This window comes from Oncorhynchus gorbuscha, linkage group LG06, assembly GCF_021184085.1.
Source record: "Oncorhynchus gorbuscha isolate QuinsamMale2020 ecotype Even-year linkage group LG06, OgorEven_v1.0, whole genome shotgun sequence".
NCBI lineage: Eukaryota > Metazoa > Chordata > Actinopteri > Salmoniformes > Salmonidae > Oncorhynchus > Oncorhynchus gorbuscha.
Window position 1 is genome coordinate 14138330 of NC_060178.1, and position 72089 is coordinate 14210418.

The following is a 72089-nucleotide window of genomic DNA, read 5'->3' on the forward strand; positions in this document are numbered from 1 at the left end:
GATATTTGTCTCTCTAATGTCCTCGAGGAAACAACTCAGAATGAGCCTGGATGGTCATTAGTGCAACTATACCTGTGAAGTAAATACATATAGAAAATGGAGAGAGTGTGTCTGCATGCGTGTGTGGCTGCTTGCGTTTGAGAGTGTGTGTGTAAGAGAAGGGCTATATAAATATATTTGATTTGATTTGTGTCTGTGTGCGTGTGTGTCTGTTTGCGTGTCTTGGTTGTTTGTGTGAAATTGTCATATCTTTGCAGATGTGACAGCGAGTGGAAAATGACCCTGCTTCATTCCCATGCTGGTCCAGACTGCATGGTAATGTATAACCAGCATCATAACAGTGAGCAAAGACAGAGGTTGGGAGAGGAAGGGAGCAAAAATATCTCCTCATCATGCCAGGGGCAGTGACATTAAAGTGCTGGTGTAGCTTTATTTTTCTGCTCGCTGTCATTTTATGTAACGAGCCCATTAAACCGGGTGGCGTCTAATTTGTCAACTCCCTCGCAAATGTGTGTTCGTCAACAAAATGGGGGGTGCACCAGCATTTGGTGTCATTGAAGGTCCTTTAAGATAACAAAAGAGCACGCACTGGCTTTGTGTCGCAAATCTGTATTGATAATAGAGTTGTGAGCCATGGAGACAGGTGGCCAGCTTTCATCGACTTGGTAAAGCCCTGAATCCAGGTCATTTCCCCCCTTAAGTTTATTGACCTGGCTTTTCAAACAGATATTGCACTAACAAATGCTTTCATATGTGTCACAAAATAATTGTATTTAAACCGATAAATCAGATTCTTTGCTTCTTGTGTAAGCTTATGCCTAATCAATTTGTTTCTAGTCTCTTTCACCCGCTAGTCTCTTTCAATCGCTAGTCTCTTTCAATCGCTAGTCTCTTTCACCCGCTAGTCTCTTTCACCCACGGGTCTCTTTCACCCGCTAATCTCTTTCACCCGCTAGTCTCTTTCACCCGCTGGTCTCTTTCACCCGCGGGTCTCTTTCACCCGCTAGTCTCTTTCACCCGCTAGTCTCTTTCGACCGCTGGTCTCTTTTGACCGCTAGTCTCTTTTGACCGCTAGTGTCTTTCACCCGCTAGTCTCTTTCACCCGCTGGTCTCTTTCGACCGCTGGTCTCTTTTGACCGCTAGTCTCTTTTGACCGCTAGTCTCTTTTGACCGCTAGTCTCTTTCACCCGCTAGTCTCTTTCGACCGCTAGTCTCTTTCACCCGCTAGTCTCTTTCACCCGCGGTTCTCTTTCACCCGCTAGTCTCTTTCACCCGCTAGTCTCTTTCGACCGCTAGTCTCTTTCGACCGCTAGTCTCTTTCACCCGTTAGTCTCTTTCATCCCCTGACAACAAATTCTGACTTATTGAATAGATAATGCATTATCTTAGTGTTGGAAATGAATGTCTGGCAAACCATCCTTACATTGGCCGATTGCAGCAGTCATAACACAGTCCACACACTTATTCAGAAATTGAATGACTATTTATTCAGTCATTTACTAAGAATCTTACACTTTCTTCATATAGATCTGTAACATCTTGGAACCTGAAAGATCACTAAGGGGGCTTTCTGTTGTACGCTTGTTTGGGGTTTTATTGGTGCAAAAAGTATTATTATCAGGGTCTCAGTTGTAGCTTCATGATGATTTTTTTTGTATTTATTAAGCGACGGCAATGGCAACAGCTAGTCTTACTGGGGTTCGACACATAATGGAAATTACAGACAGAAGATTTTAAAATGTACATATATTTAAAAACATGAACATGTAGTGTGTATATCTATCAGTTACACATACATGTCGGTAAATGCACACAACAAGTAGGTCACATGGGGGAGAGGTGTTGTCTTGTGATGTGTTGCTTTATTTGTTTTTTGAAACCAGGTTTGCGGTTCACTTGCGCAATTTAAGATGGAAGGAAGTTCCATTCACTCATGGCTCTGTATAATACTGTACGTTTCCTTGAATTTGTTCTGGACCTGGAGACTGTGAAAAGACCCCTGGTAGCATGTCTGGTGAGGTACGTGTGTGTGTCAGTGCTCTTTGTAAGTTGACTATGCAAACAATTTGGAATTTCCAACACATTAATGTTTCTCATAAAAACAAGAAGTGACGCTGTCAGTCTTTGCTCAACTATTAGCCAAGAGAGACTGGCATGCATAGTATTAATATTAGCCCTCTGATTACAATGAAGAGCAAGACGTGCAGCTCTGTTCTGGGTCAGCTGCAACTTAACTAGGTCTTTCTTTGCAGCACTTGACCACATGACTGGACAATAATCAATAAAGGATCAAACTAGAGCCTGCGGTACATGCTTTGTGGAGTTTGGTGTCAAAAAGCAGACCTCTCCCCATCTTTACAACCATTGAATCTACACTATATAGACAGAAGTATGTGGACACCACTTCAAATTAGTGGATCTACCACCTGTTGCTGACAGATGTATATAATTGAGCACACAGCCATATAATATCCATAGACAAACATTGTCAGTAGAATGGCACAGAAGAGCACAGTGGCATTCAACGTAGCACAGACATAGGATGGAATCTTTCCAACATGTCAGTTCGTCAATGGTTTGCCCTGCTAGAGCTGCCCCGATCAACTGTAGGTGCTGTTATTATGAAGTGGAAACTTCTAGGAGCAATGACGATTCAGCCGCGAAGTGGTAGGCCACACAAGCTCACTGAACTGCCGAGTGCTGAAGTGCATAGCATTTAAAAATCGTCTGTCCTCAGTTGCAACACTCACTACTGAGTTCCAAACTGCCATTCGAGCAGCCGCACACAAGCCTAAGATCACCATAAGCAATGCCAAGTGTCAGCTGAAGTGGTGTAAAGGTCACCGCTATTGGACTCTGGGGCAGTGCAAACACATTCTCTGGAGTGATGAATCAAGTTTCACAACTTGGCAGTCCTTCGAATGAATCTGGCTTTGGCGGATGCCAGGAGATTGCTACCTACCCCAATTCATAGTGCCAACTGTAAAGTTTGGTGGAGGAGGAATAATAGTTTGGGGCTTTTTTAAATTGTCGGGCTAGGTCCCTGTGTTCCAGTGAATGGATATCGTAACACTACAGCATGCAATTACATTCTAGGCGATTCTGTGCTTCCAACTTTGTGGCAACAGTTTGGGGAAGGCCCTTTCCTGTTCCAGCATGACAATGCCCCCGTGCACAAAGCGAGGTCCAGACAGAAATGGTTAGTCGAGATCGGTGTGGAAGAACTTGACTGGCCTGCACAGAACACTGACCTCAACCCCATTGAACACTTTTTGGCTGAATCATTGACTGTGAGCCAGGCATAATTGCCACAACATCAGTGCCCGACCTCACTAATGCTCTTGTGGCTAAATCAAGCAAGTACCCTCAGTAATGTTCCAACATCTAATGGAAAGTCACCCCAGAAGAGTTGAGGTTGTTATAGCAGCAAAGAGGGGACCAACTCCATATGAATGACCATGGAATGAGATGTTGACGAACAGGCGTCCACATCAATTGGTCATCTGGTGTATGTATTTTGACAGTTTAAATTACTTAGTGCTATCTGAGATTGTAGTCTCCTTAACTTGTTCAACAACCACACCATTCATTTCCAGATTCAGCTGAGGTCTATAACTTAGGGAATGATTTGTACCAAATACAATGCTCTTAGTTGAAGAGATGTTCAGGACCAGTTTATTACTGGCCACCCATTCCAAAATTGTCTGCAACGCCTTGTTAATGGTTTCAGTAACTTCATTAGTTGTGGTTGCTAATGCGTATATGGTTAAATCATCAGCATACATGGACACAAATGCTTTGTTTTGTGCCAGTGGCAGGTCATTGGTAAAAATAGAAAAGAGTAGAGGGCCTAGAGAGCTGCCCTGCAGTACACCACACTTTACATGTTTGAAATTAGAGAAGCTTCCAATAAAGAAAACCGTCTGTGTTCTATTAGATAGATATCTCTGAATCCACAATATGGCATAGGCTGAAAAGCCTCAATACATGGTCAATGATATCAAAGGCTGCACTGAAATTTAACTGTACAGCTCCCACAATCTTCTTATAAACATTTATTTTAACCAATCATCCAGTCATTTGTGTCAGTACATTACATGTTTGAGTGCCCTTCTCTATAAACATGCTGAAAGTCTTTTGTTAATTTGTTTACAAAGAAATAGCATTGTATTTGGTCAAACACAATTGTTTTTGACAGGTCTGCTGTTAGAACCAGTAAAGGCTGCTTTACCACTCTTGGGTAGCGTAATGGCTTTGGCTTCCCTCCAGGCCTGAGGACAACTAATTTCCTCAAGGCTCAGATTGAAGATATGACAAATAGGAGTGGCTATAGAGTCAGCTACCATCCTCAGTAGCTGTCCGTCTATATTGTCAATACCATGAGGTTTGTCATTATTGATAGATCACTATTTTATCTCCCACACCAACTTTTGAAAATGTTAACTTACAATGCTTTTCTTTCGTTATAGTTTTTTCCTGCATTAGTACAATGTCTCATTGTTCATTAAAAAATATATATTTGGCAAGTCGGTTAAGAAAACAAATCGTATTTACAATGGCGGCTACACCGGCCAAACACAGACAACGCTGTGCGCCGCCCTATGGGACTCCCAACCACAGCCGGTCGTGACACCCTGGTTCGAATCCATGCTGTGTTAGTAGTGAGGCCTCTGGCACTGACATGAAGTGCCTTAGACCTCTGCTGTGACAATGTTGCGTTAGGAGGTAGGTGAAGGAATCAGGTGCAGGAGAGCAGAGATGTCTGAGATGAAGTGCCTTAGACCGCTGTAGGAGGTAGGTGAAGGAGTCATGCGCAGGAGAGCAGAGATGTCTGAGATGCGTACTTTTAATAGGCAAGTCCACCAAATACAAGTATGGCACAAACAAAAGTCAAACGCCCTCGACAACAGACACCCGTTACTCACGCAAGGAGGAACAAACAAAGCTCCTAAATAGCACACTCTTATTCAATGCATGAAACAAAAAATAGTGCAAAACCTCACCGAGCTACATCACAAAATAAAACAACCCCGCACAAACCTAGGCAGGCAACAGGGTAAATATATACACACAGAAATGAAGGCAAATGAAACCGGGTGTGAAATAACCAAAGACAAAACAAACAGAAAAGGAAAAAAGGATCGGTGATGTCTAGTAGGCCAGCGTCACCGAGCGCCGCCTGAACAGGGAGAGGAACTACCTTCGGTGGAAGTCGTGACAGCTGCAACTCGGGAGCCCCTTGTTGTTGGCATTTCCTGCTTAAGTTTGCCCATTTTGCCAATGAAATAATCATTAAAATAATTGGCAACATCAAATGGTTTTGTGATGAATAAGCCATCTGATTCGATGAAAGATGGAGTTGAATTTGTCTTTCTGACCATAATGTAATTTAAAGTACTCTAAAGTGTTTTCCCTACATTATTTATGTTATTGAACTTAGCTTCATAATACGGTTTCTGCTTCTTTTTGTTGAGTTTAGTCTCATAATTTCTAAATTTGCAGGAAGTCAGCCAATCAGATGTGCAGCCAGACGTATTAGCCACTCCTTTTGCCCCATCTCTTTCAACCATACAGTTTTTCAATTCCCCAACGATCCATGGGGCCTTAACAGTTCTAACAGTCAGTTTCTTAACAGGTGCATGTTTATCAATAATTGGAAGAAGCAATGTCATAAATTCATCAAGTGCAGCATCTGTATGGCCCTTACTGTTCACATCAAACCAACAAATATTTTTAACATTATCCACATAGGAGTCACAGCAAAAGATTTTATACACTTATACAGATTTTATACTCTTATACACTATTTTAGGCCCAGAATATGGAATGTTGTCTTTCCTGGATATAGCCACTATATTGTGATCACTGCATATAAATGTGTATGGATACTGCTATAGAACAAATTTAGAACAAAGAGTGCTGTGTACAGTTGAAGTCGGAAGTTTACATACACCTTAGCCAAATACATTTAAATTCAGTTTTCACAATTCCTGACATTTAACCCGAGTAAAAATTCCCTGTCTTAAGTCAGTTAGGATCAACACTTTATTTTAAGAATGTGAAATGTCAGAATAATAGTAGAGAGAATTATTTATTTCAGCTTTTATTTCCCTTCTGACTCATTCCCAGTGGGTCAGAAGTTTACATATACTCAATTAGTATTTGGTAGCAATGCCTTTGACTTTAACTTGGATCAAACGTTTGGGTCAAACGTTCCGGGTAGCCTTCCACCAGCGTCCCACAATAAATTGGGTGAATTTTGGCCCATTCCTCCTGGCAGAGCTGGTGTAACTGAGTCAGGTTTGTAGTACTCCTTGCTCGCACATGCTTTTTCAGTTCTGCCCACAATTTTTCTATGGGATTGAGGTCAGGGCTTTGTGATGGCCACTCCAATACCTTGACTTTGTTGTCCTTAAACCATTTTGCCACAACTTTGGAAGTATGCTTGGGGTCATTGTCCATCTGGAAGACCCATTTGTGACCAAGCTTTAACTTCCTGACTGATGTCTTGAGATTTTGCTTCAGTATATCCACATAATATTCCTACCTCATGATGCCATCTATTTTGTGAGGTCCACCAGTCCCTCCTGCAGCAAAGCACCCCCACAACATGATGCTGCCACCCCCGTTCTTCATGATTGGGAAGGTGTTCTTCGGCTTGCAAACACCCCTTTTTTCTCCAAACATAACGATGGTCGTTATGGCCAAACAGTTCTATTTTGGTTTCATCAGACCAGAGGACATTTCTCCAAAAAGTACAATCTTTGTCCCCATGTGCAGCAGTTGCAAACTGTAATCTAGCTTTTTTATGGAGGTTTTGGAGCAGTGGCTTCTTCCTTGCTTCACAAGGTCCTTTAATGTTGTTCTGGAATTGATTAGCACTTTTCGCACACAAGTACATTCATCTCTAGGACACAGAACGCGTCTCCTTCCTGAGTGGTATGACGTCTGCGTGGTCCCATGGTGTTTATACTTGCATACTATTGTTTGTACAGATGAACGTGGTACCTTCAGTCATTTTGAAATTGCTCCCAAGGATGAACCCGACATGGAGGTCTACCATTTTTTTCTGAGGTCTTGGCTGATTTCTTTTCATTTTCCCATGATGTCAAGCAAAGTGGCACTGAGTTTGAAGGTAGGCCTTGAAATACATCCACAGGTACACCTCCAATTGACTCAAATTACGTCAATTAGCCTATCAGAAAATTCTAAAGCCATGACATCATTTTCTGGATTTTTCCAAGCTGTTAAAGGCACAGTCAACTTAATGTATGGAAACCTCTGACCCACTGTAGTTGTGATACAGTGAATTATAAGTGAAATAAACAATTGTTGGTAAAATTACTTGTCATGCACAAAATACATGCCCTAACTGACATGCCAAAAGTATAGTTTGTTAACAAGAAATTTGTGGAGTGGTTGAAAAACAAGTTTTAATGACTCCAACCTAAGTGTATGTAAACTTTTGACTTCAACTGTATGTGGTGTTGAGGGGCAATGGGGGTGTTTGTGCTGGAGAATGCAACTTCATTACACTTGTATTGAGAAAGCTTACGAGACAGAGTTGATCTGTGTCATGCAGTGTTGGGCTTCATTAAGCCTCCTCTGCCATGCTGTGGCTGCGTTTACACTGCACTACCCACAGTTCTGCATTTGCACCACATACCAAAGTCCGAAGGGGTGATGGATAGGGCCCCACAGCTCCTAGGGGAGTAATAGCCTCCTAAAAACACACACACACACACACACACACACACACACACACACACACACACACACACACACACACACACACACACACACACACACACACACACACACACACACACACACACACACACACACACACACACACACACACACACACACACACACACACACACACACTCCGTAGGGGTGACAGCTAGGGCCCCACAGCTCCTAGTGGAGTAATGCACAATTGTGTTCTACATCACCCACTTAGTATGATATGTTATATCCTTTTTTGGGTTTGTCAACAAAATGGGTCACAGGCTAGCATTTGGTGTCATCGAAGGTCCTTTCAGATAACACAAGAGAACACACTGGCTTGGGTGGCAAGTCTGTATTGATAATAGAGTTTGCATTATTGGAAATTGATGTAAATTGATGTAAAAAATGTATCATTAGCCACTTGAAACAATGCTACTTAATATAATGTTTACATACCCTACATTACTCATCTCATATGTATATGTATATACTGTACTCTATATCACCTACTGCATCTTTATGTAATACATGTATCACTAGCCACTTTAAACTATGCCACTTTGTTTACATACCTTACATTACTCATCTCATATGTATATACTGTACTCGATACCATCTACTTCATCTTGCCTAAGCCGTTCTGTACCATCACTCATTCATATATCTTTATGTACATATTCTTTATCCCTTTACACTTGTGTGTATAAGGTAGTAGTTGTGGAATTGTTAAGTTAGATTACCTGTTGGTAATTACTGCATTGTCGGAACTAGAAGCACAAGCATTTCGCTACACTCGCATTAACATCTGCTAACCATGTGTATGTGACATATAAAATGTGATTTGATTTGATTTTGAGTTGTGAGCTTTGGAGACATGCTGCTACTGTAGCTTTCATCGACTTGTTAAAGCCCTGAATCGAGGTCATTCCTTCCACTAAGTTAATAGACTTGCTTTTTGAAATATATTTTACACTAATAAATTGCTTTCATTTGTGGCCCAAAATACTTTTATGTTTGTGCTGATTTAAACTGATACATCCTTTCCAATAGTAAAGTCTTACTGATTCCCCCATTTTTGTGTAAGCTTCAGCTAGTAGCCTAGCGGTAAAAGAGGTGAGCCAGCAACTGGAGGGTTACTAGTTCCAATCCCTGGTCAAAGAATTGAGATGCAAAGAAGTGAGCTAGTAACCGGAGGGTTGCTGGTGTGAAATCCTAGATACCATATCCTGCCGTTGTGCTCTTGAGCAAGGCATCCCCCACAACAGCAACGCCCAGTGTGGCAGCCTCCTGCACCTCTCCTAAACCTGTGTATGTACACTGAGTATACCAACAATTAAGAACACCTTTCTAATATTGAGTTGCAACCCCCTTTTGCCATCAGAACATCCTCAATTTGCTGGGGGAGGACTCTACAAGGTGTTTAAAGTGTTCCACAGGGATGCTGGCCAATGTTGACTCCAATGCTTCCCACAGTTGTGCCAATTTGGCTGGATGTCCTTTGAGTGGTGGACCATCCTTGATACACACAGGTAACTGTTGAATGTGAAAAACACAGCAGGGTTGCAGTTCTTGACACAAATCGGGGGCACCTGCTTGGCACCTACTACCATACCCTGTTCAAAGGCACTTAAATCTTTGGTCTTGCCCATTCACCCTCTGAATGGCACACATACACAATCCATTTCTCAGTTGTCTCAAGGCCTAACAATCCTTCTTTAACCTGTCTCCTCCCCTTCATTTAGACTGATTGAAATGACATCAATAACAGATTTTTTATTTTATTTTTATTTCACCTTTATTTAACCAGGTAGGCTAGTTGAGAACAAGTTCTCATTTGCAACTGCGACCTGGCCAAGATAAAGCATAGCAGTGTGAACAGACAACACAGAGTTACACATGGAGTAAACAATTAACAAGTCAATAACACAGTAGAAAAAAATGGGCAGTCTATATACAATGTGTGCAAAAGGCATGAGGAGGTAGGCGAATAATACAATTTTGCAGATTAACACTGGAGTGATAAATGATCAGATGGTCATGTACAGGTAGAGATATTGGTGTGCAAAAGAGCAGAAAAGTAAATAAATAAAAACAGTGTAAAAACAGTATGGGAATGAGGTAGGTGAAAATGGGTGGGCTATTTACCAATAGACTATGTACAGCTGCAGCGATCGGTTAGCTGCTCGGATAGCTGATGTTTGAAGTTGGTGAGGGAGATAAAAGTCTCCAACTTCAGCGATTTTTGCAGTTCGTTCCAGTCACAGGCAGCAGAGTACTGGAACGAAAGGCGGCCAAATGAGGTGTTGGCTTTAGGGATGATCAGTGAGATACACCTGCTGGAGCGCATGCTACGGATGGGTGTAGCCATCGTGATCATAGCTTTCACCTGGTCAGTCTATGTCATGGAAATAGCAGGTATTCTTAATGTTTTGTATACTCAGTGTTTGTATTTCGGAGGGCTTGGGTTAATAGCGGAAGTCAAATTTCAGTTGGACCTTGTGTGTAATTGACCAATAAAGTGATCTCCATCTTAATTGCTGTTGGTACTGATTCTAAATGAGCAAGTCAATCTCAAATGGATCTGGCACATTGCCTACTTTAATACATTTATCAGATATGACCCAAATATTGCTTGTGTTTTTCAGAACACTGCTGGTAATTTTGCACATGGAGCATTTCTTTAAAGCGGAGGCTCAATTCAATTTCCAATTCCTGAGAACATCTGACCACAGAACCCTGCCACCAGCAGAACCTGGGGTCTTGAATTCTCTCCGGTGAAATTACCCTACATTGACTGACTCTACAGTCTTGCTTGACAGGTCATCTTTTTCCAGAGGCAGCGTGGTGAAAAAAGCTGCTCATTCTATTACCTTCAGGTCCATGTCACAACCTTTCAAATGCTCTGGTCCCTCCACTTTATTAGGTTAGGGAACATTATTTTAATGCAGGTGTCCATTTTCTCCCAGGTGTATTAAAGTTCCCTAACCTCGGCTTCCTTCTGACCGTCTCAGTAAGCTGGAAGTTAATCAAGTCCAGTCACAAGGACATGGGTAAGACAAATCTCTTCCAACAGCATTTTATACAGATGGACATTGTGAATGATCAACTGCATTTCCAATGTATTTAACTGAAATTGATAATCTTAGGTTCCTGTGTGTCTTATTGTGAATGAGTGGGATTTGATTATGCCTAATCAAGTTACTTATTAAGAGAAGAGCCTATCTTCTATGTAAAACTACCTCATCCCCTGACAACAAATTTAGACTTGAACAGACCATTTTTTAAATGTATTTGACCTTTTATTTACACAGGTTTTTATCTCATTGAGGTAACATCTCTTTTCCAAGAGAGACCTGGTCCAATAGCAGCAGGGGGAACAACGTTTCAGACAAAACAACTTACATACACTAACACAACATTAAACAAAACTATAAACACACATACAGTACAACAATTATATATTACATTAAAAACACAAACATCTTGACTAAAAACAGCTGGCCTAAAAACAATTACACTCTTCTATGATATATACATTTACATTTACATTTAAGTCATTTAGCATCGATCAAGTGTTTAAACTCCACCAACGAAACTAGATCATTACATTTTAAAATGTTCAGGAGAGAATTCCAGGACCACAGAGCTAAGTAACTAAAACTATTTCTACCATGACCTGTTCAAATATTTTTAGAAGCAAATCAGAATGGGACCGTAATTGATATTTATTTACTGACCTGTCTAAAAAAGAACGGAGATAAAATGGCATTTTACCCAAAATGGCCTGATAAATCAGTGTATACCAGTGTTTAAGCCTACAATATGGCCTGATAAATCAGTGTATACCAGTATTTAAGCCTACAATATGGCCTGATAAATCAGTGTATACCAGTGTTTAAGCCTACAATATGGCCTGATAAATCAGTGTATACCAGTGTTTAAGCCTACAATATGGCCTGATAAATCAGTGTATACCAGTGTTTAAGCCTACAATATGGCCTGATAAATCAGTGTATACCAGTGTTTAAGCCTACAATATGGCCTGATAAATCAGTGTATACCAGTGTTTAAGCCTACAATATGGCCTGATAAATCAGTGTATACCAGTGTTTAAGCCTACAATACGGCCTGATAAATCAGTGTATACCAGTGTTTAAGCCTACGCAAGCTCAATGACGACCAGCTAACAGCGCTGTAGAGATCACAATGATGTGTTAGACATTTCTGATTTGTAATGAACCTGAGGGCTGTATGATATACTGAATCAAGTGCTCTCAGGGTAGTGGCTGAGGCCTGCATATATATAACATCACTACAATCTAAAACTGACAGTAATGTACATCGTACCAGCTCCTTCCTGGCCTCAAAAGAAAAACAAGCCTTATGCTGGTAATAAAATCCTATTTTCAGCTTGAGCTTCCTTATCAAGTTCTCTACATGCATAGTGAAGCTCAGCTTATCATCAACCCACACATGCAAATATTTGTACACTTTAACTTGCTCTATAGTATGTCCAGTCAATGTAGCAATGACATGATTTGTAACATGCCTGGCAATTGAAAATACCATGCATTTTGTTTTACTCAGCTTTAAATCATACAGATTCTGTTGTATGATGTTAAATGCTCTTTGGGCATTTTCAAAAGCTAAAGATAAACTACTACCACTTGAATAAAGAACAGTATCATCTGCATAAAATGAACATCCGCTGTTTCAATAAGATCCCCAATGTTGTTGATATACACAATGAACAACAGTGGGCCCAAATGCATTATTGCATCATAGTATTGGAAATGAATGTCTGGCAAACCATCCTCACATTAGCCAATTGCACCAGGTGTATCTGTATTATACAGGGCACTGTTAAAATGAAGGTTAAAAATAACATTTAAAGTCAAAAAAGAAGTCCACACATTTATTCAGAAGTTTAAATACTATTTATACAGTCATGTACTCAGAATATTACACTGTCAACCAAAACAGACGAATCTCCACATCATTCTTCATACCGATCTGTAACACCTTGAAACCTGCAAGATCAATAAGGGAGCTTTCTTTTGTACATTTGTTTGAGGTTTTATTGGTGAAAACGTACTAATATCAGAGTCTCAGTTGTAATCTCATGGTGAGAGAATTCTGAGTGTGTGGTGTTCAGGGGCAATGGGGGTGTTTGTGCTGGAGAATGCAACTTCATTACACTTGTATTGAGAAAGCTTACTAGACAGAGTTGATCTGTGTCATGCAGTGTATGGCTTCATTAAGCCTCCTCTGCCATGCTGTGGCTGCGTTTACACGGCACTTCCCACAGCGCTGCATTGGCACCACACATACCACACTCCGTAGGGGTGACGGCTAGGGCCCCACAGCTCCTCGTGGAGTAATGTCCTCTCAAACACACACACACACCACACTCCGTAGGGGTGACGGCTAGGGCCCCACAGCTCCTAGTGGAGTAATGGCCTCTCAAACACACACACTGCTCTCCACTCCATAAGGGAAACCGCACTCTGCTACAGTCAGCAACTCTCAGGGCTCCTGTACTGTAAATTGGGTAAGCATAAATGAAGGAGGCACCTCCAGCTTTAAGAATGCAGAATTAGGAGTGCCCCGCTGATACGTTGAGCATCTAACGGGTCTGGAGGTGAACCAAACTGCACACACCAGAGTTCAAGAGTTGAAGGGGTGCCTAGTGCTTGTGGAGGGGAAGGTGTCACAGTGGCTGATGAATCGGCATAATTCGGTTCTGCTGAGCTAAAGCTAAAGGATCTTGGATGGATGGAGGATCATCTGTCTTAATGGCTGCCTGGTGGACAATTTAGAGAGGATGGTCAGAGAGGAATTGGGAATGTAGGCAAGATTCCTCGCAAAACGAGGATGCCTAAGTAGATGATGTAATTTGAAAAGAAGAGAAGGGATTGGTCAATGTGCCCCCTTGGGTAAAATACTCTTGTACTTCAGACTCTTCTTTCATTTGTCTCTTTCCTGGTCCTAATCTAGGAGGCCAGACGGCACATATCATATTAAAGAGCCCTTCTCTCTTCCCCCAAGTAGAGGACGTTTCAGTGCATCTCTATCTGCAGCAATGTCCTACTTATGCACATCGAGCTAATTTACAGTGAGTGGAAAAGGGGTACCACTCAAACATTACACACCGCTATCTCAGGCCAGATCCTTTCACATCCCCTTAACTAATGCATAAGGACATACTTCATTAAAATGGTATAATATCTTGAAAATATCACTTAACCTTACTCAAACAGCATATCCCATAGTACTCCTTTTCAATTCATGAAATTAATGATATTGAGAAACGAGCATGTTAAGAATGATTCTCGCTCAATTGTTCTACTGTACCTCTCCTCATAGATGTTCTATTTCAAGAGGCTGACTCTGCATGTTGTTATTCTGCACGTTGTAACTCGGCACTCTGCATGTACTCTGCACGTTCTAACTCGGCACTCTGCATGTACTCTGCACGTTGTAACTCGGCACTCTGCATGTACTCTGCACGTTGTAACTCGGCACTCTGCATGTACTCTGCACGTTGTTACTCGGCACTCTGCATGTACTCTGCACGTTGTAACTCGGCACTCTGCATGTACTCTGCACGTTGTAACTCGGCACTCTGCATGTACTCTGCACGTTGTAACTCGGCACTCTGCATGTACTCTGCACGTTGTAACCCCATCCTCAAGGGGCTCATGAAAATCTCTAACTACAGTTAGACAAACTGAACGTTTCAGAAGCATCCTTCATCTCAGCTGCACGCACAAGACCATTCTGAGACTGGATTTGAGGAAAACTAGAGTAGAAAATGAACAAAGCTGAGTCTTTTGCGGAATACACAGAGGGAGACAGTGGATTGGGGATTGGAGTGATGGCGTTGTTTGCTTTTGAAATGACATGAGTCAGGATGTCTCTTAGTCCCTTGACAAATATGCCCAATCTGACAGAATGCACGCTGAGAATTTGCTGAGCTTTTAAGCAGATACCGTGTCAGAACAGTTCAAACATTGTTATTTCACACACCAAGTCATATTGAAAAAAAATTGCTCAAGGATGTGACAGTGGTGGACCAGTCAGTGACACAGCTTCTGAAACAGCTGTAACTTCACTTCAAGGCAATTTTCTGAAAGAGTATTCTACAATGTACTCAGTCTTTGATTGTTCCGTATTATAGCAGCTGCATTGTTACAAAAATGTATACTTTCTAAGAATATTCTTCTTAGATCAGCTTTATACAATAGTCATTGTTTGATTTGAAATGGTACAATTACTATGAGGTTACAGTGCAGACTGTCAGCTTGAATTTGAGGTTGTTTTCATCCATACCGGGTGAACCATTTTGAAATTACAACACTTGTTGTGGATTGTCCCCTCATTTTAGGGGAGCAAAAGTACAGGGACAAATTCACAGAAGTGCATTAAAGTAATAAAGCGTTAAGCATTTGGTCACATATTCCTACCACACAATGACAACATCAAGCTGGTGACGACACATTTATTGCACGCATTGGCTGTTTGTTTTGGTTGTGTTTCAGACTAGTTTGTTTCCAATAGAAATGAATAGTAAATCATGGATTGTGCCATTTTGGAGTCACTTTTATTGTAAATCAGAATTTCTCAACACTTCTACATTCATATGGGTGCTGCCATGGTGCTACGAATCATTCTGAATGAATCGTGAACAATACCAAGTGAGACAGCTAGACGCACAAATATCATACCTCCAAGACATTCATGTAGACGATTCTGTGGCATAGCGGAATTAACATGTCCTTAGATTATAATAAAGTACACACCACCAGCTGGTCGAGAGTTTCAAGTTCCTCAGTTTCCAGATCACTAAGGATCTATCATGGTCCACACACTCCAACACAGCAGTGAAGAGGGCACGACAACGCCTCTTCCCCCTCGGGACTTTGAAAAGATTTGGCAAGGGCCCTCAGATCCTCAAGACTCCAGCCAGCCAAGTCATAGACTGTTCTCTCTGCTACCGCAGGCCAAGCGGTACCTACGCACCAAGTCTGGAACCAACAGGACCTTAAACAGCTCATGCCCCGAAGCTATAAGACTGCTAAATAGTTAATCCGGGTAGCTATTTGCATTGACCATTTTTGCACGAACTTTGACTCATCATATACGCTGCTCCTACTGTTTATTATCTACCCTGTTGCCTGGTCACTTTATTCCTAGTTATACACACAGTGGACAGTTAATTAGGTTCACCCATCTATACTGAACAAAAATATAAAGAGTTGGTCCCATGTTTCATGACCTGAAATAAAATATCCCAGAAATGTTCCATATACACAAAAAAGCTAGTTTACATCCCTGTGAGTGAGTATTCATCCTTTGCCAAGACCCATCCAACTGACATCCACCTGGCATATCGAGAAGCTGATTAATCAGCATGATAATTACATAGGTGCACCTTGTGCTGGGGACAATAAAAGGCCACTAAAATGTGCAGTTTTGTCACACAACAATGCCACAGGTGTCTCAAGCTGTAAAGGAATGGGCAATTGGCATGCTGACAGCAGGAATGTCCACCAGAGCTGTTGCCAGATAATTGAATGTTAATTTCTCTACCGTAAGCTGCCTCTAGCATCGTTTTAGAGAATTTGGCAGTTTTTCCAACGGGCCTCACAGTTGCAGACCCCATGTAACCACGCCAGCCCAGGACCTCCACATCCAGCTTCTTCACATGCGGGATTGTCTGAGAACAGCCACCCGTTAAGCTGATGAAACTGTGGGTTTGTACAACCAAAGAATTTCTGTCAGAAACCAACTCAGGGAAGCTCATCTGCGTGCTCGTTGTGCTCGCCAGGGTCCTGACCTGACTGCAGTTTGGCATCGTAACAGACTTCGGTGGAGTTGGGGTTATAGTATGGACAGGCATAAGCTACAGACATCAAACACAATTGCATTTTATCGATGGCAATTTGAATGCACATAGATACCGTGATGATATCCTGAGGTGCATTGTTGTGCCATTCATCCGTTGCCATCGCCACGTCTCAGCGTGATAATGCCGTCATGCCGTCTGTACACAATTCCTGGAAGCTGAAAATGTCCCAGTTTTCCATGGCCTGCATACTCAGACATGTCATCCATTGAGCATGTTTGGGATGCTCTGGATCGATGTATACGGCAGCATGTTCCAGTTCATCGGACCATGCAATGTTTTTCAAATCAATTGTCCAGTGTTGTGATCGCGTGCCCACTGGAGCCACTTCTTTTTAGCTGATGGGAGTGAAACTCTGTGTGGTCGTCTGCTGCAAAAGCCCATCTATGACAAGGACCAATGAGTTGTGCGTTCTGAGATGCCGTTCTGCACACCACTGTTGTACTATGCCGCTATTTAACGGTTTGTGGTCTGCCTGTTAGCGGTTTGTGGTCTGCCTGTTAGCGGTTTGTGGTCTGCCTGTTAGCGGTTTGTGGTCTGCCTGTTAGCGGTTTGTGGTCTGCCTGTTAGCGCTTTGTGGTCTGCCTGTTAGCGCTTTGTGGTCTGCCTGTTAGCGGTTTGTGGTCTGCCTGTTAGCGCTTTGTGGTCTGCCTGTTAGCGCTTTGTGGTCTGCCTGTTAGCAGTTTGTGGTCTGCCTGTTAGCGTTTGTAGTCTGCCTGTTAGCTTGCACGATTCTTGCCATTTTCCTTCAACCTCTCATCAACGAGCGGCTGACTGGATGTTCATCAACGAGCGGCTGACTGGATGTTTTTGGTTTGTCTCACCAATCATGGTAAACCTACTGTAAACGACTCCAAGCCTGTTATGATCATCGGTTCCAGTATCTTAGAATAGTCCGGCCTCCTGGGCTGGGTCTACCGAATGTCATGCGTGAAAAGCCGGGAGGCCGGCCGTTTAAGATACTGGAACCTAGGATCATAACACATTCGGTGTCGCTTACAGTAGGTCTCTTGCTTTGCCTATTCTAACAGTAAATGAATACCTCAATGTCTGTCTGCCTGCGTTATGTAGCAAGCCATGGCCATGTAACTCACCGCCTGTAGGAGCGAACCATTTTTGGTGAACGAGGGGTGTACCTAAAACTGGCCACTGAGTGCATGTACATACCTACCTCAATTACCTCATGCCCTTGCACATCGAATCGGTACTGGTACCCTGTGTATATAGCCAAGATATCGTTACGCATTGTGCATTTATTCCTTGTGTTACTATTTTTCCATTTCTCCCCCTCTCTGCATTGTTGGGCCAGTAAGTAAGGATTACTGTTAGTCTACACCTATTGTTTACAAGGCATGTGACATACAAATTCAATAACATTTGATTTGAGATTGTAATTATATCCTTCCAAAATCAAGCAGACTAGAGCTCTTCATCAAGCGTGTATATTTATTGCTGAAGACACACATCTCAGATCAATCTTTGACTTTCAGACACTGGGGAAGCTATGTGACCTCCAGTACTAGCTGCAGTGTTAAGTCAATGGTACGAGGGAGTATACCAGACGTTTTAGGCAAAATCACTACACAATGACATCTAAACCAGAACGCATCACCACAGCAGCATGACATCTAAACCAGGCTGCATCACCACAGCAGCATGACATCTAAACCAGGCTGCATCACCACAGCAGCATGACATCTAAACCAGGCTGCATCACCACAGCACAGTATTTTGGTCAGATGAAAAAAATTAAATAAAAGCAGTGAACCACCATGAATTGATACTATTTTCCTTGTCCGCACCAGCAAGGCCAGCTTGACAGTGCAGGGTCGCACCAGCAAGGCCAGCTTGACAGTGCGGGGTCGCACCAGCAAGGCCAGCTTGACAGTGCGGGGTCGCACCAGCAAGGCCAGCTTGACAGTGCGGGGTCGCACCAGCAAGGCCAGCTTGACAGTGCGGGGTCGCACCAGCAAGGCCAGCTTGACAGTGCGGGGCCGCACCAGCAAGGCCAGCTTGACAGTGCGGGGCCGCACCAGCAAGGCCAGCTTGACAGTGCGGGGCCGCACCGGCAAGGCCAGCTTGACAGTGCGGGGTCACACCAGCAAGGCCAGCTCGACAGTGCGGGGAAAAGACACCCAGAACAGCGTGTGCAGAAGGCAATATGATACGCAAGACACCAAGCACTGCAACACTTTTCTGACAGCAACCTCAGACACCACATCATATTAACATGGAATGACATCGCAGCAATGGCAGAAATAGCCTGGTAAAAATGAGTTTGCTCTATTTTAATGCAACCAAGTCACATGTTTCAGGGCATAAACTGTTGATACGCTACAGTACGTTGAGTTTTCAGTGTGACTCTAGCCAGTCTGGTGGTATACTGTAGCTGTATAGGACATGTTAAATTACCACATTAAGGTGACAGGTTAGCTGGCATCTGGCACCCATAGTGTGCTCTGGTTCATCCAATATCCTAACATCCACACAAATGTATTCAAATTCATGCTTTTTAGGTGCAGGGAAATAACATCAAACAAGGCAAGCAGCTAGAAACATTCAAACATCCTTTAATATTGGGTTTCTCCAAATGGATAAATAAACAAACAGCTTTGTAACAATTCTTCATCATTTGGAGCAGCACACATTCCAACACGTGCAAACGGAAGTTCTACAAATGTTGAACAGCACGTGAAGTGTTGGTTAATATCTCTTTATTGCAAAAGGATAGCAGGAAGGGGGTACATTATTTTAAAATGTTCATGATTTCTTCTTCGCTATAGTGGATAATGAACCTCCGTAAATGTACCAGCACCAGCACTCTTTGACCTGTGAAATTGTGACCTCCAAAATGTCCCCAGAAAGTACATTAGAGAAAGGTAGTGCACAGGGCTAAGGTAAGTGACAGCAGAGGGAGTCTTTGAAACGCTGTAGGACTGTTCCAGTGACTGATAGGGTAGGGCAGCGGAGGGGCGAGGGGACCTAGAGTGCACACGGGGGGTTGGCGAGGTCCTCAAACAAAGGCTGCTCTTCGATCCCTCGTGCAAACAGCTTGATCAACTGGCAGTGAACTCTGGCAGGGCAGAATACAAAGAAAAACATTGTCAGGAAAAAAAAACAAAGGCCGGAATTCAATTCAAATGTTGAAGACAGCACAGTGCAGAAAATAAACTTTTAGAAGTGTGTTATATTTCCATGTAGAGGGTTGCGTACCTGACTTCAATGGCAGCGTGGGGGATGATCTCGCCGTCACAGTTCCAGCTGCTATAGGCAGGGCTGCAGCTGCAGGCCGGGTGGTCCCGGCAGATCTGGCTGAAGAGCTGCTTGCCGTTCTCCCTCAGGTCCAGCTCCGATTCGTTTTGGCAGTGGCGTGGCGTGAAGCGGAAGCGCCTCACACGGTGCACCTCTACAAAGGTCATGTCAAACTGAATGGGGGGGGGTGAACAGAAGTGAGAAAGTGAAATCCCTGATACAGGAAACCATCTCATGCAACCACTGCTATGGACCCGGGTTGGAGTACCCACAGAAATCAAGAAACCATTGCAGTAGCCCCATCCAGTGTGGTTACCTGGTCGTCTTTGCTGGTGTGGCGTAGCAGGTGGCGCAGGAAGTTGAACCGGGAGCACTTGCGTACGAGGATGAGGTCGGTGGTGCCGTCAGCGAGGTGGGCGGCGGGGGACAGGCCCATGGGGCTACGGGGACAGGCACAGCTCATACTGGCCGCGTTGATGGCCAGGAACTTCCCTCTGACCACCCCCCACCCCACTTCATATTCTGGGATAGAGCAGAAACAGAGGTTGGGGCTTTGTGGTGAAAACATTGAGCAGGTTTCAGTAGAGTTAAGGCCATATGTGTGTTCAGGCAGAGATACTGTACCTACCTCCGCCTGAGACATCTGGAGCAGTCTTGGATTCCTCTGGGGAATCCCCTGAATACAGCTGCCCGTCGTGCTGGCATATGAAGCACCTGGAAAGCAGGAATGGAGTTGGCTAGCCAAGTGAGCAATCTCTTTTGCACCATCTAGACAAACATGTAATACTAAACTACACAACAGGTGGTACGTGTAGTGTTACATACCCAGCTCTACACCTGGTCTTGTCTCGCGGTGTTCCCAGTATGTCAGTTGCTGGTAGAAAAGACACAGCCCCTTCATAGTGGTGATGTGTCAGAAACGTCTTAAAACCTGCACAAAACGACATCATGCCATATCACTAGCAATGACAACAGACTACCGTAACAATGGTTGTATTTCCTAAAACAGCCAGCTACTCCTCTGACCCACCTGAAAAGTCATATCTAGCTGGTCCCATCCAGCGTTTCCTCTCGCTGTCTGCTAGCACGTCGCCATAGAAACCATATCCAAGCAGGGAGATGGAATACCTCAAGAATGTGTTGTTGTGATGGACCGAGCACACGTCCATTGGCTGGGAGTCTCCTGTGAAGACGCCCCCCCCCAAGTCAAGTATGAGAGATCCTCCACAGATACTGTGTGTGTGGGGTACAGTGTCTTAAAGAGGTGTGATGACACACTGTGCTTTTACTATAAAAAACACACCTGCACACCCATCCACCCACCCACACTGACCTCCAGCAATTTCATCTCATCTCAAAAGCTCTGAATAGGTAGGTCATAGCTGTCACTTGTTGGTCAGCTGAGTGTGCCATAGCGATAACATAGAAGTGTCAAACACAAGACATTTCTATTCACAATGAATCTCCAGGAATGACCTGGAACAGTGACAAATAACGCTTATGCTACTAGTCTGTGCTGTATACAAATGTCAGTTACACTATTTTTTAAAGGCAATTTAATTGGAAGTGCTGTTAATATTTCAATGTAGATAACTGCACCCACCCACTATGACATGTAAAGCTGAGGTCACAGGGTCATTGATGCCGACAGTGGCATAGCAGATGCAGTCCGTTGAACCTGGATACCACACAAAACAAGACAATGATACATTATGCTCCTGACTACACAGACAAAAGCTGTGTGTGTTTGTAATAATAATAATTTGGTGGGTGCTTATAATCGTCCTCTCTCATACATGTACAAGTGTGAACTAATATGCATGCATGTATTGGAAATTGTTTTTTTTATTGCATATCCCAACACCCTTGGAGAGTGGGATCACGGCCAGGGTGTGTGTGTGTAAGATGGAAAAATGGAACACGGAAATCAACACAGGTAGTGTACATGAAATGGACCTCATGGTTGACATTAGTTTATAAATTGAGCTATTGATAGCTTATTGTGTGATCATTGCTGTGTAAACATAGTGATGTGTGTTATTTATCTGTTAGCTGTTGCACATGCAGGAGCTACTCTTCCACATAAAACAAAACAGCTATAGACAAGAACATTGTTATATTAAATCCAAAATATTAAATATAAGATTCTATATTGTCAAGACAAAAAAAGAGAATGCTTGCAGATGGCATGTATAGAATGTGTACATGCATGTGATTGTGAATGTCTGCGTGGGGCCTTGACTAACCTGCGGGTATTATGCCGATGCGGAGACTACAGGGTACCAGCTTCTCCTCCGGGCTGTTCTGGTCCACTCCGTTATCCCTCTGTGTTCGAGAGACCAGGCCGTGAACTATCTCGCTGAACATGCCGTCCCCGCCCACACATACCACTCTGCATAGAGGTCAAAGGTCATGTAACACACAAAGGTCTGAACAACAAAACTGATCTTTTTGTTTGTCGTTTGAGATTAATATACTTGACCGGGGGTGTTTTTAGTTCAACTGTAATTGGTTGAATATGATTTAGTGACGGTTGAGCTGAAAACCAGACTACAAAGAGGTCTTGAAAACAGACCTTTGATTACTATAGCGACAATGACATTGAGAACATCTCCATCCTCGACTCACCCATCATATTTCTTTAACTCCGCCTCTGTCCTCAGGTGGTCCCTGGCATGATTGGCATGCTCTGTAACTATGACAACAAATGACCAGGAAAGAGTTAGACGTCTCAGCATGCTTCACGTTTGTCTTTCAAGTGCTTCTTGTAGTTGAGATACACTTGAAATGTCAACTTGAACAAGTTTACAATTGATTCATTTATATCGCATGATGTTTTCCTAATTTGTTGCATAAATCGATATTTTGGACTTAGGGAGTAATCATTCACTCGCTTGGAGCAATATATCAACTAAGCATTTTCCATAAAGAAGTCTGAGATAGAAGTCCTAAAGTACATGTTCTCTTCTCTAATTGTTAGACATTGAAACAATTTGTAGCAAAAGGAATAGTTTGATTTTATGTGCAAACTTTTTCACACCCACCGTAAGATTATTATTATTTTTTTTTACAATTGTTCAAATACTGTATCAATATCTTGATATCAACCCCAGCTGTATAGTTAAATGCAATTCGTCAAAATGTGTGACTGACAAATGTCCAGTCTTTCTCTAGTCTGAGAAGTAAACCGGATGTGAAGGACTCCAGTATACATCGACCATCATCCTTTCCATTGAGGAACTAGGATGATAGATAGCAGCCGTAAATGATGTCATATTCCTGTGCGGCCTGAGAGAGCTTGTGCCCATTTGCCTACAGTGAACAATTTGACTTGGCCCATAAAGACTCATCTTTTATTAAAGCATGTTTAATGTCTTTGGCAGGAACTCACCAATCACGTCTGTGGAGATGGAGGCACAGGCGAAGAGAGGCGCAACATTCTGCTCATAAATGCACTCGCCTTGCTGCTTGCCCCCATAAGGGTTGATGTACACCAGCAAATGCTTGGGTCTGCTAGCTGCAAAAAGTCAAGTGAAATTTTTTTCCCCAGATAAATTTCTAGGCTGTAGGCTGAGCAATAGTACTGAACAATTAGTGCTGTTTGAGGTTGGTTTCGGTTTGATTTTTGAAAAAATAATCACGGTTTTCAATAATGTATTTCATGCTTTAAAAAACAAAATAACTGCCAAAACATAAAAAATATTCCATTGTCTCTGTCAGGTCCACCTTGGTAGACATCAATAGAAACAGTCATTTCCTATGAAATCAAATATCAGTTCCTTAAAGTCATCTCATCTCTGCTCAGGTAGTAGCAGTCAGCGAGCCAAAACTAACGTTCTCTGTGCTCCCCATACGGTACTGGCTAGTAATTCTATTTAGGGAGCCTTCCTACGTAGCTTATGTTGCAGAGCTGTCTGACGAAATCATTCAACTAGTTCTTCAAAGTAGATAAGGCATAGTTTCAAACGGTCTCTGTCCCTCTCAGCATTGTGTACATTCCGCTCTGTGTACATCTAACCGAACATAGAAAGCGTAAACGTGTATCCGTCCAGAGATCTGTATATAATGACGTCTCTGCCCTGTATATAATGACGTCTCTGCCCTGTATATAATGACGTCTCTGCCCTGTATATAATGACGTCTCTGCCCTGTATATAATGACGTCTCTGCCCTGTATATAATGACGTCTCTGCCCTGTATATAATGACGTCTCTGCCCTGTATATAATGACGTCTCTGCCCTGTATATAATGACGTCCTGCCCTGTATATAATGACGTCTCTGCCCTGTATATAATGACGTCTGTATATAATGACGTCTCTGCCCTGTATATAATGACGTCTCTGCCCTGTATATAATGACGTCTCTGCCCTGTATATAATGACGTCTCTGCCCTGTATATAATGACGTCTCTGCCCTGTATATAATGATGTCTCTGCCCTGTATATAATGATGTCTCTGCCCTAATGGGAGCCGTTGTCAAAGACCGGCGACAAGTTGAGGTCCAAAATAAGAACATATAAACACATTGGGCTTATTTTGGACTGATGTTGGCAACCGCTCTGATCTCTGTCCAAAACTATATATAAAAAAAAAGGCACAATTGGATTGTAGTTAATTATCATGTTTCTGAGCTGAACTAGGTTGAATATTTGCTTAATGAAAATGACAACTCCCTTCAGCCCCTTGTCCCACATAGTTTACTTGATTTCTGTCGTAAATTATTTAATTTCTCTCTAGAGAAATGGCACTCTGGGCTCACATAAAAAAACGAACTAGATTGAATTCAAGTAATAGAACAGACGGTCAATGAGTTGTTTAATGACCGGAAAAAATATGAAATGACGGTTAAATCGCTCAGTACACTGATTAACAGAACAGAATGAAGGACACTCATTTCTGAGTAAGCTTTGCAGCCAAACTTCACAAAGCATATTGTCAGTAATACTCAGCCATACTCAGTGCTGTGAGCTGCTCTCTGATGGTCTGGATCCACTGCTGACGCAGCGCCCCGTCTGAACAGTGGAAGGTGACGTCACTACACCACCAGCGGTGCTGCCTCGCTCTCTCCACATAGGACACTGTGGAAGGGGGACGCAAAGGGGTGACAGGGTACAGAGGCTTAACTAAACTCATTTACATTGCGGTATTATCTACCGTATTGAGCATGGTGATTCATTAAACTGGATGGTATATCAATACACCCAGTCACCACAAAGATGCAGGCGTCCTTCCTAACTCAGTTGACGGAGACAAAAGAAACCGCTCAGGGATTTCACCATGAGGCCAATGATGACTTTAAAACAGTTACAGAGTTTAATGGCTGTGATAGGAGAAAACTGAGGATGGATCAACAGCATTGTAGTTACTCCATAATAGTAACCTTATTGACAGAGTGAAAAGGGAAGCCTGTACAGAATACAAATATTCCAAAACATTTGCAACAAGGCACTAAAGTAATACTGAAAACAAAGTGGCAAAGCAATTCACTTTTTGTCCTGAATACAAAGTGTTATGTTTGGGACAAATCCAATACATTACTGAGTATCACTCTTAATTTTTCCATGCATAGTGGTGGCTGCATCATGTTATGGGTATGCTTGTATCGTCAAGGAATGGAGTTTCAGGATTAAAAAAAAGAAACGGAGCTAAGGGCAGTCTGCTTTCCACCAGACACTGGGTGATTAATTCACCTTTCAGCAGTACAATACCCTAAAACACAATGCCAAATGTATAATGGAGTTGCTTACCAAAAAGACAGTGAATGTTTGAGTGGCCAAGTTACAGTTTTGACAAAGTTAATTGAAAATCTATGGCAAAACCTGAAAATGGTTCTCCAGCAATGTTCAACAACCAAATTTGACAGAGCTTGAATAAAGTTTTGAAAGAAATGGGCAAATGTTGCACAATCCAGTTGTGGAAAGCGCTTAGGAGACTTACCCAGAAGGACTCACAGCTGTAATTGCTACCAAAGGTGCTTCTAAAGTATTTACTGAGGGATGTGAATACTTATGCAAATGATATCTATGAATTTCATTTTTCATAAATTTGGAACAATTTCTAAAACATGTTTTAATTTTGTCATTATGGGGTATTGTGTGTAGATGGGTGAGAATTTTTACTTTAATCCATTTTGAATTCAGGCTGTATAAACAAAATGTGGAATAGGTCAAGGGGTATGAATACTTTATGAAAGCAGTGTATATGGTAGAGACATGGTTTGGACTATCATTTTTCAGAAGCAATTCTCTATTGAATGGACATATGTATAAACCTTGAGTGAATTCATAGTTTTATGGGTAATCACACTACATATTGAATCCATTATCTGTAGATTGGTCTAGATGACCAACAATGTGTACCTGTGAATGCATATGGATAGGCCTCAGTCAGTTTCTGGGGCATTTTCTGCCACCTGCCATCATCGTTCGTCCCGCCATCCACATCGAGCTCCTGGACTGCTAGGATCTCAGACACGGACACGCTGTGGCTGGTACCTGTTAAACACACCAAATCAATCTGTCACAATGTGGCAGGAACCAGAGATGTACCCTTTAGAAATTAAATGTAATGGAAAAGCACACACACACACAAAACAAGAGAGAATATGTGCCACAGACTGTGTGCCAGGATCTCTCTCTTTTTTACCTACCCAAACAAACTTGGCTGGCTGTATCAATTACAGCTTGGATAGCTTCCTGCTAATAAAGTTAATGTGATGAGATGGGCGCTCTAATGGGCTATTAACAGTTTGATTTCAGCATTAGGGTGGAGATAGTGTTGGACAGAGAAGGCAAGGAGGGGGAAAACCCATTAGTGTTGTATAGCTGTTGACCGCTCCTGCCATAGAGAGCACTACTGATGGATAATAGAAGGGGATCATTTGGAGAAAGATTAGATCAATCACTATGGACCAAACAATACCATATTGTTAGGGCAACTCCTACATTAATGGTGCCTGTTATTACCACCATTTTCCTGAAGTCATTATCATGAGCCGATCCTGCATTCATTTGTTTTTGTGCCCACAGCAGTTCTATAACAGCTCTATAGGAAATCAGAGAAACATTAATGACCTCGTGAGACTTCTGTGTTGATCAATCATTAATGATAGAAAGAGTGGGAGGTCCCGGTGCACAACTGAGCAAGAGGACAAGTACATTAGAGTCTAGTTTGTGAAACAGACGGCTCACAAGTCCTCAACTGGTAGCTATGGCTGGGCGATAAATCAATGTCAATAATTAGAGGTAATTACTTCTCTCAACTATATAAAACGTTTAGGTACAGCAGTCCATTTCACCTCTGACGCAGCAGGAACGTGCAGAGAAGTGACACTATACACAAGGAGAGGTATACGTTCACTAAAACCCACTTAGCACCTCAAGTGATGGAGACGCCACTATTAACCACCAAAAATGAGTGATGTAGGCGAAAACAGCGGCTGTGAAAGCCATGGAGAAGGAGCAGCTTCCAACGAAGAAATTATTGATAAAAAGGGTTAAACGGTTTCAGTAATTTGGAAGAGGTTTGGCTTTTTGAAGTCCGACAAAGAGCAGAGCACTGTTCGGTGCAAATTGTGCCATAGACAGGTGGCTACAAAGTCTGGTAATACGACAAACCTTCTTCAACGTCTGAATCAAAGTCACTCTTATGAACATGCAGGAAGTTTGAGTTTTTGATAAAAGCCCCTCGAGCACCAGCCATCTAGGGATGTTTGCCCGAAGCAGTCAACATTGACAGCGTTTATGCCCTACAAACTAATATTGACAAGACATCACAAATGCTTTTATACATTGCATTGCTAAGGACATGCTACCAATTAGCACAGTCGAAAAGGCAGGTTTCAAGAGGCTTATCAATTTAATTGACCACAGGTATGTGCTCCCTGGCCGAAAACATGGAACAATTTTCCTTCAAGTATAATTTTATGTGTAGCTCACATAATAAAAAAAGTTAACTTTATTTAACTAGGCAAGTCAGTTAAGAACAACTTATTTACAATGACAGTGCTCTAACCACAGTTTGTTCAGGTTCATATATAAATATCGTGCTAATTTATTTGCCATATCGCCCAGCCCTACTGGCAGCTTCATTAAATAGTACCTGCAAAACACCAGTCTCTACATCAACAGTGAAGCTGCCAGTTGAGGACTTGGTGTCTGCTTATCAAACTAGACACTAATGCACTTGTCCTCTTGATCAGTTGTGCACCGGGGCCTCCCACTTTCTAGTCTGGTTAGCGCCAGTTTGCGCTGCTCTGTGAAGGGAGTATTACACAACGTTGTACGAGATCTTCAGTTTCGTCGCAATTTTGCACCTTCATTTCTCAGAACAAGAATAGACTGACAAGTTTCAGAAGAAAGATCGTTGTTTCTGGCAATTTTGAGCCTGTAATCGAATCCACAAATGCTGATGCTCCAGATACTCAACTAGTCTAAAGGACAGTTTTATTGTTTCTTTAAATCAGTACAACAGTTTTCAGCAATGCCGGCAGCGTAGCCTAGTGGTTAGAGCGTTGGACTAGTAACCGGAAGGTTGCGAGTTCAAACCCCCGAGCTGACAAGGTACAAATCTGTCGTTCTGCCCCTGAACAGGCAGTTAACCCACTGTTCCCAGGTCGTCATTGAAAATAAGAATGTGTTCTTAACTGACTTGCCTGGTTAAATAAAGGTAAAATTAAAAAAATATATTAAAATGATCAACTTGGATTAGCTAACAACACGCCATTGGAACACAGGAGTGATGGTTGCTGATAATGGGTCTCTGTACGCCTATGTAGATATTCCATTAAAATCTGCTGTTTCCAGCTACAATAGTAATTTACAACATTAACAATGTCTACACTGTATTTCTGATCAATTTGTTGTTATTTTAAAATGGACCAAAAATGTGCTTTTCTTTAAAAAACAAGGACATTTCTAAGTGACCAAAAAACTTTGGAACGGTAGTGTATGTTTTATTTCTGTCCGCATACCCCAACCCTTCAAGCTGACCTCGAATGCAGTTTGTGTCGACTGAGAAGTCAACTTTTAAAGTACCCGTCCATGTTAATAACATGTGAGATTTATCAAAGACTATATTGACCAAGTCCACCATTGCTGGAGGTGCTAACAACCCCATTGGCTAAGGAGTGTAAATAAAGGCCACTATAGAGTAGAGGTATGGCGGGAGTGACTTGGGAGGAAAAGTATGGCGGGAGTAACTTGGGAGGAAAAGTATGGTGGGAGTAACTTGGGAGGAAAAGTATGGTGGGAGTAACTTGGGAGGAAAAGTATGAAAACTTGGGAGGAAAAGTATGGTGGGAGTAACTTGGGAGGAAAAGTATGGTGGGAGTAACTTGGGAGGAAAAGTATGGTGGGAGTAACTTGGGAGGAAAAGTATGGTGGGAGTAACTTGGGAGGAAAAGTATGGTGGGAGTAACTTGGGAGGAAAAGTATGGTGGGAGTAACTTGGGAGGAAAAGTAACTTGGGGAGGAAAAGTATGGTGGGAGTAACTTGGGAGGAAAAGTATGGTGGGAGTAACTTGGGAGGAAAAGTAAAGTATGGTGGGAGTAACTTGGGAGGAAAAGTATGGGAGTAACTGGGAGGAAAAGTTGGAGGAAAAGTATGGTATGGTGGGAGTAACTTGGGAGGAAAAGTATGGTGGGAGTAACTTGGGAGGAAAAGTATGGTGGGAGTAACTTGGGAGGAAAAGTATGGTGGGGAGTAACTTGGGAGGAAAAGTAAGTAACTTGGGAGGAAAAGTGGTGGGAGTAACTTGGGAGGAAAAGTATGGTGGGAGTAACTTGGGAGGAAAAGTATGGTGGGAGTAAGGAAAAGTATGGTGGGAGTAACTTGGGAGGAAAAGTATGGTGGGAGTAACTTGGGGAGGAAAAGTATGGTGGGAGTAACTTGGGAGGAAAAGTATGGTGGGAGTAACTTGGGAGGAAAAGTATGGTGGGAGTAACTTGGTGGGAGGAACTTGGGAGGAAAAGTATGGTGGGAGTAACTTGGGAGGAAAAGTATGGTGGGAGTAACTTGGGAGGAAAAGTATGGTGGGAGTAACTTGGGAGGAAAAGTATGGTGGGAGTAACTTGGGAGGAAAAGTATGGTGGGAGTAACTTGGGAGGAAAAGTATGGTGGGAGTAACTTGGGAGGAAAAGTATGGTGGGAGTAAAAAAAGTATGGTGGGAGTAACTTGGGAGGAAAAGTATGGTGGGAGTAACTTGGGAGGAAAAGTATGGTGGGAGTAACTTGGGAGGAAAAGTATGGTGGGAGTAACTTGGAGGAAAAGTATGGTGGGAGTAACTTGGGAGGAAAAGTATGGTGGGAGTAACTTGGGAGGAAAAGTATGGTGGGAGTAACTTGGGAGGAAAAGTATGGTGGGAGTAACTTGGGAGGAAAAGTATGGTGGGAAAAGGGAGGAAAAGTATGGTGGGAGTAACTTGGGAGGAAAAGTATGGTGGGAGTAACTTGGGAGGAAAAGTATGGTGGGAGTAACTTGGGAGGAAAAGTATGGTGGGAGTAACTTGGGAGGAAAAGTATGGTGGGAGTAACTTGGGAGAAAAAGTATGGTGGGAGTAACTTGGGAGGAAAAGTATGGTGGGAGTAACTTGGGAGGAAAAGTGGGAACTTGGGAGGAAAAGTATGGTGGGAGTAACTTGGGAGGAAAAGTATGGTGGGAGTAACTTGGGAGGAAAAGTATGGTGGGAGTAACTTGGGAGGAAAAGTATGGTGGGAGTAACTTGGGAGGAAAAGTATGGTGGGAGTAACTTGGGAGGAAAAGTATGGTGGGAGTAACTTGGGAGGAAAAGTATGGTGGGAGTAACTTGGGAGGAAAAGTATGGTGGGAGTAACTTGGGAGGAAAAGTATGGTGGGAGTATGGTGGGAGTAACTTGGGAGGAAAAGTATGGTGGGAGTAACTTGGGAGGAAAAGTATGGTGGGAGTAACTTGGGAGGAAAAGTATGGTGGGAGTAACTTGGGAGGAAAAGTATGGTGGGAGTAACTTGGGAGGAAAAGTATGGTGGGAGTAACTTGGGAGGAAAAGTATGGTGGGAGTACTTGGGAGGAAAAGTATGGTGGGAGTAACTTGGCTCAACAAGCTGATGTAGAGGTCTTCATGGATCCACCTGGTGGGAGTAACTTGGCTCAACAAGCTGATGTAGAGGTCTTCATGGATCCACCTGTACACGAATACCCGAGAGGGTCCAGATCCAGAATTCTAACTAATGTCACGGGTCTGATCGGCTTTTAATTAGTCTTACTATCGGGTATGTGCAATTTACCTGACGTCTGGAAGGACCCATACGAGACCGCTACAGGGGAGAGAAGAGGAGAGGGAGCAGGTGCTTCTATAATTGATGCTGCTGCTCTTGCTTTTCATGAGTGATGCGTGTAGCTTGTTGTTGGCCAATCATAAGTCATGAAAGCACCAACCGGCTACAGTCATAGAGCCTCAGTGTGTGGCAAAAGTTAAGAGATGTCTAATCTATGGAAGATGGAAGTTAAAAAGGCAAGGATAGGCTACAACAACCAAGAGCCAACAGGTAGGCTGTTACTTATTATTCTGAATGGAGATGTTATTTGTAACTGTGTAGGACAAGAAAGTGTATGCAGGTTCAATTAGCTTATCTAACTAGCTTATCCCCGTTTGATGCAGTCAAGACAAGTATTACGCAATCCTATTGGATGATAAATAACCTAGATCTGGCAGCTATTAGTCTACTATAGCGCCAGTTGGCTTGATTGGTTGCTGTGTCTCCCTCCCTGTACCCTGAGTCACTCACTCACTCTCACTGTAACCTACACACAGCATGGCACCTGCTAGAGCATCACCACTTTCTACCTCAGCTCTGGTTTCTTAAAAATGGACTTTTCTGCTGCTTCCCTCACTCAGATCAAGTCTAGAGACGACCAGGCCTATATGCAATGGGTCGAGTGGTTCTCGGGTCCGTTTGGAACAGGTATCATATATATCGTGTCCGTATGATAAACTTTTTGGACCCGTGAAGGCCTCTGTGAGGCACCATCCCTGTCCCTAAAAACAGTTAGGTGCAAGGGGTCGGCAGGTAGTGCAATTTCTAAATTGGGTAGTGAATCAGATTTCCTCATGTCAGTCTTTGCATACCTTAGAGAGGTATTTTTAACTAGACCATGAGAGCTAAGAAAAAAATATCCAAAAACCTCAGTTTTGTTCACACATTTTCTTCAGTAATCCACAGGCTCAAACGCAGTCAAAACGGGCAGGCATAAAATCCAAATTGTATCCGCAAACGATGTTTATATTCAACCTCTGTTTATTTAGGCTAAAAACAACCCATCATATTTCAACCGGACAATAACGTCGTCAATATAAAATGGAAAGGCACTCTCGGGATTGCGCATGAAAAAGCTCTGACACAGCAGGGTCCACTCATTCAGACTGGGCTTACTCCCTCATTTATCAGAATACAAAGCCCGAAACAATTTCTAAAGACTGTTGACATCTAGTGGAAGGCATAGGAACTGCAATTTGAGTCCTAAGTCAATGGATACTGTAATGGCATCCAAAATTCCCTAGAGAAGTTATGGTTTGGGATGATAGACCGCTGAGTGATAGAAAAGCGGCCAACAAGTGTTCTGCATATGTGGGAACTCATTCAAGACTATTGGAAAAGCATTCCAGGTGAAGCTGGCAGCTGGGTGGCTGCTTTGAAGAACCTCAAACACTTTTTTGTTTACAACATGATTGCAAGTGTTATTTCATTGTGTTATTTTGTAGTTAATCTCTTCACTATTATTCTCAATTTTATAAATAAATAAATTCCCCTTGAATGAGTAGATGTGTCTGACTGGTACATTCATATACAGTGGGGCAAAAAAGTATTTAGTCAGCCACCAATTGTGCAAGTTCTCCCACATTATAAAGATGAGAGGCCTGTAATTTTCATCAGAGGTACACTTCAAAAATGACAGACAAAATGAAAAAAGAAATCCAGAAAATCACGTTGTATGATTTTTAATGAATTTATTTGCAAATTATGGTGAAAAATAAGTATTTGGTCACCTACAAACAAGCAAGATTTCTGGCTCTCACCGACCTGTAACTTCTTTAAGAGGCTCCGTTGTCCTCCACTCGTTACCTGTATTAATGTCACCTGTTTGAACTTGTTATCAGTATATATGAGACGCATAATCAACTTTATTTGATATATCTCCCAGCCCTAATCTCCTCACCCTTCACAATGTCCCAAGAGGTGCCAACCCTTTTACAAACCAGGTCAAACCAATTCGTGTTCAAAAGTTCCCCCATTTTCACATAAACGTGAAGCATGCAACTGCATCAGCAGAGAATGTGCTTACTTGCACCACTTTTCTTTAGATATTGTACACAAACATCTCCGTAATACTTGACCACACATTTTGTACATACTTACCAAGGTTGTGAACACAGAGCCATTTATGATGTGTGTGTGTGAAATTTCCTGTGGGAATATCACCATTGGCTGAGGGCAAGAAACCACACCACACTCCATTACAACTCGGAGCACCACTACACAAACAGCTCACTGTATTTGATGTAAGCCTAGATGGGGGTCAAAGGTATTCTGTGTCCTGTCACTACATAGGAACCTTTTTGCAATTACTTTAACTTCTTTGGGGTACCTCCCCCTTCTTCTCAATTTCCACCTAAAGACATATCCTACTCTAACTGCCTGTAACTCAGACCCAGAGGCAAGGATATGCACATTCTTGGTATCATTTGAAAGGAAACTCTGAATTTTGTGGAAAAATGTGAATTGAATGTAAGAGGATAACACAGAATAGATCTGGTAGAAGAAAATACAAGGAAATAAAAGTTTATTTTCTGTTTTTTTTTATTGTTGCTGCATCATCTTTCAAATGACCAAGAACAGCTAAACATACAGATAGGATGCTGTGGATGATTTGAATGAAGAACATAAGATGGCAACAATAGCTGAGCAAAGTTCTGGACAGATAACTTCGAAAATTAGCGAGCTACATGATATTGAGCATGAAGTCACCCAGGTGTCCCATACAAATGTACATTTTTTGTGGTCCATGCCCCGGCACCATCCTTCACACGCCTGACAACGTGATCGCCACTGAAGGACTTGTGGATACTGGAGCACATGACCACCTCTCTGGTATCCATTCACTTCACAAAGAGCAGGCCATCTTCACGGATCCATTGCATGGTATCCCGCTCAGCCATGTCGTTCACCTTTGTCTTTGGAAAGCCCACTGTTGGTCCGAATGTTGCCACAAGCCCACACATCCCGCTTCCTCAGCTCTGTAAACAGGGTAAGGCTTGTGTAGAAGTTGTCCACAAACAGTTTGTAGCCCTTCCTCAGCTCTGTAAACAGGGTCGGGCTTGTGTAGAAGTTGTCCACAAACAGTTTGTAGCCCTTCCCCAGCAGTTGAACCCAATAACTCCATAACGGAATCATAACTCAGTCCATTACCGGTAGCATGTCTTTCCCCTCATAAACAACACACACAGAATCAGCCAAAACAAATAGTTTGTAACCCCATTTGGTTGGTTTGTTACGCATGTATTGTTTGAGGCTGATTCTGGCCTTTGAGGCTACCATCTTCTCATCGATGGACAGGTTCTGGCGGGCTGAAAATAGGTCTTGCAGGCCTCAGTGTTGGGGTAGGGAGGTTTGATTTTGCACAGCCTATCAAACCTTGGTGTGCCTCTTCGGCATTCTCCCAATCAACTTCTGGGTCACTGATGTGAAGCGCCCGTGAGATAGTCAGAAACCTTTTACAAGACATGACAGTCATGGGGAAAGGCAGCTGATAGAGAGCGGACGTTTTCCAGTAGTCCCTTAGAGTCTTCAACTTCACCAGCCCTATGTAAATTACCATTGAAAATGAGCATTAAAAGGTCTGACATGGAAATGGTCTTCCATGCCTCTTTCTTTCCTGCCTGCTTTGTAGCCCCGTAATTATTGGTGTTGGACACCAGGGAAATCAACAACTGACGAGGTGAAAAACAGTTGAAAAAGTTGAAGGGGTCTGTACTTTGCAGTCATGTTTAGTTGAGGTCCTGGCTGCCTTATGGGTCTAAAAACTTGTTGATTTGGTTCCACATCATCTTCTAACACAGAGTGCCAACGACCCTCTGGCCCTCTGTCTGCAGGTTTCTCTCTTCCCCACCTCTGTCAATGACTTCACATCTCCTAGATGGCCAGGTAGGTGTGGAGCCGGAGACAGCGAGAGTCCGGCTGGATGAACAAGCTTCAGAAGGAGATGGAAACCTAGACATTGGCGGCTCATTGAATATGTACTGCTATGCGTAACACCCGTGGCTCCGTCAAGTAGGATTTGCAATGGTGAATGAACCTCTTTTACGCCAGAGTTTACGACAAAGGCTTGTCTTCAAACGTAGAACCATTACATATTGCCGTTTACCTCAGCTCATAGGCTATCTTCCAAGCTAGATTTCAAGATGATCAGTGGTCATTGGGCCAAAATACAGTCAATCAATAATAGACGGGTCCTACCATTGGTGCGCAATGATGTCATTGGTTGGTGTCTTCAAATCGGTTTGTTTCGGTCAATACGTCCCGGAAAAAGAACCATCAAGTATGGTTGTGTTAGTAACAACCAGAGGATTGCAATGAAACGAACCATGACTGGATAAACATTTGTTTAGTGTGTGTAATTACCACGAACGCTTCGTCCAAAGTTGAATGAGATGGAAATCACGACGCAAGGGCTTTACAAATGTTTCGTGTTAGGCTATAAAAATGGATTTTAACAAACAAAACTAACATTCACTGTGTAGTTAGGACACTTGGCATTGCCACCAGAGGAAGAACTTCAATGGTAAGCGATTTATTTTATTGTTATTTCTATGTTATTTATTCCCCTGAAAATAGCATGATTGCTTTCAAAGTAACGGCTTTTTGAAATCTGACACAGCAGCTGGATTAATACGACGTTCATCTTTTAAATTATTTAAGATACATGTATTTACAAGAATGTTTACTATAACAAATGGTGTATTTAGAATGTTAGCTCTCTGCAGTTTCACCGGATGTTGGCCTGGTGGGACGTTAGCATCTCACCTACCCTAGAGAGTTTAAAAGTATACTCGTCAAGATGAACTTCAAACTCCAGCCCGATTCACTAGGCCTCTTCATAGCAAATGGGTTTCATTTAATCTCTTCAACTTTTATGTCCTTTAAATCTGATCGGAGATATAGGAACATTGTCAAGCAAAGGGAACCCCGTCAAATACAGCTGAGAAAAGCATTTCAAACTAGTCACTGTAGTGAGCTCCAAAAGTATTGGGACGGTGACACGTTGTTTTGGCTCCGTACTCCGGCACTCTGGATTTCAAATTGGTATAATGACTACTAGGTTCAAGGTTGAGGGTTTTTTCATCCACATCGGATAAATTGGTTCGAAATTACAATACTTTTTTGTACATTGCAGCCCCATTTTAGGGAACAGAAGTATTGGGATAAATTCACTAATATGGTCCCATAATCCTAGAATGCAGTGATTAAATCAAGCTTGTGTCGCTACAAACTTGTTTGATGCATTTGCTGTTTGTTTTGGTTGTGTTTCAGATTATGTTCTGCACAATAGAAATGAATAGTAAACAATGTAGTGTCATTTTGGAGTCACTTTCGCAACTAAGAATAGAATGTTTCTAAGCACGACATTACTGTTAATGCTACCATGAATATGGATAATACTGAATATTGATGAGAAATTTAGAGGCATAAATATCAACCCCCCCCGCAAATTTCCCATTATTATAATGGTGAGAAGTTAGCATGTCTTGGTGGTATGATATTTGAGCTGCAAACATTGTCACTCATCAATATTTACAATTTATTCAGGACTTTGCGTAATAATGTTAGCATCCACATTAATGTAGAAGTGTTTAGTAACATTCTATTCTTATTTATAATAAAAGTGACTCGATGTAATCATTGTGTGCTAGCAATATGGAAACTATTCTAATACAAGTGAATTGCTCTCAATACGTTTGGTCCCCTAAAATGGGGGGACTATGTACAAAAAGTTAACCCGATATGTATGAAAATATCCTCCAATTAAAGCAGACAGTCTAGCTCCGGCCTATATTTTCTTTGGATTGGTGGATCTAATTATTGTAATATTTTTTTGAATACTCTATGAGGGTTGTTGACTTCAACCGCCTATATTCAATGGAGAGATGCTATGCTTCTAGCCTCATACCATGAATATGCACATCCATCTCGAGACAACTTCTTTCTGAAGGTTGCAGGGATGTCACATGTCCTCCTTATTATGAAGCTTCTAATCAAATCAAATAAACCTTGCGTAACAAATAAGCCATTCATTTCTTTGTTGGTCAAATTCGACAATCATTGACCCCCAGACAAAAACTCCTTGCTTGGTGGGAATTTTTTTTTTTTTTTTTTTTAAACGAATGAAAAAATATAAATTCCACCGGCAGGAAAGGAGACTGATTTCAGCAAAGTTGGGCCTCTCACTTTACCGCTTCCTCTGTCTTAGTTCAAAGTGCGTTTCTCTCAGATGCAGCAGATTTTGGCACTGAAGACAGTGGAGCCAGCTTTCAATCTACTCTGAGATAAGGTCTTCTGTAATTTGATCCCTTTTAGCTGGAGAATGGAAAATAATAATCTTATGAGAAATAAGTTGAAACTAATTTACCCTTTAAGCCTGAAAAAGTGTTTTTTTATCAAAGACTATTCCCCTTTCATCTAGAGAGATGATTATTTCAACAACGTTGCTTGCGATTGCTCATTTTCCAGACTTTTGTCCTTGGAACATCAGATATCTCTGAATTTAATGGACTTTTTCCAGCTCCTGAAATGAATAGATTCGACGCCAAAGCCCATCCATTCTGAAATAAATGAAGAGACCTTTGACAGCCTCAAGATGAAAGAACTAACGACACAGGGAGGTTACTAGTCCGTTTTATCTCTAGACAGATATATTGTCCACATGGGAAGCCACCACATAAGTATGACAGGATAATTTCATTTTGTTATGACAACTTACAGCTATAACAATGTCACTGTAAGAGATATAGGTCTTAACATTGGCCTGCTGAATGTACACCATTGGTCCTTTGTAGCCGAGGACATTATAGGACATTATAATGGTTAGTCATACCATATTTGATCACAGGCCTATACACACTTGATTCTCAGATACTTAGTTGGCCAATGTTATCAACTCCTTGGGTCATGGTTTACTAATATCAACAATCTATCTAGTGATAAACACTGAGTAGACAAAACATCTGCTCTTTTCATGACAGACTGACCAGATGAAAGCTATGATTCCTTATTGATGTCACCTGTTAAAACCACTTAAAATCAGTGTAAATGAAGGGAAGGACACAGGTTAAAGAAGGATTTAAGCCTTGAGACAACTGAGACATGGATTGTGTATGTGTGCCATTCAGAAGGTGAATGGGCAAGACCAAATATTTAAGTGTCATTGAACAGGGTATGGTAGTAGGTGACAGATGCACTGGTTTGTGTCAAAAACTGCACCATTGCAGGTCCACCACCTAAAGGACATCCAGCCAACCTTAAAACTGTGAGAAGCATTGTAGTCAAAATAGGCCAGCATCTCTGTGGAATGCTTTTAACACTCTGTAGAGTCCATGCCCTAATAATTTGAAGCTGTCCTGGTGCAACTCAATATTTGGAAGGTGTTCCTAATACATAGTCACAGAATAAGCCAACATGATATTGTGCCGAGCTAAAAATAGATACCGATGTTTACCGACTAGCTATCTGGATATGGGTCAGGCATGAAATATCAGGCATGAAAACACTGAAGGGAGGGAGGCCAGTGATTGTGAAGTGAAGGGGTTAGGGCCTTTGCTCCAGTGCTCTGGGTCATTATGTCAACTCCTCTCTGTTGTCAATGAAAATGATGTCCAAGGACAGGAGTCCATATGATCATGCCAGTAGACAAGGCAGCTTTTAAAAGGTCATGTGACCATGTTAGTAGAGATCACATTCATGGTAAACGCTGCAGGTAACAGGCGTTGTTTTCTACCTACTTTTGTTTGGCTCAGATTGTAGAACGGACCGTATACAGCACTCCATCGTTCTGTTTGAGTAGGGTCTGTATCGGCCTTTAAATGGCACGGTTTCAGATTGGATCCCAGCCTGAGTCATCACAGACAAACTGTACTCATCAAGGCCTACCTACCTAGTTTGACCCTAAACCATAGGTTCTCATTTGACAGTTTCTCCATTGAATGAGAAGATCAATACAATTGATATTTGGAATGTTTGAAGATAATCTTCTTTCCTTTGAAATATACTGACACACCACACACACACACAGCAATTCTTCATGACTTTCCTCGTCATACCCCTGATGCTCAAACTGAACCCCAGAGTTGACCCCAATGACTTATTGAACAGTATTACGTAACTGAAATCCATTAGCCCCTCACAACAAGGGTAGGTCAACAACATACTGTACCAGCCATACTGTATGGAGCTGCTCTGGAAAACACAAGTCACCGTTGTCCTATGCACTAGCCGGATCTTTCCTAGTTGTGCAACTAGTGTACTGGTTTCGCTAATAACAGACATAGAAAGAAAGTTGGGTTGGGGGATGAGGAGCGGGAGCGGGAGAAATTAAAACCCTTGGTAGGTTATGGGCCTGCTTTGCAGGACACATGTTTCTGCTAACACCAAATCAGACTAGCTAACATTAGCCCTCCATGGAAATGTCAAAGGCCCAAGCAAGCAGAGGGAAAATGTCAACAGAACAGTAGGCCCTTATCCATCATAGTGTGGTGAGTGACATCATGAGTGAATGCCCTTCTCAGCTCTGATTCAGAGTGTCCACCGTTCATCTTTAAACAAATATGGATGGGTTTGCATTGGACTGTTTGAAACATTACAGCAACATCTGGTGGAAACATGTGCCAGGAACTACATTGTGGAAGATCCGTGTTAGTCCTTCCTCTATCCATTGACAGTGAAAGTGATGGGTGGGTTTGCTTTTGGTGAGGCTGTCCTGTCCGTTGTTAGAATGAGAGAATCTGAATGGCACAGGGTCTACTACAGAATTAGGCCGCAGACAAGACTGCAACTCAATCTGTGATAGCGATCATACAAATCATAGAATTTCATAATCAAACATGTTATATTGTTGATTTCCTGACTTGGAAATCTAAATTGTTTGGATTGGTTGACGACAATTGTCCGTGGATTCCTATAAATTCTATGTGGCCTATCATTTACCATAAGGAGCGTGAACCCGCTCTCTTCCCTCATATCTCTAGTGTAGACAAAGCTTTTGAATTCACCACAATAAGATGCTTTGAATATCCAAAACGCTTTTAGTAGAGTCAATTTCATTTAGGCCTGGTTTCAGGGGTGGTAGGCCTACTGCCACATTTAATTCAACAGACCATACAGAGTTAAACATGCCGACAGGTAGCCTAGCTGTTAAGAGCGTTGAGCCAGTAACCAAAAGGTTGCTGGTTCAAATCCCTGCACCGACTAGATGAAATCTTTGTCGATGTACCCTTGAGCAAGGCATTTAACTCCAATTGCTCCTGTAAGTCACATATGCTAAATTACTCAAATGTCAAACGTCCCCATGTGGATATGCTTTGCTCCCATAGGAGAATGATTGAGGCTAAAAGTCTGTATTAGCATGGGTAGTGCCATTGAGGGCTTCCACCATTTCAATGTAGTCAACTGGACTTCCACTTAATTGGCTGATCTTTCCTGGTGCACTTATTGTAGTCATGTCCAACGCTCATCTTGACGGATCAGCCAAAAATTACTACTTCAAAATGGAGATAGCCTCAACGGCACAGCCAATGCTGTTAGACGCTATAATGCCACGGACACAAAGAGGAGAACCCTGTCTCTATGTTTGCTCCTCCTCTGAATCTCAGGTGACATGGGATATCGTACTATGGCTCAGTTTTCACTAATTGGTATTTTGACCTGGAAAATATCTAATGTGAAAATATCTGATTTGAATGGTCAAAAGACCAAGTGACAAACTTCTGAATTGGGCTGCCTGTGTAGGCAAACGCAGCCTATTCCATTCAGACATGTTGGCTCATGTAACCTAGTAGGCTATAATAACAATTTCATCAATCTGAATATCAATACATTACTGAATCTAATTCGCCTATAATAAAGGCTAATACATAATGAACAGCCTAGAAGTGTTATGCTTTGTGCGTTTAAAATGTACTGGGAATAGACTGACAACATGAAGGATGCGTAAACAATGAAGCTACCGTGCAAGCGCTATAGTAGTTATTAGCCCTACCGGTATGAGGTGATGACAAATGTCAGGCAACTCATAAAGAAGAACTCCAAGAACAAATGGCGTACCATCCAATTGACCCGACACAGCGACGCTACCCAAACCAGGGCCGCAGTTGTCATCCAACAGGTCATATTTGGCTTGCGTTCATTTAAAACATAGTTCTGGGAAATTGATAGTCTCGCTTCTACGATAAAAATGTATCTAATAAAAATGTACAATAAAAGACTGCACTAAATTGTCACTCTCGGTTTCGAATAGGCCTATACAGTAGGCTTTAACATACCATGTCATTCGTTGACAATAACGTATGGTCTTTCATCAGCAAAAAGGTTAGGTGCAGCAACGAATAATTGACATATTTTAAGAATAACCTTAGTCTGCGCACGTCACCTGGACAGCGAATATATCCAACAAAGATAACATACTATAGACTATAAATCACCTCTGTCCATCGATCTCAGTCGGAGTATTTTAGTAGCATATATCTTCACACTTCATACCCCGTTTATCTTATGACACTTACCGACTTTGAAGGGGTGATGTATGCTGCCGGAAACTACTTTTTTTGGGGCCGGAATCTCTTTCCATGTCAGAAGCACACCGTTTAACAATACTTCGAAGACGCTGTTTTTCAGGAAGAATTGGGATGCCAATAACCTCGGTTGTTTTTCCATGCCTTCACCAGTAAGCCACCACACTGGGTGACTTAGAGAGCGTATCAATATTATCTTAGTCGAGGCATTTCTTTAGTAATTTATCAGGTTACTGAGAAGCATTCTATACATTAGGAAACAACGTTGCTGTTTTCGACTGCCACAATTGAATAGCGGATTCTTCGGGATTCACCAAAAGGGGAAGGGCTGAAAATTACGAATGACGTCACAACGTATTCTAATTTTGGTGCTGGAGAAAGAAGCTTTGCGATGAGCAGGTTAAGAGAGCAAATATTTCAATAAAATGGAATGAATATGATTGTAGGCCTATGTGTAGCCATATATGGGTAAAATAAATGTAATTAAATAAGTGTTATGTATTTTCCAAACTTCAGACACACTCAAACGGACTTTCATGTTAGGCCTACTACTTGTATCCCATAGAGATAGATAGAGGACTCTAGTACCTAAAAGCTACTCGTTTAAGCATGGGCAGCACCATTGAGGACTATCACCATTTTGAAGTAGTCAACTGGTAGTCACATAATTCCATCCAGGTCACCAGCGTGGATCAGCCAATGAATTACACTTGTGAGTAAGCATTTCGTAGCTGCAGGTGGCAGTAAATCGCCAAACTTGGATTTATACCTGTTCAAACAACACACTCCAGGTGTCAGTGTGCACCCTTTCAGTTTGTTTACCAACCCATAAATGTAGTAGTAGAAGAACATGGACTACTTCAAAATGGAGGTGGTCTCAATGGCACTGCCCGTGCTCGCACAGATGCTATAATAGAACAGATACAATGATGCCAATGATCTCTATCTAAGTCTATGTTCTATCCAGCACTTATAGTCCTTGCACTTCCATTACAGGTGGACAAAAAAATGAATAACTTGTGGGGGAGTTTAATTTTGACATGAGGTAAGAGCAGAGGAAGTGGGTCTACTACAGACCCACATTTGTAAAGTCTGTTCAATAATATTATCCTTTAGATAATTTGTCTCATATTCCCCCGTCATAATGTCCAACCACCCTACCCACCGGTACAGTAAGTTTCAATGGAATTGTATTTAACTTCTTGCTTCTCACGGACTGTTGTTGTACCACCCAGTTCAATTGAAGCAATGTTAGTGTATGTTCTGTAAATACAGCTGCATTGCTAAAAGCACCTAGTACATTTGGGTGCAGTAGGTCTTTAAACTCTACTGGAGGTGGTTTGTAATTAAATCTTCCATGGCGTGAGGCGGTGTTTCTTCTTTCTCTGGACTCTCGTTTGAGGCCTCATTTTAAGTTCAAGTAGGTCATAAACAGTGCTGTAAAATTATGCTTTTGATAATTCCATGAAGTTTGGATGTTGAAAGGGAATGAATGCATTTCTTACCAAATGTATTGCTGCAAAGCAGATCAACTTATGTGCCAGTTAGTCACTGCAGTAGATCATTCAGGAAAACAATGTATTCAATGGCCAGTACTGTATAATCAATGATCTCACTAACAAAGCCTCATTGGTTTTATTGGAACACAACACATCTCTGTTATGTAGTGGCTGTGTGAGTTCCACTACTCTTCTACATTTGCACACACTGTACATAGATCTTTCTTTTCCTCTTTTCCTTTGCGTTATTGACTGTTTGTTTGTTTATGTGTAACTCTGTGTTGCTGGATAAGAGCGTCTGCTAAATGAATTAAATGTAAATGTAAATGTTGTTTTTGTCACACTGCTATGCTTTATTTTGTCCAGGTTGCTGTTGTAAATGAGAACTTGTTCTCAACTGGCCTACCTGGTTAAATAAAGGTGAAATAAATCAAACAATGAACTTTGAGTCTGTAGTTGTACACAGTGAAGCATTGAGGATGAGTAATTGCATTCTTAGAGTGATGTCATAATGGATCATGCGGTCATAAGAAGATAGAATCCTCTTGTTATAAGGCTAGAATCTTAGGTGGGAGAACATTCCGAGAGAAAGTTAGTTGGAGAAGGTCATCATATTGGTAAGTCATGTTTATACATTTTTCCAAAGGTTATGGTGAATCTACTATAATGGAGAGGACGGTTTTAGGCAAATATGATAGAAATTCATATCTACTTGCGTAGCCTACTGCAAGTATCTAACTCCTGTCTTATGTTTAAATGAATATTTTCTTGGTTAAAGATTGGTTTGCATTAATTTGTCTAAACTGATAACTGTATAATCGGGATTACTGAACCTGAGCTTGATTACTGAGGAGTTTCAATTGATTAGTAATGTCTTAAAACACATTTAACAGCATAGTGTACTATACAATAAACATTTAGAAAATATTTACACAAAATCTATAGTATAAAGAGAAGTTTGCATAATTGGTTGGTCACAGCTTTATAAATTTGGATACAGGGCTGTCTTATGGTGAGATGCAAGATAATATATTAGAGGCACTATTAGAGGCACTAGAAATGTAGGCATTGATGAAAGACACCGCATAGGTTAAATGCTTTAATAGTAGTTTGAATGGCTATAATGAACTGTTAAAAGTGACTTGCTTGATGCCTTTAGATGCCGTCTTTAGGTTGTTAAAGGACTTGTTTTCCTTTATCAGCATCCTGCAGGATGCTAACATTTACAAACTCTCTTTTAGAGCTCATTCGTTATGGAAGTGCACAGTATTGGTCAGAGCGACTGGCATGTTGAGGTGGGCCTGCTAAGGAAAGAGGTAGGCCTGCTAAAGCAATGGGCCTGTATGGAGGAGATGAGACGGATAGAGAGACAGAAGATGGAGATGTATGTAGAAGAGAGAAAACAACAGGATTACCAGCATCTGGAGATGAATAGAGAGAAGGTGTTGAAGGAGGTGGAGAGGGACAGACTTGAGAGGATGAAGAGGGTGGAGATGAATCAAATGAAGGATGGAGAGTTGCTGTTGATGGATATTAGAATGAGGGAAAGGGAGAGAGGGATGGAGGAGGAAATGAGGAGGTTCAGGGATAAATCTGAGAGGCAGAAGGTAGAGAAACAGATGGAGCTCCAGAAGAAGAGACAGGAGGAGAGAGATGAGTGGGAGATATTTGAAAATAAGAGAGTGGAGGAATGGAAAGAGTTTTACAGGAAGGAAGAAGACATCCAAAAGGAAGAGGCATGGATGAAAGCAGAAAGGAAGGCAAAGAGAAAGGTGGAAGAAGGAAAGAGAAAGATGGGAGAAGAACAACATATGCTGAAAAAGCAAGCCAGTCTAACGGAGACACTGAGTGATGGAAAGAGAAGAAACCTGGAAGAGAGAAAGGAAGATGAAAATAATATGGGGGAAAAGTGTGTGAAGGAAGCAAGGGAAGGAGACAGGAGAGAGCTGAATGAAAAGAGACAGAGACAGATTGCAGAAGAAAATTTGACACACATGGAGAAACAAATGATGGAGAGGGAGGGGGAGAGGAAGAGAGAACTTGAGAGTCAGATGAGAGAAGATATGAGAAAAAGAGAAGAGGAAAGAAAGCATGAGGAGGAAATGAAAATGAGGAAACTGGAAGAAATGAAGAATGAAATGTTTGGAAAAATTAGAGAGTTGGAGGAGGAGAGGAAGAGAGAACTTGAGAGTCAGATGAGAGAAGATATGAGAAAAAGAGAAGAGGAAAGAAAGCATGAGGAGGAAATGAAAATGAGGAAACTGGAAGAGGACCTAATGAAAGAAAATAGGCAGAGACAGATTGCTGAAGAAAATATGACACATTTGGTGAAACAAATGAGAGAGCTGGAGGAGGAGAGGAAGAGAGACCTTGAGAGTCAGATTAGAGAAGAGAAAAGAAAGCACGAGGAGGAAATAAAAATGAGGAAACTGGAAGACATGAAGAATGAAATGTTTGGAAAAATTAGAGAGTTGGAGGAGGAGAGGAAGAGAGAATTTGACAGTCAGATTAGAGAAGATATGAGAAAAAGAGAAGAGGAAAGAAAGCATGAGGAGGAAATGAAAATGAGGAAACTGGAAGAGGACCTAATGATAGAAAAGAGGCAGAGACAGATTTCAGAAGAAAATATGACACATATGGAGAAACAAATGAGAGAGCTGGAGGAGAGGGAGGAGGAGAGGAAGAGATATCTTGAGAGACAGATTAGAGAAGAGAAAAGAAAGCACGAGGAGGAAATAAAAATGAGGAAACTGGAAGACATGAAGAATGAAATGTTTGGAAAAATGAGAGAGTTGCAGGAGGAGAGGAAGAGAGAACTTGAGAGTCAGATTAGAGAAGAGAAAAGAAAGCACGAGGAGGAAATGAAAATGAGGAAACTGGAAGACATGAAGAATGAAATGTTTGGAAAAATGAGAGAGTTGGAGGAGAGGATGAAGAAGATGGAAAGACAGCATGCAGAGAAGACCACGATGGAGGAGGAGAAGGAGGAAAGAAAGAGGGTGGAAGACACAGTGAGGATGAAAGAGCTAAACAAGACAGCCTTGGATGTGTGGGAATTTCACTTTGGAAGTCATGAATGTCCAAAACACAGAAGTGATTCAGAATGTTCAGATTGTGATGACAGTAAAAGTGTCAAAGCACACCAGAAGAAGACAGACAAAGAGAAGAATGAAACAATGGAAACACTCCTGACCGAGGAAAAATGTAACAGTAGTGATGATGATGATGGTTTCACTGAGATGAAACAAAAGGATGGACATAACAATATGCTTGTTGAGGAGAAGGTAGCTACAAATTACTGTCAAAATTATCAACCAGGAAAAGTCAAAGTTCAAAATGACCTGGCAGGTGATATAGACTGGTCAGAGAGTGACTACAGCGAGATTGAGGAAATAATTGACAGTGACACTGAGGACATTAGTGAAGAAATAAAGGAAATGGATGAGGAGGAGGAGGTTGAAGAGAAGACAGATATTGAGAGTGATGAGAGAACAGTAAGAAATGTGAGAAGAAGTGAATGTGATGATGATAAGAGTGGGAAACCAAACATGAAGAAAGGCATGGTTGACAAAGACAATACGGACAACAACGTTGAGAAAGAGAAAACAACCCAAATCAACACAAAGAGAGAGGAGGGTGAGAGAAAAGAGGTTCATCAAAGCCAAGACACAGAGATATACAAAACCAATGGAGCGACAGAATCTGACGAGCTCACTTTGGCTCCTGGAAAGGGGTCAGATAGCAATGACAGTGAGAGGGTCAAATCCAACCAAGAGAAAGAAAATGATGACCAAAAGGACACAGGACAGTTAGAGAGTCAGGAGGAGAAGAAGGAGGACAGGATACTTGCTGGAGCAGAGGGAGAGACTCAGCATCCTCAGGAAGACCAATCGGAAACATGCAAAGGTAAAAAAAAAAAAGTTGTTTGACAACATATGTAAATGATCACTGATCTGTCATTAAATGTAGAGAACTCCACTGATATCAATGACACTTACCTTTTCAAACATTTGTCATCTCTTTTAGATTTTTCAATTTTCGCAGCGGCAATGGTTAAGACTCAGGGCCCAGACGAGGATCAACTAGCAGTTGAAGGAAAGACTAACAACACTCAGACAGACCAGGCAGTAAAGGTCAAAGGCGAAATGGACCTGGATAATGACTGGTCAGAGAGTGACAGTGAGATTGAGGAAATTACAGCTGATTTTGAGATTGATGAGGAAACAGACCAACCAGCAACGTGCGGAGGTAAGAAGGCAGTCAGTGGAATTACAATGAGGAGTGCTGAGCTAGTTTGACAGCATGTGAAAATCATCACTAATATTTTATAATTGTAGGAAACTCCTGTGAAATAATTAACACTTACCTTTCACCCACATTTTCACACACCATTTTATTCAAATGTCAGATTACTCCATCTCTATTGCTGAGGAGTTTAAGATTCAGGACCCTGACAAGAATCAACCAGCAAAACTCAAAGGTAAAAAGGGGATAGACAGAGAATAAAGTGTGATATGTGAAGGTAGTTTCAACACTTTCACTTACACTGTCTGTATACCACCTCCCTCTCCTCCAGATTCCTCCATCTTCTTGGCTGGTGCTGAGGTCAAACAGACCCAGTGCAAAGGTCATCTTAGTTTACAGTTCTTTTGTACATTGAAAGTGTTATACAACTGCACCCCCCTCCCCCACTGTTGGTATTAACATCCTTAATTTTCCTATTTCTTGTTAGATGTCTCCTTGGTTGCTGCAGCTGAGTCAAAGACTCTGAAACCTCAGGAGGAGCAGCCAGCAAAGTGTAAAGGTAAAGACCAAAGCCCGGTTTCCCGATAGTGATGGAACTGATGCTTACTAGTGTTTAAGTGATGCAGCTTTCTTATAACGCCCGAAGATGTCACATGTGTTTCAACAAAACACCACGCAGAGAGAACGTTCACTAAGTGCATTGTTGGAGAAGGTGTCGATATTGATTGAAAGAAAGGCAGGGCTGCTCTTTGATCAGATTTCTCCATTGAAATCTTACCTTAACATTAGAATTATTCCACAGTACTGATGACGGATCAGCTCCTAGAGAGCTATTACCACCTCATAGCTGCAAAATATTGAGGCTGCTTATTCTGATGCTTACCTTATAATAATGCACTAAATCACAGATTCATTTGGCACATGTAGTTAAACATCATGAAATATATATTGAGGCAAAAATTACAGACCGTATAGTCTACAAATAGAAGTCAATTGACTGAAGATTAAATAGATTTTAATATGATTGAAATACAGGCGTATGGAGCCTACTGAACTTTGCTTGTTGAATTGCCAAGACATTGACAACTGTTCATTTGTAGTCAACTTCATGCCAAAGTTATCGTCAGTCACAGAGAGACAGATAAACGTCTTGTTTCTATGTTTAGGGGAGATCTTCTGCGTAGAAAGTGATGCAGAAGGGCAAAATAAGCATTTAACAAAGCACTTAGCTGAAGTACGAGTGGTCTGAGGCAGAATTTTCAACTGCAACTTGACTAATTATGCTTTTGGGAAACTGCTCTGAGATGTAAATATGCTCCTATGAAGGTTCTAATGATTAACATATCCTTATGATGGTTTTGGGAAACTGGGCCCTGGATTATAACATATTGATACAATGTTGAATGCTGAGATAGTTTATTACCATGTTCAAGGCACTTCTGTTTTTCTGTGTGTATTAATGTCCATTCTCTCTCTTTTCTTGTCAGATTTGTCTGTGTTTGCTGCAGCCGGAGGAAAGACTCAGGACTCAGCAAAGGTCAAAGGTGAAAAGGACCTGGATAATGACTGGTCAGAGAGTGACAGTGAGATTGAGGAAATTATAGCTGATTTTGAGATTGATGAGGAAACAGAGCAACCAGCAACGTGCGGAGGTAAGAAGGCAGTCAGTGGAATTGCAATGAGGAGTGCTGAGCTAGTTTGACAGCATGTTCAAGGTGTTATGTCTGTCTAGTAATGTACTTTCTCTCTCTTCTCTTGTCTGTGTTTGCTGCAGCTGGAGGACAGACTCAGAACACTCAGACAGACCAGGCAGCAAAGGTCAAAGGTGAACAGGACCTGGACATTGACTGGTCAGAGAGTGACTATGACAGTGAGGGAACAATGGATAGTGACAAAGAGTTCATAGGTAAAGACGAATGGACAAAATGGAGCGTGGACATTGAGGAAAAGAAAGCGTGTACACAAGTCCAACATGATGGAAATACAGCTGAGAGAGACATCATAAACCAAGAGAAGAAAAAGGTCCAGCCAGCAAAATGCAAAGGTGAGAGAGAGAGAGAGAGAGAGAGAGAGAGAGAGAGAGAGAGAGAGAGAGAGAGAGAGAGAGAGAGAGAGAGAGAGAGAGAGAGAGAGAGAGAGAGAGAGAGAGAGAGAGAGAGAGAGAGAGACCACTAGATGATAAGGAGAAGTTCAGATTGTGAAGTGAGCATGAATTCCCTCAGTATGTTTATCAATCGTTCCTCTTGCCCACCTTTCTCCCCTGAAAGATTTATCCATCTTTTCAGCTGGTGCTCAGACTCAGCAGACCCAGCAGTGCAAAGGTAAGAAAGAGGATGGGTGCAGCATTATGAATTGCTGTGTCACATAAGACCCACTACCCACTGGGCACAAACTGGTTGAATCACCCTTCACCATGAATCACCCTTCACTGGTTGAATCACCCTTCACTGGTTGAATCACCCTTCACCATGAATCACCCTTCACTGGTTGAATCACCCTTCACTGGTTGAATCACCCATTTTTAAAATCTATTTTATGACATGACATTGAATCAATATGGAAAACTACTTGGATTTGCAAAATGTCATCAATGTAAAAGGAATTTCAGGAAGTTTTTTTCCAATTACATGGTTTATATTTTGTTGATTTCACATTAGTTGTCAACTGAATCAAACGTAAATTAAAACTAGACGTTAAACTGGCGTCTGTGTCCAGTGGATAATATATATTTTATTTTCATGTCATCTTAGTTTACAGTTATTTTGTACACTGAAACCATTAAGTCTATGATAGTCACACATTCACATTTGGATTGCAGCCTACTACATGAATATACTGATCTGTTGGACCATTGATATTCAAACTGTCCTACAACTTGTCTAGTAATATATAATAATATAATAAATAGTAAACTACATTGAGTTCAGTTCATTTGAAAGCATCGTCAACACTGTACATCTTTTAGTGTTTAAGGTATTATTATCAAACACACTCCTTTTGATATGGACACCAGTCATTTTACTTTATCTTGACAGATGTCTCCATGGTTACTGCAACTGAGTCAAAGACTCTGAAACCTCAGGAGGACCAGCCAGCAATGTGCAAAGGTGAAAAAGTCTAGAATTACCATATTGATGCAATGATGAGTGCTGAGCAAGCTTGAAAGCTGTGTCTCTGTGTTGTATCGGTTATATATCTGTTATATCTGTCTATATCTGTTCCTCTTTTCTCTTGTCTGTGTTTGCCGCAGCTGGAGGAAAGACTCAGAACACTCAGACAAACCAGGCAACAAAGGTCAAAGGTGAAAATGACCTGACAAGTGGGGGAATGAACCAAGAGAAGACAGAGATAGAGGTCCTTCAGAGGTCTCGTCAGGAACAGCCAGCTAAGTGTAAAGGTCAGGAGGGTTGGAGGACCATGCTATAACCAGTAGAGCTGTCTTTTTACATTTAACATTTACATTTTAGTCATAGAGCAGATTATCTTATTCAGAGCGACTATACTGGCCCCCCGTGGGAATCGAAAACACAACCCTGGTGTTGCAAGTACCATGAAATACCAACTGAGACTCACTAGGCTCTAAATAACAGAGATGATGTTTATTTCCAATCCTTTCTGTCTGTCTGTCTGTCTGTCTGTCTGTCTGTCTGTCTGTCTGTCTGTCTGTCTGTCTGTCTGTCTGTCTGTCTGTCTGTCTGTCTGTCTGTCTGTCTGTCTGTCTGTCTGTCTGTCTGTCTGTCAGTCTCTCTGTCTCTGTCTCTCTCTCTCTCTCTGTCTCTCTCTCTCTCTCTCTCTCTCTCTCTCTCTCTCTCTCTCTCTCTCTCTCTCTCTCTCTCTCTCTGTCTCTCTCCCTTTCTCTGTGTCTCTCTCTCTCTCTCTCTCTCTCTCTCTCTCTCTCTCTCTCTCTCTCTCTCTCTCTCTCTCTCTCTCTCTCTCTCTCTCTCTCTCTCTCTCTCTCTCTCTCTCTCTCTCTCTCTCTCTCTCTCTCTCTCTCTCTCTCTCTCTCTCTCTCTCTCTCTCTCTCTCTCTCTCTCTCTCTCTCTCTCTCTCTCTCTCTCTCTGTCTCTCAGGCATGGCCAAGGTCCCCCCGGTTCAGCAGGCCAAAGTGAGTAATAAAAGTGAGATTGTCCAAAAGAAAGATGGGAATGACAAAGTGACAGAGCCAAAGACAGATGCAGAGCTCATTATGGAAAAATATGAGAGGATGGTGGAAGAGGGGAGACGGGGGCCTGGTCAGAAGGATAGGAGAGATAAAGACATGGCCAAAGAGTCTAAAGAAGAGCAGCGCAGGCTGAGGAATGAGAAGGCCCTTCAGGATCACCTGGACAGTGTAGAGAATCAGGAAGAGACAAGCAAACAGACCAGACAAGCACAGTGTAAAGGTAGGACCAGGCAAAGTGACAGGGGACTCGAACAGAAAACATTTAATTCTCTGTGGTTTAATAGCGAAGAGCTCCATTGCTCTCTCCCAAAAGTTAGGTTGGTGCGTAAAACCTGTAAATTCAAATAACTACAAAAATATACATTTGAACTGCATCAGGGATGGCGTACGCAGATGTTTCGGCTTTGCAGCCTTCTTCAGGGTGGTTTAGCATCACATTGTACTCAGACGACGCCATCTTAATCCTCATGGGGAGGCTAATAAAACTATTACATTTAAGTAACAGCATTGTATCTCACTAAGGTACTGAGTTATGTGTGACTGCAGTTTATTAACACAGTACTCCTCTAGTGCATTGAAACAGTTAATAGAACTTAACTACACTTTTATTGCTGTGTGTTGTTGTCCTATCAAATCTCCATTCATGTATATTCCTTTCTGTCCTTAGATTACTCTATTTTCACTGCATCAGGGCTAAAGAGCAAGGACCCGTATGATCAACAGCCAGTAAAATGCAAAGGTAAAACATGAAGGGGGATAGAGAGGGACAGACTTTTCACAAAGTATTTGATGGCTCAGTGAGGTGTCAGTAAAAAGGATGCGAGATATAAAACGCGTACGCACACGTGTTCACTCTGTTTTCCTCTATTTATCTCTGTCTCTCTCTCTCTCTCTCTCTCTCTCTCTCTCTCTCTCTCTCTCTCTCTCTCTCTCTCTCTCTCTGTCTGTCTGTCTGTCTGTCTGTCTGTCTGTCTGTCTGTCTGTCTGTCTGTCTGTCTGTCTGTCTGTCTGTCTGTCTGTCTGTCTGTCTGTCTGTCTGTCTGTCTGTCTGTCTGTCTGTCTGTCTGTCTGTCTGTCTGTCTGTCTGTCTGTCTGTCTGTCTGTCTGTCTGTCTGTCTGTCTGTCTGTCTGTCTGTCTGTCTGTCTCTCTCTCTCTCTCTCTCTCTCTCTCTCTCTCTCTCTCTCTCTCTCTCTCTCTCTCTCAGGCATGGCCAAGGTCCCCCCGGTTCAGCAGGCCAAAGTGAGTAATAAAAGTGAGATTGTCCAAAAGAAAGATGGGAATGACAAAGTGACAGAGCCAAAGACAGATGCAGAGCTCATTATGGAAAGATATGAGAGGATGGTGGAAGAGGGGAGACGGGGGCCTGGTCAGAAGGATAGGAGAGATAAAGACATGGCCAAAGAGTCTAAAGAAGAGCAGCGCAGGCTGAGGAATGAGAAGGCCCTTCAGGATCACCTGGACAGTGTAGAGAATCAGGAAGGGACAAGCAAACAGACCAGACAAGCACAGTGTAAAGGTAGGACCAGGCAAAGTGACAGGGGACTCGAACAGAAAACATTTAATTCTCTGTGGTTTAATAGCGAAGAGCTCCATTGCTCTCTCCCAAAAGTTAGGTTGGTGCGTAAAACCTGTAAATTCAAATAACTACAAAAATATACATTTGAACTGCATCAGGGATGGCGTACGCAGATGTTTCGGCTTTGCAGCCTTCTTCAGGGTGGTTTAGCATCACATTGTACTCAGACGACGCCATCTTAATCCTCATGGGGAGACTAATAAAACTATTACATTTAAGTAACAGCATTGTATCTCACTAAGGTACTGTGTTATGTGTGACTGCAGTTTATTAACACAGTAATCCTCTAGTGCATTGAAACAGTTTATAGAACTTAACTACACTTTTATTGCTGTGTGTTGTTGTCCTATCAAATCTCCATTCATGTATATTCCTTTCTGTCCTTAGATTACTCTATTTTCACTGCATCAGGGCTAAAGCACAAGGACCCGTATGATCAACAGCCAGTAAAATGCAAAGGTAAAACATGAAGGGGGATAGAGAGGGACAGACTTTTCACAAAGTATTTGATGGCACAGTGAGGTGTCGGTAAAAAGGATGAGAGATATAGAGAGAGGGAGACAAGAAATGAAAAGAGAGAGAGAGAGACAGACAGACAGACAGACAGACAGACAGACAGACAGACAGACAGACAGACAGACAGACAGACAGACAGACAGACAGACAGACAGACAGACAGACAGACAGACAGACAGACAGACAGACAGACAGACAGACAGACAGACTATAGGCTCTGGTACTCAATTGGAATAGAACTGTATGATGTTTACTCAAGTCTATTTTAGGAAACATGGCTGATGTTTGTTTTGGATCATTTTCCTTCTTTCTATATATCTCTCACTCTGTCTCTCTCTCTCTCTTTCTCTCTCTTAAACGCGTACGCACACTCACGCACACGTGTTCACTCTGTTTTTCTCTGTCTGTCTGTCTGTCTGTCTGTCTGTCTGTCTGTCTGTCTGTCTGTCTGTCTGTCTGTCTGTCTGTCTGTCTGTCTGTCTGTCTGTCTGTCTGTCTGTCTGTCTGTCTGTCTGTCTGTCTGTCTGTCTGTCTGTCTGTCTGTCTGTCTGTCTGTCTGTCTGTCTCTTCTCTCTTTCTCTCTTAAACGCGTACGCACACTCACGCACACGTGTTCACTCTGTTTTTCTGTCTCTGTCTGTCTGTCTGTCTGTCTGTCTGTCTGTCTGTCTGTCTGTCTGTCTGTCTGTCTGTCTGTCTGTCTGTCTGTCTGTCTGTCTGTCTGTCTGTCTGTCTGTCTGTCTGTCTGTCTGTCTGTCTGTCTGTCTGTCTGTCTCTTAAACGCGTACACACACTCACGCACACGTGTTCACTCTGTTTTCCTCTATCTATCTCTGTCTCTGTCCCTGTCTCTGTCTCTGTCTCTCTGTCTCTCTCTCTGTCTCTCTCTCTCTGTCTGTCTGTCTGTCTGTCTGTCTGTCTGTCTGTCTGTCTGTCTGTCTGTCTGTCTGTCTGTCTGTCTGTCTGTCTGTCTCTCTCTCTCTCTCTCTCTCTTTCTCTCTCTCAGATGTCTCTATATTTGCAGCTGGGAAAAATCGTTTGGCTAAAGTCTTGAAACCCCTTGTGCGCAAAAAAATGAAGGCAGAATTCATAGGTAAGAGAGGAGAATGTTTCAACTGATAAGTGAAGTTTGTTTGACACAGTATTACATGATTCTAACAGTGATACTTTTTGTTGGGTCTTTTTTCAGTTCCTGACGTTTTCCTTGCTAAGAAGTGACCTCTGCAATTTGAAAAATATTTTCTGAAATTCATTTTCATTCTTTCCCTTGTTTTCTATATACACTTTTTAATTCTTCAAGCATTATAAAATAATAAAATAATTTTATCATCAATGGTTTGTGTGTGCACATTGTTTTTAAGGGTGAGGTCAAGACCAATTCTGTGTTCTGTGTTTTGTTAGAGAAACAGTTTGGATACTAGCCCAGATTCCTAACCTCTGGGGTTTGCAAAGTCTTTCAAAAAAACATTCACCAGCCTTAGATTCTCCAATATTTTTTTTGTCACATTAGACTTGAAAGATATGCTAACAGAATTGAGCGTGCCAGAGAAAATGGTCTCTAATGTACCCACAGTTTAGTACTCAAAGCATTCTCTCTCTCTTTAGGATTTGTTCAGATGGTTGTGGCCATAGAGCTCGCCTGTTTGTAGTCCTAAAAACTGGAAATGAAACCTTGTGGTACAGATAGGGGTCTACCTGTGCCTGAGCACCTTAGTTTAAATATCAACAGTACTGCCCCAGCAGCATACCATTTGATTAACACTTTATAACACTTGATTTACATCATCATCAATTCTCGGTCTGGTTGGACTTCACGCAGCAGAGAGAGGCAGAAAGACATAGCGAGGAGTGGTTGCATCTCCGACCCTCCGACCCATGTCCACCCTTTCTTCAGTCGGGAGTTGTACGTGTGTGTCAGGGCAGCAGCAACACAGGCAGTCTACACTCTAGCAAACCATCATATACTAACATATCTCATAGTGAGAGAACCACACCAGACTCATCCTTTCATCTCATAGTGAGAGAACCACACCAGACTCATCCTTTCATCTCATAGTGAGAGAATCACATCAGACTCATCCTTTCATCTCATAGTGAGAGAACCACACCAGACTCATCCTTTCATCTCATAGTGAAAGAACCACACCAGACTCATCCTTTCATCTCATAGTGAGAGAACCACACCAGACTCATCCTTTATTCTAGCCTTCCTTAAAAAGTGTCCAGGCCATACAGTGTGGAAATTCAAGATGTGGCTTCACCTCCTAAATGACACTTATAGTCCCTATCTCCCATCCTCTCTCTCTCTCTCTCTCTCTCTCTCTCTCTCTCTCTCTCTCTCTCTCTCTCTCTCTCTCTCTCTCTCTCTCTCTCTCTCTCTCTCTCTCTCTCTCTCTCTCTCTCTCTCTCTCTCTCTCTCTCTCTCTCTCTCTCTCTCTCTCTCTCTCTCTCTCTCTCTCTCTCTCTCTCTCTCTCTCTCTCTCTCTCTCTCTCTCTCTCTCTCTCTGTCTCTCAGGCATGGCCAAGGTCCCCCCCAGTTCAGCAGGCCAAAGTGAGTAATAAAAGTGAGATTGTCCAAAAGAAAGATGGGAATGACAAAGTGACAGAGCCAAAGACAGATGCAGAGCTCATTATGGAAAAATATGAGAGGATGGTGGAAGAGGGGAGACGGGGCCTGGTCAGAAGGATAGGAGAGATAAAGACATGGCCAAAGAGTCTAAAGAAGAGCAGCGCAGGCTGAGGAATGAGAAGGCCCTTCAGGATCACCTGGACAGTGTAGAGAATCAGGAAGAGACAAGCAAACAGACCAGACAAGCACAGTGTAAAGGTAGGACCAGGCAAAGTGACAGGGGACTCGAACAGAAAACATTTAATTCTCTGTGGTTTAATAGCGAAGAGCTCCATTGCTCTCTCCCAAAAGTTAGGTTGGTGCGTAAAACCTGTAAATTCAAATAACTACAAAAATATACATTTGAACTGCATCAGGGATGGCGTACGCAGATGTTTCGGCTTTGCAGCCTTCTTCAGGGTGGTTTAGCATCACATTGTACTCAGACGACGCCATCTTAATCCTCATGGGGAGGCTAATAAAACTATTACATTTAAGTAACAGCATTGTATCTCACTAAGGTACTGAGTTATGTGTGACTGCAGTTTATTAACACAGTACTCCTCTAGTGCATTGAAACAGTTAATAGAACTTAACTACACTTTTATTGCTGTGTGTTGTTGTCCTATCAAATCTCCATTCATGTATATTCCTTTCTGTCCTTAGATTACTCTATTTTCACTGCATCAGGGCTAAAGAGCAAGGACCCGTATGATCAACAGCCAGTAAAATGCAAAGGTAAAACATGAAGGGGGATAGAGAGGGACAGACTTTTCACAAAGTATTTGATGGCTCAGTGAGGTGTCAGTAAAAAGGATGCGAGATATAAAACGCGTACGCACACGTGTTCACTCTGTTTTCCTCTATTTATCTCTGTCTCTCTCTCTCTCTCTCTCTCTCTCTCTCTCTCTCTCTCTCTCTCTCTCTCTCTCTCTCTCTGTCTGTCTGTCTGTCTGTCTGTCTGTCTGTCTGTCTGTCTGTCTGTCTGTCTGTCTGTCTGTCTGTCTGTCTGTCTGTCTGTCTGTCTGTCTGTCTGTCTGTCTGTCTGTCTGTCTGTCTGTCTGTCTGTCTGTCTGTCTGTCTGTCTGTCTGTCTGTCTGTCTGTCTGTCTGTCTGTCTGTCTGTCTGTCTGTCTGTCCGTCTCTCTCTCTCTCTCTCTCTCTCTCTCTCTCTCTCTCTCTCTCTCTCTCTCTCTCTCAGGCATGGCCAAGGTCCCCCCGGTTCAGCAGGCCAAAGTGAGTAATAAAAGTGAGATTGTCCAAAAGAAAGATGGGAATGACAAAGTGACAGAGCCAAAGACAGATGCAGAGCTCATTATGGAAAGATATGAGAGGATGGTGGAAGAGGGGAGACGGGGGCCTGGTCAGAAGGATAGGAGAGATAAAGACATGGCCAAAGAGTCTAAAGAAGAGCAGCGCAGGCTGAGGAATGAGAAGGCCCTTCAGGATCACCTGGACAGTGTAGAGAATCAGGAAGGGACAAGCAAACAGACCAGACAAGCACAGTGTAAAGGTAGGACCAGGCAAAGTGACAGGGGACTCGAACAGAAAACATTTAATTCTCTGTGGTTTAATAGCGAAGAGCTCCATTGCTCTCTCCCAAAAGTTAGGTTGGTGCGTAAAACCTGTAAATTCAAATAACTACAAAAATATACATTTGAACTGCATCAGGGATGGCGTACGCAGATGTTTCGGCTTTGCAGCCTTCTTCAGGGTGGTTTAGCATCACATTGTACTCAGACGACGCCATCTTAATCCTCATGGGGAGACTAATAAAACTATTACATTTAAGTAACAGCATTGTATCTCACTAAGGTACTGTGTTATGTGTGACTGCAGTTTATTAACACAGTAATCCTCTAGTGCATTGAAACAGTTTATAGAACTTAACTACACTTTTATTGCTGTGTGTTGTTGTCCTATCAAATCTCCATTCATGTATATTCCTTTCTGTCCTTAGATTACTCTATTTTCACTGCATCAGGGCTAAAGCACAAGGACCCGTATGATCAACAGCCAGTAAAATGCAAAGGTAAAACATGAAGGGGGATAGAGAGGGACAGACTTTTCACAAAGTATTTGATGGCACAGTGAGGTGTCGGTAAAAAGGATGAGAGATATAGAGAGAGGGAGACAAGAAATGAAAAGAGAGAGAGAGAGACAGACAGACAGACAGACAGACAGACAGACAGACAGACAGACAGACAGACAGACAGACAGACAGACAGACAGACAGACAGACAGACAGACAGACAGACAGACAGACAGACAGACAGACAGACAGACAGACAGACAGACAGACAGACTATAGGCTCTGGTACTCAATTGGAATAGAACTGTATGATGTTTACTCAAGTCTATTTTAGGAAACATGGCTGATGTTTGTTTTGGATCATTTTCCTTCTTTCTATATATCTCTCACTCTGTCTCTCTCTCTCTCTTTCTCTCTCTTAAACGCGTACGCACACTCACGCACACGTGTTCACTGTTTTTCTGTCTGTCTGTCTGTCTGTCTGTCTGTCTGTCTGTCTGTCTGTCTGTCTGTCTGTCTGTCTGTCTGTCTGTCTGTCTGTCTGTCTGTCTGTCTGTCTGTCTGTCTGTCTGTCTGTCTGTCTGTCTGTCTGTCTGTCTGTCTGTCTGTCTGTCTGTCTGTCTGTCTGTCTGTCTGTCTGTCTGTCTGTCTCTTTCTCTCTCTTAAACGCGTACGCACACTCACGCACACGTGTTCACTCTGTTTTTCTCTGTCTCTGTCTGTCTGTCTGTCTGTCTGTCTGTCTGTCTGTCTGTCTGTCTGTCTGTCTGTCTGTCTGTCTGTCTGTCTGTCTGTCTGTCTGTCTGTCTGTCTGTCTGTCTGTCTGTCTGTCTGTCTGTCTGTCTGTCTGTCTGTCTGTCTGTCTCTTAAACGCGTACACACACTCACGCACACGTGTTCACTCTGTTTTCCTCTATCTATCTCTGTCTCTGTCCCTGTCTCTGTCTCTGTCTCTCTGTCTCTCTCTCTGTCTCTCTCTCTCTGTCTGTCTGTCTGTCTGTCTGTCTGTCTGTCTGTCTGTCTGTCTGTCTGTCTGTCTGTCTGTCTGTCTGTCTGTCTGTCTGTCTCTCTCTCTCTCTCTCTCTTTCTCTCTCTCAGATGTCTCTATATTTGCAGCTGGGAAAAATCGTTTGGCTAAAGTCTTGAAACCCCTTGTGCGCAAAAAAATGAAGGCAGAATTCATAGGTAAGAGAGGAGAATGTTTCAACTGATAAGTGAAGTTTGTTTGACACAGTATTACATGATTCTAACAGTGATACTTTTTGTTGGGTCTTTTTTCAGTTCCTGACGTTTTCCTTGCTAAGAAGTGACCTCTGCAATTTGAAAAATATTTTCTGAAATTCATTTTCATTCTTTCCCTTGTTTTCTATATACACTTTTTAATTCTTCAAGCATTATAAAATAATAAAATAATTTTATCATCAATGGTTTGTGTGTGCACATTGTTTTTAAGGGTGAGGTCAAGACCAATTCTGTGTTCTGTGTTTTGTTAGAGAAACAGTTTGGATACTAGCCCAGATTCCTAACCTCTGGGGTTTGCAAAGTCTTTCAAAAAAACATTCACCAGCCTTAGATTCTCCAATATTTTTTTTGTCACATTAGACTTGAAAGATATGCTAACAGAATTGAGCGTGCCAGAGAAAATGGTCTCTAATGTACCCACAGTTTAGTACTCAAAGCATTCTCTCTCTCTTTAGGATTTGTTCAGATGGTTGTGGCCATAGAGCTCGCCTGTTTGTAGTCCTAAAAACTGGAAATGAAACCTTGTGGTACAGATAGGGGTCTACCTGTGCCTGAGCACCTTAGTTTAAATATCAACAGTACTGCCCCAGCAGCATACCATTTGATTAACACTTTATAACACTTGATTTACATCATCATCAATTCTCGGTCTGGTTGGACTTCACGCAGCAGAGAGAGGCAGAAAGACATAGCGAGGAGTGGTTGCATCTCCGACCCTCCGACCCATGTCCACCCTTTCTTCAGTCGGGAGTTGTACGTGTGTGTCAGGGCAGCAGCAACACAGGCAGTCTACACTCTAGCAAACCATCATATACTAACATATCTCATAGTGAGAGAACCACACCAGACTCATCCTTTCATCTCATAGTGAGAGAACCACACCAGACTCATCCTTTCATCTCATAGTGAGAGAATCACATCAGACTCATCCTTTCATCTCATAGTGAGAGAACCACACCAGACTCATCCTTTCATCTCATAGTGAAAGAACCACACCAGACTCATCCTTTCATCTCATAGTGAGAGAACCACACCAGACTCATCCTTTATTCTAGCCTTCCTTAAAAAGTGTCCAGGCCATACAGTGTGGAAATTCAAGATGTGGCTTCACCTCCTAAATGACACTTATAGTCCCTATCTCCCATCCTCTCTCTCTCTCTCTCTCTCTCTCTCTCTCTCTCTCTCTCTCTCTCTCTCTCTCTCTCTCTCTCTCTCTCTCTCTCTCTCTCTCTCTCTCTCTCTCTCTCTCTCTCTCTCTCTCTCTCTCTCTCTCTCTCGTTGGAGTGCAAGCTGGGAGTGAGTCGTCAAGCAGGAGTGATTGTGAGAGCGAATGGAATTTCTTTTCACTCTATCGGGTTTTGGTATATATATATTGTGAGCGTACCAAGTAATTAGGCGTCACTCTAAAGCGGGAAGGTGGAATAAACAAGTCAGGAGTAGGTTTTTCTGATTGAACACTGTTATCTATTGAGGGTATTTTGTCAACAAAAACATTCTAACATAATCAATGAAAAATCTTCTAAGGAAAAAAACACACATCTTCTTCTCCAGATGAAACAAGAACACAATAGGATAATCTTTAAACTACAACAAATATAAATCACGGGTTTGTCACCGTCTTCGTGGTTCTTTCAGCACAGCTTCTCTCTCTCTGTGGCCATCTTCCAGAGATAGTTTTTCCCCTCTCTGCTGGTTCCATTCTCTCTTTTATAGGGGAAGGAGAGTATCTCATTAGTACCGTCAGCTGTGCTTAATTGACTCTGGTTACCTTGTCTCCCATGCTTTGTTGGGCTACTATCCATGAGCCCAGCCTGCCCTCTAGTGGTCCTTCCACATACCTTCCCCCCCAGGACCGAACCGGAGGGTCGGGCGCCAGACGCACCGTCTTGGTCGCGTCGGGACAGCGCGTCTGCATTCCCGTTCCTCGATCCGGCCCTGTGGATGACATGGAAAGAGAACGGTTGTAAAGACAAAAACCATCTGGCTATTCTGTTGTTATTGTTTCTCTTACCAGCCATCCACGTGAGGGGCGCATGGTCAGTAACTAATGCAAACCTCCGACCCAGTAGGTAGTAGATAATCGAGGGCCCACTTGATGGCTAAGGCCTCTTTCTCTACGGTCGCATACCTCTGTTCCCGATCGCTGAGTTTCCTACTAATGAAGAGAATCGGCTTCTCTGCTTCACCTTCACCCTGAGCTAGTACGGCCCCGAGCCCTGTATCCGAGGTGTCGACCTGCACAATGAACTCTTGTGAGAAGTCCGGAGCCTGTAGAACGGGATCAGAACACAGGCCATCTTTTAACAATTGAAAGGCCTCTTCCGTCTCGTCTTTCCACTCTACCTGGTTTGGCAGGTTTTTCCTGATGAGGTTTGTGAGGGGGTTGGCAATGGTTGCATATCCCGGGATAAAACGGCGATAATATCCTGTTATCCCTAAGAAGGCCCGAACGTCTCGCTTGGTCCGGGGTCGAGGCCAGTCACGAATTGCCCTTGTCATGTTTGTCATTTATTATCATGTCTTGTCCCTGTGCTCCCCATTCTATTCGTTTCCCTCTGCTGGTCTTATTAGGTTCTTTCCCTCTTTCTATCCCTCTCTCTCCCCCTCCCTCTCTCACTCTCTCGCTCTCTCTTCTCTCTATCGTTCCGTTCCTGCTCCCAGCTGTTCCTATTCCCCTAATCATCATTTAGTCTTCCCACACCTGTTCCCGATCCTTTCCCCTGATTAGAGTCCCTATTTCTTCCTTTGTGTTCCGTTCCTGTCCCGTCGGTTCCTTGTTTAGAATTTACCGTGCTGTGATTGTGTATCGCCCTGTCCTGTCGTGTTTTTGCCTTCATCAGATGCTGCGTGTGAGCAGGTGTCTCTGTCAGCTACGGCCTGCGCCTACCCGAAGCGACCTGCAGTCTGTGGCCGCTTCTCCTGTTATTCCCCTCTACAGACTAGAGGATTTCTGTTATTCCCTGTTTGGACATTTCCTGTTAAGGATTCAGGATTTGTCGTTTTCTGTTTGGACTTGAATAAACTCTGTTTCTGTTAAGTCGCTTTTGGGTCCTCTTTCACCTGCATGACAGAAGGAACCGACCAAGGAATGGACCCAGCGACTTCAGACGCTCGTTACACTGCCGTCAAGATCCAAGGAGCCATGCTCGGCAGACACGAGCAGGAATTGTCTGCTGCTCGCCATGCCGTGGAGAACCTGGCCGCTCAGGTTTCCGACCTCTCTGGACAGTTCCAGAGTCTACGTCTCGTGCCACCTGTTACTTCCTGGCCTGCCGAGCCTCCAGAACCTAGGGTTAATAACCCACCTTGCTACTCCGGGCAGCCCACTGAGTGCCGCTCCTTTCTCACGCAGTGTGAGATTGTGTTCTCTCTCCAACCCAACACATACTCTAGAGAGAGAGCTCGGGTTGCTTACGTCATTTCACTCCTTACTGGCCGGGCTCGAGAATGGGGCACAGCTATCTGGGAGGCAAGGGCTGATTGCTCTAACAAGTTCCAGAACTTTAAAGAGGAGATGATTCGGGTTTTTGACCGTTCAGTTTTTGGTAGGGAGGCTTCTAGGGCCCTGGCTTCCTTATGCCAAGGTGAACGGTCCATAACGGATTATTCTATTGAGTTTCGCACTCTTGCTGCCTCTAGTGAGTGGAACGAGCCGGCGCTGCTCGCTCGTTTTCTGGAGGGACTCCACGCAGTGGTTAAGGATGAGATTCTCTCCCGGGAGGTTCCTTCAGATGTGGACTCTTTGATTGCTCTCGCCATCCGCATAGAACGACGGGTAGATCTTCGTCACCGGGCTCGTGGAAGAGAGCTCGCATCAACGGTGTTTCCCTGCTCCGCATCGCAACCATCTCCCTCCTCTGGCTTTGAGACTGAGCCCATGCAGCTGGGAGGGATTCGCATCTCGACTAAGGAGAGGGAACGGAGGATCACCAACCGCCTGTGCCTCTATTGCGGAGTTGCTGGACATTTTGTTAATTCATGTCCAGTAAGAGGCCAGAGCCCATCAGTAAGCGGAGGGCTACTGGTGAGCGCTACTACTCAGGTCTCTTCATCTAGATCTTGTACTACTATGTCGGTCCATCTACGCTGGACCGGTTCGGGTGCTACATGCAGTGCCTTGATTGACTCTGGGGCTGAGGGTTGTTTCATGGACGAAGCATGGGTTCGAAACATAACATTCCTTTCAGACCGTTAGACAAGCCTACGCCCATGTTTGCCTTAGATGGTAGTCATCTTCCCAGTATCAAATTTGAGACACTACCTTTAACTCTCACAGTATCTGGTAACCACAGTGAGACTATTTCTTTTTTGATTTTCCGTTCACCGTTTACACCTGTTGTTTTGGGTCATCCCTGGCTAGTATGTCATAATCCTTCTATTAATTGGTCTAGTAATTCTATCCTATCCTGGAACGTTTCTTGTCATGTGAAGTGTTTAATGTCTGCCATCCCTCCCGTTTCTTCTGTCCCTACTTCTCAGGAGGAACCTGGCGATTTGACAGGAGTGCCGGAGGAATATCATGATCTGCGCACGGTCTTCAGTCGGTCCCGAGCCAACTCCCTTCCTCCTCACCGGTCGTATGATTGTAGTATTGATCTCCTTCCGGGGACCACTCCTCCTCGAGGTAGACTATACTCTCTGTCGGCTCCCGAACGTAAGGCTCTCGAGGATTATTTGTCTGTGTCTCTTGACGCCGGTACCATAGTGCCTTCTTCTTCTCCGGCCGGGGCGGGGTTCTTTTTGTTAAGAAGAAGGACGGTACTCTGCGCCCCTGCGTGGATTATCGAGGGCTGAATGACATAACGGTTAAGAATCGTTATCCGCTTCCCCTTATGTCATCAGCCTTCGAGATTCTGCAGGGAGCCAGGTGCTTTACTAAGTTGGACCTTCGTAACGCTTACCATCTCGTGCGCATCAGAGAGGGGGACGAGTGGAAAACGGCGTTTAACACTCCGTTAGGGCATTTTGAGTACCGGGTTCTGCCGTTCGGTCTCGCCAATGCGCCAGCTGTTTTTCAGGCATTAGTTAATGATGTTCTGAGAGACATGCTGAACATCTTTGTTTTTGTCTATCTTGACGATATCCTGATTTTTTCTCCGTCACTCGAGATTCATGTTCAGCACGTTCGACGTGTTCTACAGCGCCTTTTAGAGAATTGTCTCTACGTAAAGGCTGAGAAGTGCTCTTTTCATGTCTCCTCCGTTACTTTTCTCGGTTCCGTTATTTCCGCTGAAGGCATTCAGATGGATTCCGCTAAGGTCCAAGCTGTCAGTGATTGGCCCGTTCCAAGGTCACGTGTCGAGTTGCAGCGCTTTTTAGGTTTCGCTAATTTCTATCGGCGTTTCATTCGTAATTTCGGTCAAGTTGCTGCCCCTCTCACAGCTCTTACTTCTGTCAAGACGTGTTTTAAGTGGTCCGGTTCCGCCCAGGGAGCTTTTGATCTTCTAAAAGAACGTTTTACGTCCGCTCCTATCCTCGTTACTCCTGACGTCACTAGACAATTCATTGTCGAGGTTGACGCTTCAGAGGTAGGCGTGGGAGCCATTCTATCCCAGCGCTTCCAGTCTGACGATAAGGTTCATCCTTGCGCTTATTTTTCTCATCGCCTGTCGCCATCTGAGCGCAACTATGATGTGGGTAACCGTGAACTGCTCGCCATCCGCTTAGCCCTAGGCGAATGGCGACAGTGGTTGGAGGGGGCGACCGTTCCTTTTGTCGTTTGGACAGACCATAAGAACCTTGAGTACATCCGTTCTGCCAAACGACTTAATGCCCGTCAAGCTCGTTGGGCGTTGTTTTTCGCTCGTTTCGAGTTTGTGATTTCTTACCGTCCGGGTAGCAAGAACACCAAGCCTGATGCCTTATCCCGTCTGTTTAGTTCTTCTGTGGCTTCTACTGATCCCGAGGGGATTCTTCCTTATGGGCGTGTTGTCGGGTTAACAGTCGGGGGAATTGAAAGACAGGTTAAGCAAGCACTCACGCACACTGCGTCGCCGCGCGCTTGTCCTAGTAACCTCCTTTTCGTTCCTGTTTCCACTCGTCTGGCTGTTCTTCAGTGGGCTCACTCTGCCAAGTTAGCTGGTCATCCCGGTGTTCGAGGCACTCTTGCGTCTATTCACCAGCGCTTTTGGTGGCCGACTCAGGAGCGTGACACGCGCCGTTTCGTGGCTGCTTGTTCGGACTGCGCGCAGACTAAGTCGGGTAACTCTCCTCCTGCCGGTCGTCTCAGACCGCTCCCCATTCCTTCTCGACCATGGTCTCACATCGCCTTAGACTTCATTACCGGTCTGCCTTTGTCTGCGGGGAAGACTGTGAGAGCCGCCAATAAACGCAGGATTAAGAGTCCAAGGTATTGTTGCGGCCAGAGAGTGTGGCTTTCCACTCGCAACCTTCCTCTTACGACAGCTTCTCGTAAGTTGACTCCGCGGTTCATTGGTCCGTTCCGTGTCTCCCAGGTCGTCAATCCTGTCGCTGTGCGACTGCTTCTTCCGCGACATCTTCGTCGCGTCCATCCTGTCTTCCATGTCTCCTGTGTTAAGCCCTTTCTTCGCACCCCGTTCGTCTTCCCTCCCCCCTCCCGTCCTTGTCGAGAGCGCACCTATTTACAAGGTACATAAGATCATGGACATGCGTTCTCGGGGACGGGGTCACCAATACTTAGTGGATTGGGAGGGTTACGGTCCTGAGGAGAGGAGTTGGGTTCCGTCTCGGGACGTGCTGGACCGTTCACTCATCGATGATTTCCTCCGTTGCCGCCAGGATTCCTCCTCGAGTGCGCCAGGAGGCGCTCGGTGAGTGGGGGGGTACTGTCATGTTTGTCATTTATTATCATGTCTTGTCCCTGTGCTCCCCATTCTATTCGTTTCCCTCTGCTGGTCTTATTAGGTTCTTTCCCTCTTTCTATCCCTCTCTCTCCCCCTCCCTCTCTCACTCTCTCGCTCTCTCTTCTCTCTATCGTTCCGTTCCTGCTCCCAGCTGTTCCTATTCCCCTAATCATCATTTAGTCTTCCCACACCTGTTCCCGATCCTTTCCCCTGATTAGAGTCCCTATTTCTTCCTTTGTGTTCCGTTCCTGTCCCGTCGGTTCCTTGTTTAGAATTTACCGTGCTGTGATTGTGTATCGCCCTGTCCTGTCGTGTTTTTGCCTTCATCAGATGCTGCGTGTGAGCAGGTGTCTCTGTCAGCTACGGCCTGCGCCTACCCGAAGCGACCTGCAGTCTGTGGCCGCTTCTCCTGTTATTCCCCTCTACAGACTAGAGGATTTCTGTTATTCCCTGTTTGGACATTTCCTGTTAAGGATTCAGGATTTGTCGTTTTCTGTTTGGACTTGAATAAACTCTGTTTCTGTTAAGTCGCTTTTGGGTCCTCTTTCACCTGCATGACAGCCCTGGTCTTCTATGCCTGCGGGCGTATTTTCCCATTCCCCACGGTATACCCCAGGTATTCCGCTTCGGACAGGCCCAGGCAGCATTTATTTGGATTCGCTGTCAACCCTGTGGCTTCCAAACTCACGAGCACCGCCCGTAATCCCAGGAGGTGACTATCCCAGTCCTCGCTGTGGATGACCACATCGTCTATGTACGCCGCTGCATACTCTTGATGGGGCCGTAGAATGGCATCCATGAGGTCGTTGGAAGGTTGCAGCGGCTCCGTGCAGTCCGAAGGGCATCCTCACATACTGGAAAAGCCCCTCTGGGGTGGCGAAGGCAGTCTTTGGGCGATCCTCCGGAGCCACCGGCACTTGCCAATATCCCTTCGTCAAATCCAGGGTAGTGATGAACTTGGCCTTTCCTAAGCGCTCCAAGAGTTAATCCACGTGGGGCATGGGGTACGCATCGAATGTAGAGATGGCATTCACGCCCCTAAAGTCGTTGCAGAGTGTCATACTACCATCGGCTTTGGGGACCAGGACTATGGGACTGGACCACTTGCTCGTCGAGGGCTCGATCACGCCCATCCTCAACATCTCCCTCACATCTTTCTTAGCGATGACTCGGCGAGCCTCAGGAATCCTGTAAGGGTGGATATGCACTTTCTTGCCGGGTTCAGTGTGGATATGGTGGAACAGGACATCTGTTTGTCCTGGGAATGGAGAGAATATTCGCCCAAAGTTCATAATCAGCTTGTCTAGCTGTCTTGACTGCTCCGGTAGGAGAGTTTGGCCACGGGGCACCTGTGGTAGAGCCTCTTTTTTTTCTTTGCCCTCCAGGGCCATCAAAGCCACCTCCTCCTCTCGTCCATGGTACGTCTTCAGCAGGTTTATGTGATAGAGTTGGACCTTCTTCCTCCTGTCAGGTTGCTTGATGAGGTAATTGACCGGTGAGACCCTTTTCATTACCTCGTAGGGCCCCCTCCACTGCGCCAGCAAGCGATGTTCGGCCGTGGGCACAAGCACCATCACTTTCTCTCCCACGGTGAACCCACGGGGGGGTCGCAGATTTATCATAGGCCCGGCCTTGGGCCTTTGGGCCTTCTCCATATGCTCCTTGACTATGGGCCACACTGCTGACAGGCGGTCTCTCATCAGGGTAACGTGTTCTATTGTGGATCAAAAGGGGCATGGTTGGGTCTCCCAGGTCTCCTTGGCTAAGTCGAGGATTCCTCGACAGGGTCTGCCATAGAGCAATTCAAACGGAGGGAATCCAGTGGATGCCTGGGGTACTTCTCGCAGGGCAAACGTTAAGTGTGGGAGAAGCATGTCCCAGTTTTTCCCGTCTCGGGACACCACTCTTCTCAACATGCTTTTAATTGTTTTGTTCAAGCGTTCACACAACCCATCTGTTTGAGGGTGGAATATGCTTGTACGTATCTGTTGAACCTGATATAACCGACACAAGTCCTTCATCAACCGGGACATGAACGGGGTTCCTTGATCGGTTAAGATCGTCTTGGGAAGGCCCACACGAGAGAACATCAGGAATAACTCCTTGGCAATTCCCTTTGACGACATGTTACGCAGGGGTATGGCCTCCGGGAACTTGGTAGCATAATCTATAACCACTAGGATGTACTCGTGTCCTCTGGTGGATTTTGGGAGGGGTCCTACGAGGTCCATAGCTATGCGGTCAAAGGGAGTCTCTATGATGGGGAGAGGAATCAAAGGGTTACGTAGGTGTGGCTGTGGGGCTGTACGTTGACATTGATCACACGTCTTACAATACCTGGCCACATCTCGGGTGACACGGGGCCAATAGAATCTCTGCATGATTCTGTCAATAGTCTTGTCTCGTGCCAGGTGTCCTCCTAGGACGTGGGAATGGGCTAACTGTAGAACTGTATCCCTGTATGGTCTAGGCACCATTAGTAATTCCTGGTTTTCCCCCCTTCGTCGTACGACCCAGTATAAGAGACCCCGCCTGATTGCATAGTAAGGAAGAGGGGGCTCACCTGATCCGTCGACGTTCCTCCCGTCGATCACCTTCACCTTCCTCATGGCCTCCCTTAGGTCTGGGTCTCTATGCTGCGAGGTGCCGAACTGTCCCTTTAATTCCTGGGGCAGGTCAACCTCAGTAGAGGGATGTGGAGGTTGTTCCACATCCCCATCAGGGGAGACCGAGGAGAATCCCTTCCAGGTTCCCTCCTCGGATGGAGCTTCAAATATATCCCTTAGTGCCTGGTTGCTCCTTCCTTCCTGCGTTGTGTATAACCCTTCACAGGTGTCTTCATCGGTGGTTTCCTGGAATATCTGTTGTAAACGTTGGGTCGCTATTTCTTCCTCTGCTGTAGAGGACGAGGATGCGGCTACGTCTCCTTGTAGTACTACTACCTCGGGCTTGGAGGTTCTCTTCTTTCCTGTCCCCCTTCTTTCCGTGCATAACGTCGTCTGCCGAAGCTCCTTATATAGGGGACAGTCTCTCCCAATCAATAATGGCACCTTCAGCTGGGGCACTTTCCCTGCCCTGACTGTACACCTTCCTTTTGGAGTGAGAATAGACAGATTCACAGTGGGGTAATAGTGGGTGTCTCCATGGATACAGGATACGGCTACTTTGTCTGGTAACAGTGTTGCGGAGGTCACCATCCGCTCCTCTACTAACGTAACCATACTTCCCGAGTCGAGAATAGTTACCACATCTTGTCCTTCAACTCACACCGGAATCTCTGAGGCTGGGGCTATCTCTGCTAACCAACAGTGTTGATCCTGCCCCCTCAAAACGGGATGTGTGGGGGTAGGCAGTGACGACTCCGTGACCATGGGCTCATCCTTGCTAGGACATTGTGGGGCATAATGGTTGGGAGACTGACACTTATAACACCGACCCGGCTGTGTGGTGGCTGACTTCTCCCACCTCCGGGGGGAGCTTGGACGTTTCGGTGGCGGGCGCGCCGGGGTGAGTCGTGGTACGGGATTGGAAGATTCCTTCCGTTCCTCCTTGTCACTTTTTAACAACTCCCCTGTAGACCGATATGTTTCCACCGCCTGGGCTATGTCGTCGGCTGACATCTCGGTTTTTAGTCGCCCATAGTCCGCAGCTTCGCGGGAATCCAGGTCAAAATAGGCTTCCTGAGCCACCCCGGTCAAAAGAGGAGCTAATGCGCTAGCCCATTCTGTGGGCGGCCACTCTTCCAAGGTGGCCGTCCTTTCGAAGGTCATGAGGAAGGCCTCAATATCATCCTCCTTGGAGAGACGAGGTAAGATGGCGTGAGCAGCCGCTCTTGGCCTAACTCTAGGTTCTTCTCGTCGACTCAGCTGTTGTTGCAGGAGTTCTATGGTTGTCTGCTGTGCCGTGATCATTTGTTGTAGTAGGGCGTTATCCATCGTTCTTGAATGGTTCCTCCGGGTCTTCTGGAAGAATATTAATTTACTCACTTATCCTTGTGTCAATCGTCCACCTAATCCCTGCATCCTCCACCAATGTGAGCGTACCAAGTAATTAGGCGTCACTCTAAAGCGGGAAGGTGGAATAAACGAGTCAGGAGTAGGTTTTTCTGATTGAACACGGTTCTCTATTGAGGGTATTTTGTCAACAAAAACATTCTAACATAATCAATGAAAAATCTTCCAAGGAAAAAAACACACATCTTCTTCTCCAGATGAAACAAGAACACAATAGAATAATCTTTAAACTACAACAAATTTAAATCACGGGTTTGTCACCGTCTTCGTGGTTCTTTCAGCACAGCTTCTCTCTCTCTGTGGCCATCTTCCAGAGATAGTTTTTCCCCTCTCTGCTGGTTCCATTCTCTCTTTTATAGGGGAAGGAGAGTATCTCATTAGTACCGTCAGCTGTGCTTAATTGACTCTGGTTACCTTGTCTCCCATGCTTGTTGGGCTACTATCCATGAGCCCAGCCTGCCCTCTAGTGGTCCTTCCACAATATATATTGATTAGTTTAGTTGTTTTAAGGGTATCTTGTTTAACTATCACTAAGCACGTATAGGGGTGGTGGGATCTTTGAGATTGGTTTTTCGCGAGGGCACAACCAGCGGGTGGGGCTGGTTGCTAGGGCCACCCGCGGAAATGGAGAGTTTGAAAAACTTAGTCGGAGGCATGGAGTAAAGATTCCTGCTGCGGCCGGGTGTTCAGTGGAAGAATGTAGCTTGGCTGTGGGTGCTATCATTGGGTATGATAGCATCAAATCAGCCACAAGGATGAATAGCACTGTAGTGATATTCTTAGATTCAATTGAAAAGGTGAATAAGATAGTTGAGAGGGGTGTGGTGTTGCGGGAGACACAGACGCCGGTATTTCTGCTTATGAATCCGGCAAAGAAAGTTATGCTTTCTCACGTGCCACCATTTGTTAGAGATGAAGTGTTAGAGCGAGAGTTATCTCGCCATGGTCAAATCGTATCTACAATAAAGAAGGTTCTTTTTGGATGCAAATCTCCGTTGTTGAAACATGTCGTGTCTCATAGGAGACAAGTACATATGATTTTAAAAAAGGAAGGAGATTAACTGAATTTAGCGTTTAGCTTTAAGATTGATGGATTTGATTATGTCTTCTATGCATCTACTGAATCAATGAAATGTTTTGTGGAAGAGAGGGGCATTTGGTGCATAGATGTCCCGAGAATGAGCGCGCTGAGCCTGGTAGTAGTTATAGTGCGGGTGCAACTAACGCACCACCGCGAAGGGATGAACATACTAAGGGTGCAGGGGAAGAGAGAAGGTGGGCAGATGTGGTTGGAAAAGTAGGAGAGGAAGGCATTGTGGATATAGGGGCAATTGTGGTAGATCAGAACAAAGAGGGAGGGGAAACAGTAGGCGAGATTGCGACTGCCGTCGCTGAGGTGGTGCTGGAAAATGAAATTGGAGGTCAAGAGGAGATTGAAATAACGGAAAAGGAAGCGGATGTTTTCAAAATACCTAGGAGTAAAAGGAAGAATTTAAGGGGTGGTGAAGGGTCTAATTCTAAGAGAAAGGTAGAGATTGATAAATCAGTTGAAGATGAACAAGTTGTAGAGATGGTGGAGTATTCTTCTGGGGAGGATAGCGAGAGTGAGTCATCTGACGCGTCACAACAATATAGTGAGATAAATGGGGTGGAAGGGAGGTATGGG

The 72089-nt window shown here is 43.4% G+C and overlaps 1 protein-coding gene and 2 long non-coding RNA genes across 4 annotated transcripts; 2 read left to right on the forward strand and 1 right to left on the reverse strand.

Moving 5' to 3' along the window:
- Positions 1-19188: 19188 nt before the first annotated feature.
- LOC124037582 (ceramide kinase-like) lies at positions 19189-42067 on the reverse strand. Of its 2 annotated transcripts, none has more exons than XM_046352429.1 (13): positions 41698-42067; positions 26253-26387; positions 24849-24971; positions 23283-23408; positions 22520-22586; positions 22138-22283; positions 21495-21569; positions 20922-21074; positions 20717-20822; positions 20520-20605; positions 20208-20413; positions 19853-20064; positions 19189-19712 (listed from the first exon to the last, which is right to left on the reverse strand). In XM_046352429.1, the coding sequence occupies exons 1-13, from the start codon at positions 41846-41848 to the stop codon at positions 19622-19624; spliced, it is 1677 nt and encodes a 558-aa protein (XP_046208385.1). In that variant the 5' UTR covers positions 41849-42067; the 3' UTR covers positions 19189-19621. The 2 variants fall into 2 exon arrangements, with proteins under 2 accessions (XP_046208385.1, XP_046208386.1); XM_046352430.1 differs by lacking the exon at positions 41698-42067 and adding an exon at positions 41617-41673.
- A 10212-nt stretch (positions 42068-52279) lies between these two features.
- Positions 52280-55038, forward strand: LOC124037188. The gene is made up of 3 exons (XR_006839139.1): positions 52280-52351; positions 54712-54798; positions 54895-55038. It is a non-coding gene; the product is annotated as an uncharacterized LOC124037188 (long non-coding RNA).
- A 1941-nt stretch (positions 55039-56979) lies between these two features.
- On the forward strand, positions 56980-59769 carry LOC124037222. The gene is made up of 3 exons (XR_006839150.1): positions 56980-57051; positions 59443-59529; positions 59626-59769. It is a non-coding gene; the product is annotated as an uncharacterized LOC124037222 (long non-coding RNA).
- The last annotated feature ends 12320 nt before the right edge of the window (positions 59770-72089 follow it).

Bases quoted from the DNA above. Each gene is read 5' to 3' on its own strand.
- LOC124037582 (XM_046352429.1), bottom strand. From the start codon at position 41,848: ATGGAAAAACAACCGAGGTTATTGGCATCCCAATTCTTCCTGAAAAAC. The intron at 23,409-24,848 runs GTATGGCTGAGT...GACTTTTTGCAG, and splicing joins AGAGCAGCTCACAGCACTGA to CTAGCAGACCCAAGCATTTG. The intron at 20,823-20,921 runs GTGGGTCAGAGG...CGTTTTGTGCAG, and splicing joins AGCTAGATATGACTTTTCAG to GTTTTAAGACGTTTCTGACA.